At 38.6% G+C, this 72,089-nt stretch overlaps 3 protein-coding genes across 3 annotated transcripts; 1 reads left to right on the forward strand and 2 right to left on the reverse strand.

The window, feature by feature from the left end:
• Positions 1-23,258: 23,258 nt before the first annotated feature.
• On the reverse strand, positions 23,259-25,111 carry LOC122624417. Its single transcript, XM_043803948.1, has 2 exons — positions 23,792-25,111; positions 23,259-23,727 (listed from the first exon to the last, which is right to left on the reverse strand). Exons 1-2 carry the CDS (start codon positions 24,968-24,970, stop codon positions 23,710-23,712), a joined length of 1,197 nt encoding a protein of 398 aa, XP_043659883.1. The 5' UTR covers positions 24,971-25,111; the 3' UTR covers positions 23,259-23,709.
• A 1,188-nt stretch (positions 25,112-26,299) lies between these two features.
• Positions 26,300-30,256, forward strand: LOC122624350 (uncharacterized protein K02A2.6-like). Its single transcript, XM_043803857.1, has 2 exons — positions 26,300-26,422; positions 27,083-30,256. Exons 1-2 carry the CDS (start codon positions 26,300-26,302, stop codon positions 30,254-30,256), a joined length of 3,297 nt encoding a protein of 1,098 aa, XP_043659792.1.
• A 5,049-nt stretch (positions 30,257-35,305) lies between these two features.
• LOC122624354 (GATOR complex protein WDR24-like) lies at positions 35,306-37,065 on the reverse strand. The gene is made up of 2 exons (XM_043803862.1): positions 36,984-37,065; positions 35,306-36,036 (listed from the first exon to the last, which is right to left on the reverse strand). Exons 1-2 carry the CDS (start codon positions 37,063-37,065, stop codon positions 35,306-35,308), a joined length of 813 nt encoding a protein of 270 aa, XP_043659797.1.
• Between the last annotated feature and the right edge of the window lie 35,024 nt (positions 37,066-72,089).

Genomic DNA, 72,089 nt, shown 5'->3' on the forward strand with positions numbered 1-72,089 from the left:
CTTCGTAAAAGTACTTAAATTGGTCCACGTTACATACCCCGTTTGGGCAGTGGCAAAGTGAATAGATAAATAACAAGCATTAATTTGCAGAACTGCAGGGTAAGCGAATCTTGTGGCGCCGGTATTGGTTTTTCGTCAAACTTAGGTAGGGTTTTTTTTGTCGGGGATAGGTTCGTCCAACATACACCGTGGGCAACGTGAAGTCCCTCGAGCCAACGCCCCAATTCACCAGCGGCGTCCAGAGTCGCAGACCAGGAAGTCATGGAAGCTTTCGACGCATCGAGAGCCAGTAAAACTATTCAGAAGGAGAGCCGCCAAAAACCACTCAAAGATTTGGAGACCCCATGCGGGAGCTGGAGTCGGAAACAAATTTCGCTTCAGTGATCGTGCAGCCGTCCCGCCCGGCACTTTTAAAACGCACCGGTGTCGCCGCCGCAAAACGAAAAAGCAGAGGCGAAAATAATTTTGGCTAGTGCAAAATCATTTCTAAGCGTGTAATCTAAGGCCCGAAAAAACTATAAAGAAAGTCATAGGCCAAAAATGGCCTGATTATTTTAGTTAAGTGTAGGATAAGTAGAATAAGTTTATTTCTTATTTTTTTTTTGTGTTCAGCCGGCGAAATTTGTAAAACATCCGGCAAGAAAAAAACGGCAAGATCCTAGAGAAAGAAAAAGGCTGGCCGAAGAAAAATTGAGTGGTTTTTGTTTGTTCTGTGAATTTTTGTTTTGAGTGATTTTCAGTTTGCCTCTGCTCGGTGTAAAAACCCATAAACCCATAAAAAAATAAGATATGAAACATGATGTAATTTTGGAAAAAAAGAAGTGAATATTTATAATATTTTCTGCAGCGTTTACAGGCCCTTGAAAGCGATTTTAACGAGGGACTTGTCGGCGAGAATTGGTGAGTGAAAATATATAAAAAGTAAAGTTATGTGAAAATTCTATTTCCCTCCATTTCATCTCCAAATCAAAAATGACTCTACAAATCCAAAAAGTAAAAGTAAATTACCCAATTAAAACCTTAAAGAAGCCATAGAAGCCACGTAGAAAAAAATATATAAAAATTATCAAAGCTCAAAGCGTTTGCTGCAATCGAAGCCCACTCAATTTTGATCCAAATACTATTTGTCTGAATCGGCTTCGTGCTTTGAAATTATAGCCGAATATAAAAAAATTTAAAAAAAAACGATGAGAAGCCCTTCAAATTTAACTGTTGCTTAATTTTTGTCTTACTTACTAAATAATCTTAATTACATTTGAACGTTTTATATATAATACTTTTAACCCAACTTTATAGTCACTTATATTTATCCCTATTTATATTTATACCAATTATTTATATTCAATTTAGCATGTCCCCAGATATATCGTCTCCTTATAGCTTTTAAATAAACTTTTATGTTTTAGAAAAACAATATTTTTTCATTCGGTATGACCTTAACCCCTTGAGACCCCTGAACACCGAAGGGGCCGTTCAATCTAAGAATATAAATATGGTAACAGAACGGCCATGGTTGGGAGGGCGAAAAGTATCTCAATTCCATCTGAGATAAGTAGGTGTTCGTGATGATGTAGTGCAACTTTCTTTTTTTGTCAATGTCTATCCTTTTTCCGTGTAATTAGACTTAATTAGACCAAGAGAAGTAGCAAGACCACCACCCCCCATAGTCGACGAGCCCAGCCGGAGAAAATTTTTGCGTGTGCACTTCTCTTGAGTTTAACATCCAGCCGAAGTATTCAATAAATGTTCGTTACAACCGTTACAGCGGTTGTGTGCCGACCGTTATCGTCATCACTCATCAAACCTGTTGTTCGGTAGCAACAAGCTTGCAGCGATATGTGGGCGTATGGCCTGACGCTCAGATGGCATCAACTGTTCTTATTTGGTGTGGAATTATTGGACCTTATTCCGTCTGTAAATACTTCATTCCTTATATACACATAAATATAAAAAATGTTCCCTTTTTTGTTTTAATTTATTCTTTTATTTTTTTTTTTGCTTGTCATTCTTAAACATCTCTCACATTACTTTCACATCAATCGATCAATCCATCAATTCAAGTAGCCAACGTCTTCCAAATATTTCATTAATCTTTTATCCAAACGATTTTAAATAAAACAACGTATTCTTTCTGTGTCCAAAATGGAACTCAGCTATTATTTATTTCTCAAACGTGCAGCTAATATCAGTGAAAATTAAAATAAAATTTTAAAAAAGCCATAATTGGAAAATTTTATGAATATATAAATATAAATCGCTACAAAACAATATTGACAACCAGACCTAATTTACGAATTTTGTAAAATGGCAACACTTCGGAATATCCATACTCTGTAAATTTTAAATGAAAAAGAGATATTTTAAAATTTGTAAATATGTCATAAAAATCGCTAGAAAACAAGATTGACAAAAAAAAACCTCATTTAAGAATTTTGTAAAATGTCAATTTAAATTGAAACACGACAGAACGCTATAGTCGAGTTCCTCGACTATCAGACCCCTTACTCACCTAAAGCGATCGAGAAAGTTAAACATTATTTTTCGCAAAGAAAATGTTCGTTTTTCGAACTACACACCGGTCCAATTAGCATTAATAATACAGAAAAAAATATCATTCCAACAACAGAGTTTTCAATGGAAAATCACACAGACACTAACTTCGCGCCCAAATTTAAGCACAGTGTAGCCCTGGGATTTCCACGCAGCTGGCCACACTAAGCATACCACTTGATCCGTGCAGCCCTGAGATATCGATAACACGTTATCGAAATTCCGCAGCTGACCACACTAAACATACCAGCTGACCAAGGCAACTGAACGGTCTCGACATGGTACGACCTGGGCACACTAGATGTGGGCTATATAAGCATCGAAAAATCAAAGCTATGAATAGTCACGTTTGGACGGCAATCGAGGAACATCAGAAGTAGCAGTTGTGAAGATATGTAGTCGTATCGATGATGTCAATTTTAAAGGGGCTAAAAACAGTTGATATCGCCACTAGAATCTGCATGTCTAATCTAAACTTTTTATCTTTTAGTTTAGTTTCCGAAATCTCGACGTTCATGCGGACATGGCGAGATCGACTTGGCTATTGCTCACGATTATGAATAAACAAAAGAATTGATTTTTAAAAATGTACCCAAATTCTATAAAAACTGAAATTTAAAGTCATTTCGAGTAAATTTTTCTTTAAATTTCACCAGAACAGATAGGATTGTCCTCATAAAAACTGGTAAAGTTATAAATCTAAAGAAATTAAGAAGTTATTGATCGTTTTAAAACAGATAAGGACCGATGCTTTGCGTTCAAGGAAGCCAGAGTTCGCCGAAGGAAGCGTTTCCGAACTTGTTACTTTTCAGAAGTATACTGTACATACGATCCTTTGATTACAATTGATGAATACTTTTCAAACTTAAAATGTGTTTACAAAACATTAAAAAACATAATCAAATATCATATGAGATCACTTCGGAACAGCTTTCAAAAACTATTTCAATGTGTGGCTTAAATTATTGGGAACGCCGATGATCAACCCGGGTCTCATTAAATTTTTTTCTATTTCGAAAGTTGCAGATCGGCAGAATTGTTCGATATCGACATCCCCAGAATAAGAAATTCGACATATTAAATATTATAATAGGAAAGAACTGCTGGGATATTTTTCTAATAGTTTTCTTTGTAAATGTAACAAGAAATCTCTTAATAATTTCTTCAAACATTTTCAGAGAAATTACCTGTTATGTAATGATAAATTAATACTTGAAATTTTAATGCTGAGTCGGTGCTATACAACTCTTTTGTTTAACTTATAATATTTTAACAAGATATTGTAGGTCTCGTCTCTTAGAATCGGAGCCTATGACACTGGCACGTATCTGGTCCTTCCGAAGCGTCATCATCACTTCAGGGACAAAGCTTGTAATGGAATCCATACTTAGAGTGGATCAGTTCTTTATCCTCCAAATTGTCCATAGTGCTCTTCAAATATTTAAGCCTCGTCACGTGCCCCTCAAATATCATCTCTTCGAACTGCATCAAGAAGAGCTCAATTTGTTTCGAGTCCATTTTAGGTTGATTGTTTCACCCTTTTTTTTTTTTTAATTCCCTGCTATTCCTCTCGGGAACTTAGGGCTTCTACGAGAGCCTTCCATCTAACTCTGTTTGGTGCTGTCCGTTTAGCATTTTCCCATGTAATGTTTATTTGGGTAAGTTCTTGTTGGGCGGTTCTTCTCCATGTTGCTGTTGGCCTTCCTACCCTCCTGCTTCCTTGGGGGTGCCAGTCCAGTGCCATCCTTACTATGCTACTAGGGTTTCTCCTGAGAGCGTGTTCTATCCACATCCATTTCTTCTTCCTTATTTGGGTGTGTATCGGGGGCTCGCCCGTAACGCGCCACAGCTCTGTGTTCGCTATCCTGTTTGGCCAGAATACCCCACATACGATTCACTCTTTAAGGTTCTTTTAAAGACTGATGTTTGATTAAGAAAACTCAAACATTTAAATGGGAAAATTTCATTTACTTATTTATTTACTGATAAATATTCAATTCGCACAAACCTATTTCTGTTTTTAATATAGGCAAATTAAAAACCTAGATCAAATAAAACGTCTAGTAATTCAGGGTCATCTTCGTCATATACTGCTCGTAAATAAATGTTTGGTTGACTTGCCTCGATGAACGGATCAAAAATATGATAATCATCAGGGAACTCTTAGATTATTGGATCTGTGTGCTGTTTATCCAAATCAAATTGCTGTGCACATTGCATTTCATGGTCGCTTCCATTGTCTCGAATTAGATCTTTTAATGCGTCCCGCGTTGCCGCCCCAAACGGAAAACGGTCCTCTTAAGAGAAGAAAATTCTGTTCCAATTTTGTTGTTGGGGGAAGATGACATAGATGGTTCAAGTACTCCTCTTAAGAATCGATCTACCGAATCCTCTAAGTCGGTAGCCTTCACATAATCTTGATCCGAGCCCCTAAAATTTTACGACATCGGAGTCTTGGGTTATTGGAACATTTATACCATTTACTGAGTCGACCAACTCTACAATAAGATCCATTGGTAATGATTTTTATAAATGAACCCAAATTCTATAAAAAGAATTAGAATAAAAATTAGAACCTATCTTCTGTCCATAGCTAATCCAGTCCTCATCTAGAGTCGATTTGACTGTCTCCGAAAAGAAGTACAGATAGTCAATGATATGAGAAGGAGGTACTTTCTCCCCTCGAGCAAAATCCATTGCTGCTGATCTAGATGTGACTAGGTTCGACTCCTTTCCAATTGAGATTGTAAAGGATGAGATTGGCCATATTTGGCGTGTTAGGCGACAGTGTGTGTAATTTTCCCATATTGTCTGTTTGTTTCGGTTTAGGTTTTCCCTTAGTAGTAATTTACATGTGGCTAAAGGCATATTCATCTCCCTCCATCTCTTCTATGAGTGGCGCGGTAGTGCCTTCTCGAGCTAATTCATTTGCGATGGAAATGCCTTCTATGTCCCTGAGTCCGGGTACCCATGTCATCTCGTGTTAAGATGAGCGGCAATTCGATACTGTATTTGAGGGGCTTGAGATTGAGCCAATCGATTTGATGGCTGCTTGGCTATCACTGAATATCCTTTTTCGTCAAATCGTGCAGTGGCTTTGCCATCAATGAGTCTTTGATAAATCTCCGAAAATAGGAACACATTCCTAAAAAACTCTGAACGTCTTTTACTTTAGTGGGAATTGGAAAATCATTTATTGCCCTAATTTCCTCTTCATTTGCCTGTATACCTCTTTCTGAAATAACATACCCTAAATATGTAACTTTGTTTTCTAAAAAACTGCACTTATCCATTCTCAACTCCAGTTTGTTTTCTATCAAAAGTTTAAAGACCTCTTCCAAAATTTGTAAATGTTCCTCGTATTCTCGCGTAGCAATCATTATGTCGTCCAAATATACTATAACCTTTCCTTCTTTTATCATTCTCTCAAACACTTTGTTTATAAACCGCTGGAATATAAATGGTGCATTTGTTAAACCAAACGGCATTCTTAAATACTCGAATTGTCCCAGTGGTGTTATGAAAGCAGTATACTTAATTGAGTCCGGATGCATGTATACATGATTATAACTATTTTTCAGATCTAACTTCGTAAATATTTTTTGTTAACCAGTCCATCTAGCAAATCATCTATCAATGGTATCGGATATTTTATTTTTGTAGTCACTTTGTTAAGACGTCTATAGTCTACACACATTCTCAAACCACCCGTTTTTTCCTAACCAATACTATTGGGGACGCATATTTCGATTCACTAACTCGTATAATACCATTCTCTAAACCTTCATCGATAATCTTTTGAACGCTAGCTTTTTCAGCATAAGACAATCTTCTAGGAGCACTACTAAATGCCTTGCTATCCTCAACATCTAGTTGCATTTCACTTTTTAGTTTCGGTTCAATCGGCCTTATGCAATTTATATAACCACTCTCAATAAGATTGATTAACCTTATTCTTTGCTTGTAATTGACAAATTCTCCAATACTATATTCATTTTTCTGATCTGGACTATCCAATTCAATTGCTAATATTTGATTTTCAAAATTTTTTTCTTCTGTTATTATTCCAATATTTTGTTTCCGACTTTTTTCGAAACATTTCCCTTGTCTTATTATTAAGTAAGTAAGTATAAAGTTATCACTATTAACTTTTCCATTCATTTCATTGTTTTCATTTAGTCCTTTTCCTTTCGTTTCAACACAAGCATTTTCAGTTCTTTTTCCAATAGTCAGTTTCATATTACATTCTTTTAAAAAATCTCTACCCAAAATAATTGAAAAGCCCATAGATTCGTTATCAACTACCATTAAATCGCATACAACTTCTTTATTTGAAAAACAAATTAAACATTTTACACTTCCAAGAATTTTAAGTTTGCTTTTATTTATTCCAACAAAACTTCTATTTACTTCATTTAATTGTATCTGAACTGGAACGTATGCTTTTCTTATAAAACTGATGGGGCTTCCCGAATCTAAGAGTGTTTCTATAAAAATGGGTTTATAATGAGTGTCATATAAAAATATTACTTTCATTAGCTTACATATTCATTTTGTACATCACGCTTTTTATACTGCTCACAGTCCTTTGCTTGATGTCCAGCTCTTCCGCAAGCGAAGCACGTTCCCATCTCTTGTTTTGGTTTTCGGCACTCACTAGCTATGTGCCCCATGCTGTTACAGTTGTAGCACTTAACATTGCGTCTTTGAGTTTTTTCCCCCATCTTCTGCTCCTGTGCGTCCCGTCGTATGGCTGGCATCTTTTGAAGCTCGACCCCGTTGAACGCTTTCAAAATTTCAGCTTCGTCGAAAAATTCTGCAGTTTCGCCGTATTCCGAAGGTTTATATCCGGAATTCCCGCTATCATGTATTCAATTAATTCGTCTTCCTCCAAATCGATTTCATTTCCCAGCGATTCCATTTCGTGAAAATATTCGTCGAAGTGTTGTCCTCTTTTCCAAGTGCATACCTGGAGTTTCTGCCTCGTAATCAGTTTCGATCCTTTTTTCTCAAAATTATTGGCCATTTCATTTAACAAAAAATCGACGGATTCTGCCATTAACGTAGGATTGGCAGTCAGCCATGCCCATGCTTTGCCTTTAACTTTAACACCGTTAATCATTGTGCGTCAGCCAGCGAATTTATTGTCACCATCAAACACGTGTATCATTTCTTTTAACATTTCCAGTGATATTTTATTATTGGCACTTTCTACGTATTTCTTTTGAATTTTCATCTCGATCAGTTGCATTTGCAGTTGTCGAATCTTCTCATCCTTCTTAAACATTTCAAACTTTTGTAGAATTACATACAAGTCGTCATCTTTCCCATTTCTATTCAGCTTCGCGTTCTCATCTTGCTTTTCTTTGTTCTGTTCCTTTACGTTTTCATTTCCATTTCCTTCGTCGGTTTCCTTTGCGTTGTCCTCTTCTTTCTCACTATCGTTTTCCTTTTCCTTGTCATTTATTTTTTCATTGTCATTTTTCCTTGCGTTTTCATCTTTCTTTTCATTGTCATTTATTTTTTCATTGTCATTTTTCCTTGCGTTTTCATCTTTCTTTTCATTGTCATTTTTCTTCACATTTTCATCTCTCTTTTCATTGCCATTTTTCTTTACATTTTCATCACTCTTTTCATTGTCATTTTTCTTTACATTTTCATCTTTCTTTTCATTGTCGTTTGTCTTTACGTTTTCATTTCTCTTTTCATTGTCGTTTTTGGTCAAATCAGCATTTTTCTCAGAATTTTCCATTTCGTAGTATTCACAATTACTTTTCAACTTTAATAAGCTTTGCTCTATTCGTTGTTTTCCCACTCTTTGCAGTCTCCAGATTAGTACAAGTAATTAATGTTGGGGGTGGCAGGGGGGATCCCTCGCTGCAGTCACAGATTTTATGTTGAGAGGAACTTTCCTCTTTTAACTGCCAGCCTTGTGGTCTGGCAGAGTAATTAATACAAATATATTTTACGACGTTCAGTCGGAGTAATAAGGTTGACGAGCAGCCGCTCTTTATTAATGTCAAAAATAAACTGAACTTAAAAATGAATCTTACAGCTAACAAAAGACTCGCAGCGGCCACGCAAATATGCTGTGTTTGCCGGCTGCGCACGGGTTTCCGGCCCGATGCTGGGTCAGCACTTTAACGTTATGATATTATATTTCGTGCACTGAGCCAACTGGTCTAGCTCGTTGGCTCGTGTTAACTTACATTCATGTGTATGTACATATGTACATATATCCACTCCACTCTTCAAGATCTGTCTATTTGGCAAATACGGCCCGATTTATAAGGCGTGTTCAAAACCACTTCTGAATATTATAGGTCGGTATTTATATATGTTTAACTTTATTTTCGCAGTCTTATTTTCGCAGTCTTTTCACAATCAACTTAACTATGCGACGCCAACCAGAAGTAGTGATCGCAGATCTTACTTTCCGATATATATCTTTTCTCAAACAATCGTATCGATGCTTATATTCTAATACAATGTTCACACTATCGTTATGTTATTCTTAATTTCACTATATAAGTTAATCCGAATGAGCTTAATTCGATTTTTTAATAGTTTTTATTGGACAGAAGTCCGTGTTTATTTTTAAGCAAAATTGAACTAAAGCTATTTTACAATTTGGGTGTTATTTATACCTCCCAGCACCGTCGCTGCCTCTGTTGGCGTCGGTGCTGGCTCCGTCGCTGCCTCTGCCCTCGTTGCTCCCACGGAAGCTCTCCAGACGCTGAGCTTCGCATTTCGAGGCCAATGCAGGTGCACGGCCGGATGCGCGTGCAAGCTTTCTGCATTTGCCCTCGTCGCTCCCACAGAAACGCTGATCCCGCGCTACTGCAGGTGCATGGCCGGATCCGTTTGCGATCTTTCGCAATTCGGTGCTGTGAGTTCTTTTGTTGTTAACTCTTCCACCTTTAAAATCGAGTGTCCCCACTCGTTGCGGTCGTTGATCTGGGTGTCATCATTGGTTTGGTTTAAGTGAAATCTAGCAACCCTCCTAATCAAGACGCGGATCGTTATTATGACGATTCCGATGATTATAACGCAGCCCATTAAGATGTCGGCTGTGTGGGAGGTGGTTTCTAATAGCTCCAAGGCTTCAGTGTTATTGGTGTTGAGTTCTTTAATTAGTTCCAGTGAAAGTTTCTCTTCTATGCCTTTGATTGTCATTTTAGTTTGCAGAATAGCCGGCATTGGCTGGTGGTGTATGGCGTACTGGTTTGTGAAGATTTGTTCCTCAATTTCTATGGTAGTATTGCTGAAGTTGATGATAAACGACCCATTCAGTGTCGACGTTGTTCCGTTGACCGAAATATTGCCGCTGAATTTATTGAGTAGGACAACTCCGGGTGCGATTTCCTCGATCGTGGGGATGTGTTGATTGTTGACTCTAGTGCAGGTGGCAGGGCGACTTTTTAAGAGATTTGGTAGGCAGGTTGAGTTACTAATGTCTATTATATTTCTATGTTTACAAATTGTTATTTCATTATAGCTATTACATTTTGTGGTTTTTGCGAATATTTTTTCATTACATTTAATTACATTTTCGGTTTCTATCTTGTTGACATATTGACCAATTTTTATTGGTTTTATTAGAATATCTTCGCATAGTTTGGTATCGGTTACAGGGATTTTTACGATATAAATTAGCATTGGACCATTACTTGCGATATTTACCTCAGCTATGTGCATGGCTTCTTCCAAATTTATATAGGGTAGCTGATCCTGATCTAGTATTTTTTTGATTTCATTAATTTCCTGATCTCCTAATATTTGGGGGTTACTAATATCTGCTTTGGCCCACTGTATGGCCTGGTTGAGATTAAGAATCTCCTCCTTAAGCATTTGGATTTGGAACATAAGGGTGGTACTGGTGTCTCTCTGAACGTCCCTTTGGTATCCTAAGCTGTTCATTAAATTCCTGTTGGCCGAAGTGATCTTGTTTATCTTGTCTAGGATTAATCTATTGAGGATAACCTGATTATTGTTGTTGGTTAGGGCTGAGTTTATTTTTTCCTGAATAATTTCGAAATCCCTGCTGTCCGGGGATCCGGCAAGCCACTTCCAGGCGCTACCTATTAGATCTATATGTCTTTTCCTTATACTCCTGACTTTCAAGATATTGATTAAATTTTTCGAAATTTTAATTTCCTCCATTATGAAGGGTAGAATCGGGTCGTGCGTTTTTAAGTTTAACAGGGTTGTGTGGTTAATTTTGTCAATTGCATTTTCGTATTCCTCAATATTAATAACATGGATTAACCTAAAGGTCCCAATTTGGACCTTTGCCAGTCCCGTCGTCAGTGTTACGATGTCTGAGTTCGTATAGTCCGTTATTCGTAAGTCCGTAGCAGCGCATATAGTGAATAGGGCCATTATGAAATACATCCTGAACCGGTTAGTGGGTAGTCTTCCTGTTTGCTCCTGGGCTACTTGGGTACCGTCTTAACTCCTCCGTCCAGTTGGCTGAGGCGATCGCCTTCAGTCTGATGTAAGTGAGTTCTTTTTTTTTTTTTTTGCAGGAGCCGTCCAGCGGTGATCTTGGCACGTCAGTGCTCTTACGGATTTATCCAGATTTATCCGCGAACCGGGGCAGCCTGTGGGGTGCTCTTATAGGTTTGCGTTTTCGCGTATCGTAACCGGGGCAGCCTGTGGGGTGCACTTACAGGATTTACGTTTACACCGAAGGATTTTTTACCGCGTCCGGACCCTTTAACGTTGGGCGCCAGTTAATCCGAATGAGCTTAATTCGATTTTTTAATAGTTTTTATTGGACAGAAGTCCGTGTTTATTTTTAAGCAAAATTGAACTAAAGCTATTTTACAATTTGGGTGTTATTTATACCTCCCAGCACCGTCGCTGCCTCTGTTGGCGTCGGTGCTGGCTCCGTCGCTGCCTCTGCCCTCGTTGCTCCCACGGAAGCTCTCCAGACGCTGAGCTTCGCATTTCGAGGCCAATGCAGGTGCACGGCCGGATGCGCGTGCAAGCTTTCTGCATTTGCCCTCGTCGCTCCCACAGAAACGCTGATCCCGCGCTACTGCAGGTGCATGGCCGGATCCGTTTGCGATCTTTCGCAATTCGGTGCTGTGAGTTCTTTTGTTGTTAACTTATACAATGCTTTTACTATGTACAATAAGGTTATTCTACTATGTTCCTATGCTATGTACAATAAGGTATTTCTACTATGTTCCTACAATATAATATTATTTAGCCTCAGAAAGTTTGCCTTACGAAAACAATGAATTCGTTTGGTTGACTTAAATGGCCTCTCTTTTATTACGGTACCTGCGTCGATTGTCACCTCGAAAGTTGGATGATATGGATCTTCGGTTGACTAAGAGGTGCTACTCTAGTCAGAAACACACTTTCAGGACTTGTAACAAAACATAGATCCAATAAACGACCAAGAGAATTTCGAATATAATTAACTTGCGACAACGATATGTCGAGCAAGCCGTCAATAAAGTCATGCTGTGCTATAGGCAGAAGAATATTCGACTGTTCTTCTGTGGACCACTTAGTGCCTGGTATATTAAAGTCACCTATTTGAAACGGAGTGGATTGCGGACAAATGGTTAATATAGTCAGGAAATTCAGAGTGAAATGGAGTGGGCGGAATTTGTCCAAGATAATTATTGACTTCTGGGGGATCGTGATGTGGTCGTCTCTCAGTGTATGTGTCGTTGATCGTCGTTGTTGTTGTTGCGGCTGCTGCTGCAAATTCCTCCAGAAATTAAATGCACGGGATCGACTTCACTTTTGAACTTTATTAGAACACTTGTAAATTAAGACTAACTTAAAACTAACATTGGAAATACCGCGGGACCGCGGAGTGGTGAATACCTTGCGGAAAGGAGGGAGAGCGAGAGGAGAGAAGGAGAGCGCGAGCAGCGGTGCTTGCGAGCCGTGGAGGAGCTTTGAGTACAAGCATTGGCCGCTTACACTGCCGCTCAACTGTTTGCGCCCTTCTGGCGTGAACACAGAGGACGGCGGAATGTACGAGCACGTAATATAAACTGAGCTATCAGAAAATGACAGATTTACGCATAAGAATTCTATCTCCGGTCTTAACCAAGTCTCTGTAAACACAATAATATGGGATGCAAAGGAAAGGCTATCTGAATACAAATTAGTTAGCTTAGTAGTAGTAGAAGAGGATGGGGCAGTGATCTGGCCACGTGTGGGAAGTTTTTTTTCCTATTTTTAATCTTAGCTTCGAACTCTTTCACCACCATACTATCCGGCCAAAAATCACCAGAACATATGGTCGAGAATAGCTCATTAGAGACAGTTATCTTGAAAGATGAGATGTCCCTAGAGTAAGAAAAGTTAAATATTTCCACTTTTATGTTGTCGGCTTTTGTTTTGTCTTGTATATAAGACAATACAACAGATGATGTTTGATCAGGGGAAAGCCGAGAAACGAAAATTTGTTTCTTTAGCGGAACCACCGAGAGGGGTTTTGGCACTGCAGGTTGTATTTCTGAAGTGCCAGCTTGTGCCGGTAGTCCGGACTCAATATTCCTTTGTGGTGGTAAACAATTCGGGACGGGTGGAATCACCGGTTGAGAAACCAGTGCGGACATAGCGGAATCTGTAGCAATCCCAGGCTGGACTCCCTCCACAACCGATTGATCGGATTGCACCGAATCTTTTTTAGCTGCCGATCTAAGCAACATTCGAGGGTTTGCTGCGATCGTCAACTGATCAGCTGTGGAGTCCTGTTGATCACTCGCCGAAGGTTGCGGGGCATTCCCCTTAGGCAGCCTACCACCAGCGGCTTTCTTGCGCTTTGGAGATTCTTCTAATAGTTTGAGGCTATTAAATTGTGAATCAAGCGCAGAAAGAAGATCATCAGCTCGACGAAAACTATCTCTAGCCACGCCAAAACTGCCACCTTTAGTTTGGCGCATAAAGAGTTGCATTTCATTCGCAACTCCTAGGCAAGTATCACAACAGTATTTTAGATTAGGGCCTTTAGCTAGGTCATCACTTGTTCGGCCGTTAAAACCAGCGCACTTAGTGTGCACCATTCTATCACATAGCCAACAGGTCATTTTTGACTGATCAGGCTTTATTACCTGACGGCATTTGTTATGGAAGCAGACAACATTGGTTTCCATGTTTAATTGGGTTTTGACCACTGTACCAAAAGACAAAATCAGAAAATGTACCGCAAGAGCGCAGTGTGCACTTTAAGATTTTGTGTGGGAGAGCGAGAGAGCGGGTGCACCGTGCAGTTAAGTACAAAAACAACACCAAACAGCACTACGGACAACGCACGAAAAAGAGAGTAAACAAAACGCAAAGACAGAAAGAGAACAGATTGAATTAATTTATTAAAATAATGCACATATCACAAAAGATTCACTCGCGAAGCGAACGGCACTTTAACTAGTACGGATTACGAAATTGAATTATTAAATAATTTGTTAAATTCCACCGCTGGATTTAGCAAAAAAAAATAAATTCGGAGCGCAGAAAAAAAACACGACCGTTCGCTTTGAAGCTAGAAAACCTTTAATGATCTTAAATTTTTGACAAAATAGGTACGGACGGAAATATTTGGTGGCCCAAATGATTGCCAGCATTTCTTTCTCCACGGTGGAATAATTTTCCTCCCGCGGATTTAGTGTTCTACTCGCATTTCCTACCGTACCTTGTGACAGTACCGCCCCTATTGCCACATTACTAGCATCTGTTGTCAATATAAAGGGTTTCTTGAAGTCAGGGTATTTTAACAAAGGGTCGTTACACAGCAGGGTCTTACATGTTTCAAACGATTTCTTGAAATCCTCCGATACTAATACCGGTGCTTTGCCCTTTAACTGCTGTGTCATTGGTTTGGTGATCTTAGCAAAATCCCGAATGAATTTTCTATAATATCCCAGAAGGCCCAAGAAGGATTTGATCTCCTTTCTGGTAGTCGGAATTGGGAACGCGTTCACCGCCGCAATCTTCTTGGGATTTGGCTTAATTCCATCCTCCGTGACAATATGCCCCAAATACTCGATCTCCTTCCTTAAAAATTCCGATTTATCTGGTTGAATTTTTAAATTAGCCTGACTTAATCTGCGAAACACTGCGTCCAAATGGGTGATGTGATCTTGCAAGGATGGCGAAAAAATTATGATGTCATCTAGGTAAACTAGACAGCATACACCATTGAGGTCGGCTAACACGCTATCCATCACTCTTTGAAATGTTGCTGGGGCGTTTGTGAGCCCAAATGGCATACGAATAAACTCGTAATGCCCCCCTAATGCCCTGAAGGCCGTTTTAGGCGTGTCATTGGGATCCATTTCAATTTGGTGGTATCCGCTGGCCAAATCCAACGCCGTGAAATATTTCGCCCTACCGATTCTGTCGAGTACATCGTTAATGTTGGGCATGGGGTACCTATCCTTAATCGTATTTTCGTTCAGTTTCCTGAAATCCACTACCATTCTCCATTTCTTTGTATTTGAAGCGTCCATCTTTTTAGAAACAAGAAACACTGGGGCGCTCCACGGTGAATTACTGTGTTTAATAATGTTTTGCTGCAACAGCTTACCTATCTGATTGTGGATCTCCGTGGATTCCGTTGGACTGAATGAAATGGTCTACAAAATATGGGTCTTTCGTCCGTCGTCCTTATTTCGTGCTTACCTGATTGGTAAATGAGAGTTTATCCCCCTCCCGAACTACTAAGTTTGTAAATCTTCTGCATAGTCGATAAAGTTGTTGTTTTTCTTCCTCATTGAGATGCTCCGCACGAATGGCGTCTAGTATGGAAGAATGGTCCTCAATCCTGTACTCGATGTTATTGGTCATCACATTAATGCAGGCGAAATCGTCTTCGTTAAATTCCTTTACCTCTAAACTCGAATCCAACACGAACTTCTTCTGTTCCACAGAAAAATTACTAACTTCGATCAGTCCAGTGTTGTTGTGCGCCCTGTAAATTCCCCCAGTGATGAAAAAATCGTCCCCGAGACGAATGTGTTCACACAAAAATGGCCCCTCCTTGACACTAACTGGAACCTTGATTAAGGATTTAGATTCCTCCTTAATTTCATAAACCTCCGAAGAACGATTAGGCTCTACCCTCAAAGGCAGAATTGTATTGGGCAACGTGAAAGTCAATTGTGCGATGTCGATTATAGCTGGCAACTGGGTTAGAATATTCATGCCTATTAATCCATCGAAAAATTGGTGAAAGTCAAACATTAGAAAAGGGAATTCTCTTTGATCATTAACTTGCTCGAAAATGGGTAATATTGCCATCTGTGAAATTGGGTGTTCTTGTAAAACTGTACTAATAGAAATGGGTTTTTCCAAAGCGATCTTTGCATTATCTGGTACAAATTTAGGGGTGATAACAGACGGACCCTAAAAAGTAGTGTATTAGAGAGGCGGATACCAGCAATATAGGGTGGCTTAGGTGTAATTTGCCCCCATTCTATACCCTCCCAACCTCGATAACGCTTGTATATTCATTGATTACCCCTTAACAAATTCTTTTATTACATTTCAATTTATTTCATAGGATATTGACATTCGCATCACGGTACTGGCAACAGACCCGAATTTGTGGATTTATCTATTCATAATAACAACTATTCATAATACAAAATTATCCAAATCGGTTCCCTTCATGGGTGTTCTTCTCAATTACATGTTTTCCAAAACAAAATAAAGATAGTTCCCTCTTACGTTAGATTAACCTACATGCTTTCTTATACGCCGGTTTTACAACTCTCACTTAAAATTGAATATAAAAATATATGCGCATACGTTTGCCGACATTGCGGCTTAATCACTTACGTACAGATCCTCGCTGCTGATTCGCTGGGCCCATCGAGATGCAGATGCTGTGTAAAACGTTGTCAAAGTAAATTCGCAGTTAGTTCATTCTTAAATGGGATACACTTCGGCGGTATACAGATCGCTTTCTGTTTTACAACTATATGAAGAAGAACATAACTAGTATAAGATAAACGGTCTGACTTAAAGTTTATTAATTTAATGAATGCACACGACTTCTCTGTCTATGGCTTTAAACGATGGCGGTCCTTAATGATTGCCTGCTCTTGCAGCACCCGTATTAGTAACTTCTAAATTATATGGCTGGCGACACACGTGCTTCGGATCTTTCTACAACGACGATCTACTTCTGGGAGACGACTTTCCTAAAACATGAGCCGCACGTGGCCGGTGCGCGCTACGGCGGGTGGTTCAGGCGGTGTTCCCTTGGCCAAGGTGCTGTTCTCTTCCGACATCAAGTTACTGGCCGTGAAATGTGCTGAACGCGCCCAGTCACTGTGGCTGCGCGAGTTATAGTTCCGGGGGTAGTTGTCGAGGAAATAGATCGGCTGTAGTTTTAAACTTGTAGGGTAATTCAGTTTGTTTGAAAGAATACTTGTGAAGAACTTGGATGTCAAAATCAGACTGACTTTATATTTTAGCTTTGGCCACAATGAGACCTCCGCCGTTTAAGTACATACAAAGGGATACATAGTCTTAAGCATAAATACAAATGTAAATAAACTGCTGTGTCGGATTGTCTTGAGTTGGAGTGGGGGCCTGTTGCTGACTCGTAACTGTGGATTCCTGGTACGCTGCGGAGTGGGGGCATCCTGCCCAAGTGCAGCGTAGACATATTTCATATTTAGGTAACGGCCGGTCATTGAACGGCCGTTGTTCGGGTTTCAAAGTTTATGTGTTTGTTTGTTCCGATTCCAGGGTAAGCCTGGGTGGCTTAGCTGGTGGGTCGGTATACCGGTTGGAACCGGTAACTCCTCCCCCCTTGGATTGAAGTGATAGCCAGAACGAAGGAGTGGTCATCACGAAAGTTTCCGGTTAGACAGAAGGTGAAAAGAGTATCTTTTTAGTTTTGGTGACGATGATTAAGCATGCTATTATTGTGATGCTTCCCAAGATGTATATAATGGTGAAATTTGTTGTCGTTACATTTTTCCAATAAATTAGATCATTTTGATCTTGAATTGTTTGTAAGTTAAGTTTTTGCAGATTTAAATCATCTATGTTATTTGTTAGGTTGATACTTTGAATGGAGGTGAAGATTAATTCTGGCCTTTCTTCTTTGGTGTAAAGCTGTTTGTCATAGGTAATTCCATTTATAGATATTGTGCAATTCTGGACTTCTAGGATTGCTGATCCCATTATGACGTTTGGTGTTGAACAATCAGATTCGATTGTTGTCTTCCTGGTGTTAAAAATGAAGATATATCGGACTTCTTCCTCCACGATGGATTCCTGCTCTCCGACATCCTTACTCAGACAATGCGCAGTTTTGTTATTTAAAATATCGATTATACAAGTGGGTTCAAAATTGTTTGAGCTTATAGCTAGGTTTTCGCAGAAGAATATGTTTTGTATTTGTAAACATCTTCTATCGAAGTTCTTAAAATTATTTGGGTCGTGATAAGCTATAAATTTAGGTAGTATTAAGTACTTTGATATATTGACAGGTAAAGGGATAATATGTAAGAATTCATAATGAAGTTTGCTGAAGAGTGGTATTTTTACTTTGAATGTAATCTTTTTGTTCTGTATAAATGTTTCAAGTTCTAATAGTTTTATTATTTCTTCATTATTCATGTTTTGGATCTCGTTGTCTTGTATTTCTTTCTTTATTAGTTCAATTTCTTGTGTTGATAAAATGAATTTAGGTATAATTCTTAGTTTAGATAAAAGAATACTTTCTTCTATATTATTTAAAAAGTTTGATAGAATATCAATGTTAATACTTATTCTAGTTACGTATTGTAGGAGGTGTATTTGTTTAAATTCCGTATTTATTGTCTTAAAAATCATGTTTTTATATTTATTTATGAAAGTATTAATGTTTTCTTGCTCTTCATTTATGTGTTTAGTGATATTTTCAAATCTTTCAATTACTTTGTTATTAAATGTCATTTGTTTATTTGAATTGGCTACTAGCTGCTAGTACGTAGTACATCTGTCATGCCTTTGCGGCTTCAACTATATTTGTATAAATTTCCCACACATACACATATTTCGCACACATACACATCTCTTTTCTCCATATATTTTTATTTTTACGTAGTTTTTTTTTTTTGTGTGTTAGAGAATTCGGCTTAGAGTTCTCGACTCTCGAAGTTTAATTACGCTAGAAATTCGCACTGAATTAAAAAATGCAAAAACTTTAAAAGTTGTATATATATTTGGTATATTATTTTTATTTTCTTCCGTCTTCAAGCTTGCATATCCCACGAGAAGTTTATTTGTGGGTTATATAGTTTTAAATTTCGCTAGAAATTCGCCCTGAATTAAAAGCTCATAAAACATATATATTTACTTATTTTTTTTTTTTTTTTTTTACTTGGTTTTGCCAGAGAATTCGCCCTGAATTCTAGAGGCTTCAAAGTTTAATTACGTTAGAAATTCGCCCTGAATTTAAAACGCAAAAACTTACAAGATTGTATATATATTATTTTTTGTTTTCTTCCTCTTTTTTTTTTGTTTTGCATATGCCACGAGAAGAATTTATTGATGGGGTATATAGTTTTTAAATTTTGCTAGAAATTCGCCCTGAATTAAAAGCTCATAAAAACGTATATATTAATTTTTTTTGTTCGTAGGTTAGAGAATTCAAAGTTTAATTACGCTAGAAATTCGCCCTGAATTTACAACGCAACCACTTAAAGAAATGTATATGTGTTCAAAAGCCTGTATGTGCCACGATAAGAATTTATATATATTTTTTTTTTTTTTGTGTGTGTTGTATTTCTTGTATAGGTTACACATTTCTTTTCTAGAGTTGAGAAAATATGTAGTTTTAATTTGCTATAAATTCGCCCTGAATTTAAAGTGCATAAAAACAACGTATCTATTATTCACAACTTTCCTTTTTATCATTATAAAAAAATTTTTTTACGTGTTGGATACCATTTTATCAACTCTCTCTTTTTTTGTTTTTTTTTTAATAACTTTGGGGATTAATTCTTTTTAGTTTTTCTATATATTGTAGTACTCCAGGTTTTATTTTATAATAATTTAACGTCGGATTGTATTATTTTATTTGATTTTTTCTTTTCGCTATTTTATTTGCGCGTCGGTCGTTTTTTTTCCAAAATCAAAAGTGACCCTCTTTCTTTATTCTTATAATCTACCTTAATTCTATTTAGATCGATAACACTTTATATCGATATCGTAACATTATACAATTTGGTTACACTAAGGCGCGCGGTTCAAAATGGGATGTTTACATTCGGGCAACCTGACATTTGATCGACCTCGATCATAAACATAATCCTATAGTTTTATTACACACTTGCAACCATGGTTTAAGCCTAGCAGCCTCAAGGATCCCCTTATATGGGAGTTGCGTCAGCTGACAATTGTCTATATCAGTTATTTCATAACGGTCATTAGGAAAAACGCGGTTTACTCTATATGGGCCACGATACTTGGGTGCAAACTTCTTACAATGTCCTGCACTCGCATCAACATTACGAATAGCAACAAAATCATCTACCTTGTACAACGCCGGTGCCCTATGCTTTAAGCCGTATGCGGTTTCATTTCGGATCTGTGATTGACGAATATTCTCACTTGCTTCGGCCCTTACGGTATCTAGACATTGCGGTTTCTCTTGACTAAATTTCTCTTCCAAATACTCGGTAAGCTCATCTACTACTGGACCACGTTGCTCACATCCAAATAACAACATATCGTCTTTCCGGTACTACACTGCACGGAATTGTTTATAGCGAATTCAACACGGTTATGCAGCTTATACCAATCGGCTTGATTTAGGGGCTCTGATAGTTTTCCCAACATTGGTGTTAGAACACGGTTCACACGCTCAACTTGCCCATTTGCCTGAGGGGCCGCCGTAGCTACCTTAATATGGTCAATATTTCTGGACTCGAGGAACTCTTGAAACTCAAAGGAAGTGAAACACGTGCCTCTATAGGAAATGATTCTACGAGGCCGACTATAGTATTCGAAATATTTTTCTAATGAACAATTTACCTCCTTAGTACTGGTGGAGTTGACAGGATATAATTTAACAAACTTCGTGAACGCATCAATAATCACCAACAAATGCTTTCTCTTCGAGTTAATAGACGGAAGGGGACCTAGGTGGTCAATATGTATCGTATCAAACGGGACTGGAACTTTAGGTATACTATGAAGCGTTCTATTATGAATGCTCTTCGGGACTGAATGTAGAATACACGGTAGACAATTCTTTATAAACAAATCAACCTTACTTCTCATACCGGGAAACCAATATTTTTCTCTCATTTTATTAACACACTTATCTGTCGCAAAATGTCCCAATTTTTCATGAAATTTCCTAATTAAATCTTTCTGCATTCGGCTCGGAACATATGTACATACACATTTTCTCATTATCCTTCGATCTATACACTATTCCATCTATCAACACAAAATTTTCAACTTCACCAATCTCTAACTTCTCTCGCACTCGACGTATTTCGGAATCCCTTATCTGTTCGGTCTGCAACAGTAAATCAATATCATAAGGGGACGCACCTACAATTCCAATAATATTCTCAACTTCCGGGGCAAACCTAACGGATTTAACACGTTTCTTACGATTACAAGGTACATCACATGTCGTAGGTTGAAAAGATCTCTTAGTTCCACGGGGTTCAGAAAGTTCACACGGTTTACAAGGTTCACTAGGTTCACACGGTCTACAAGGTTCGGAATATTCACACGGTTTACAAGGTTCACTAGGCTTACAAGGTTCACTAGGTTCAGAAGATCCATACGGTTTACAAGGTTCAATATCTCTTGACGGAATCGGACACGGATCGGAAATTCCCTCCACCTCTCTTAGCAACTCTGTTTGCCTACTAAGCGCATCTACATGGGCCATGTTTGACCCCGGCCTATGGGCTATAGAATAATTAAAACTTTCCAACTCAAGGGACCAACGGGCGATACGGGGATTTAAAGCCTTTTTACTCAAGGTTTGAACTAAGGAACTACAGTCGGTTACTATCAAAAAGGGTTTATGTTCCAGATATATTCGAAAACGGCGCAGGGCATATATGATTGCCAAGGTCTCAAGTTCAAAACTATGATAACGAGATTCGGCTGCAGTGGCCTTTCTTGAATAAAAGAAAACAGGGTGAAGTTTATTATCCGGCTGTCGCTGCAATAAAACAGCCCCAAATCCATGGGAACTCGCATCCGTATGCAATTCGGTTTCATAATGAGGATTAAAGATTGACAGGAAGGGAGGACTCGATAACGCTGTCCTTAACTGCAGGAATGCATCCTTTTCGGAACACGACATGGGGAATGGCCCCCCTTTTCTAAGTAGGTCAGTTAAAGGCGCGAAAAATTTGGAACAAACTTTCTAAAATAAGAGAATAAACCTAAACAGGAATGCAAGGTCTTGCTATTAATCGGTTCCGGGTATTGTTTTATAGCAGTTAAATGTGTATCGTTAGGCAAAATTCCTTGAACACTAACATCATAACCTAGGTAATCTATTCCTTTCTGCAGAAAACTACTTTTTTTCAAATTTATTTCAAGGTTAAACTCAACGAGCCTGTCTAACAATCTGGCTAATATGCTAGTTATGATAAGTAGGTTCTTATTAAGTTGCAGGGAGTTGCAGAGTGTCTTAAGTTGGGTATTTAATTTTAATTAAGAATCAATACGTCCGTTCGGTTTGCCTTCGATTTTCAGAATGAATCTATATTTTATTCGTTGGTTATTCTCAGCTTTGCTTGTTACATTTGTTTACTTAAAGTGCTGATCTGGCCGAAAAGTGGAATTGGAGCGGATGCAGTTCTGTGGTGAGGGGTATCGGGTGAACCCCGATGTTTGTAGCGGCTCAGCATTTCAAGTGCCTTCCGATACCAAATACTTGTGGACGTCATCTGAATCTTTGATTGTCGAAGGGGGGTCTCGGCGGGGACCGCCGAGGGTAATTGCTGAGGCGACACTTAAGCCTCTGGCTGTCGAGGGGGTTTCGGCGGGGGACCGCCGAGGGCGTATGCTGAGGCGGTAACTTGCTTTTATGCTCTTCTACGGAATATGATGCTAAAATAATATCGTCCATATAAACAACTATCTGACGGTTTTTTACAAAGTCTCTCAGGGCATCGGAAATAAATCTTTGGAAAACGGCAGGACCATTCTTAAGCCCAAAAGGCATTCTCAAGTATTCGAACTGACCATCCGGAGTTACGAATGCGGTATATTTCACGGATTCAGCTTCAACACCTATGTGATGAAAGCCACTTTTAAGATCTATGACTGAAAACACGGATTTACCCTCAAGGTATTCCAAGCAATCTTCGATAAGGGGTAACGGGAAATTATCTCTAGCGGTCTTCTTATTTAACCCACGGTAATCAATACACATCCTTACGTTTCCATCTTTTTTCTTAACTAAAACCACAGCTGAGGCATACGGCGAATTACTAGGTCGGATAATTCTGTTGGCTAACAGATCATTAACGGTCTCGGAAACTATTTCTCTCTCACGATATGACAACCTTCTAGGGGCACAATAAAATGGTGTAGAATCAGTAAGACGAATGCCCATTCTATACTTTGGCTCACTAAAACTTTTGGAAAACTTATTAATATATTGGTTTTGTATTATTTCACGACACTCTTGCAATGAGGCGCGACCAAACTCACTGCCTACTTGAACTACGTCATCCCCACTTGATATTCTACAATTCTCGAACTGTTGCATCCATTCTTGAAAGATCTGAGGCTTCACCGGAGTTGCAACTGCGTTTACATATGGATTCCTATCTTTACTTTCGGTTATATTTTTGTTTGGGTAATATGTACTAGTAAATAGGGATGCACAGATCGGGTTTGAGGATAATGCATTGGTTTTGTTTAATGATAATTGATTGAGATTCTTTTTAATAACATTTTTGCGTTTGACTAACTTAAGTGATAACTTTCTAAGTACATCTCTGCCCAGTAATATAGGCGTTGGTAATATATTATTAGGAATTACATAGGCTTCAATGCTGTAATACTCTTCTTGAAACAAAAGAACAATCTTAATTTTTCCAAATGTCAAAACGTTTTGGCCGCTCAGGCCGCGAAATCTACTTTTTTTCAACTGATCATCCTTCAATTCTTGCGGAATAAGTTCCTTGTTGATAAAGCTCACTGGGCATCCGGTATCTAGTAACGCAAAAATGTTATCAATATCAATGCACCCCTCTTTACTAAGTACTCGTATGCTTACTAATTGAATATAAGGATTTCCGCCAGTTGAATCGTCGTCGTCTTCCTTCTCGTCTAGCATGTCGTCATTACAAGGGGCAGCCGCTTGCAAACGCTTCGGGCACCGTCGATAATGATGCCCAGTCTCGAAACAGCGGAAGCAAGCGCCTTCCGGGCGCTTCGGTTTCTTACACTGGCTGCTGAAGTGCCCCATCGCTCGGCAATTGAAGCACCTTATGCTCCCGACATCTCCTCCAGCATGTGCAGGTTTCGCTACAGTCACCTGCCTCAATGGTGTAACTGGTGTCCTTCGCCTGTTCACCGTCTGTACCATCTGGTATCTCATCATCTTCTCACGCAGCTCTTCGAGGGAAGCACAGTAATATAATGGAGCTGCACATCCGGTATGGTCCTGCAGACCATCTACGATGTATTTTACGATGTCCACGTCCTCAAAGGTCCCTTGCTCGGCAATATGACGCATCGCAATAAAATATTGCAGCAGCGATTCATTCACACGAATAGAACGGCTCTGCAACTGCTTTGCCACCTGGTGATTCGTCATTCGGAATCCAAAAGTTTTTCGCAGACTCTCACTTAGCTCATTCCAAGTAGCCGGTTTTTCGAGCATAATGTATGAGCGAGCCGATCCCTCCAGCATTCGACTTCCCAGTGTCCAACGTTGAGAGCTGTCCAGTCCGTACATAACTGCAGCCAGCTCGAAGTCACGAATCCATGCGTGCACAGACATGTTGTCGTCTCCCGAAAATTTTCGTAAATTAGCCTCAAGGTCTCTGATCTCAACCACGGGCTTGCGGTCCAGCGAATTGCCTTCCAAGGCGGCAACCTTCGCTTTCAACTCCGCGAGATCCTTTCGTGCTGTATACAACGTCATCTGCTTCGTAATTTCGGTCAACTCGTCCGACACCCGCTCCTCCTGCTCACTCTCTCTTCCCGCGACGCTCTCTGCCACGCTCACAGCGACGCTTTCAGCGACGCTCTCCGCCACGTCATCAGCCACGCCATCCGCTCCGATCGGCTCTCCGCCTTCTTTTATGGCATTATCCTGGTCTACCACCATAGCCTTTACCATTCCCCGCAGCTGGTGAATGGTCTCCTCGCCGGTCAACGGCACTCGCTTCTCGGAAAGCCATTTTGCAAGCTCCTCCATTGTCAGATTAAGAATGACTGAATACTTCATTCTCAAGCCGAAATATTACTTTGGGCGAACCCCACACCTGATTTGTAGTACTCCAGGTTTTATTTTATAATAATTTAACGTCGGATTGCTTTTATTTTATTTGATTTTTTCTTTTCGCTATTTTATTTGCGCGTCGGTCGTTTTTCTCCAAAATCAAAAGTGACCCTCTTTCTTTATTCTTATAATCTACCTTAATTCTATTTAGATCGATAACACTTTATATCGATATCGTAACATTATACAATTTGGTTACACTAAGGCGCGCGGTTCAAAATGGGATGTGTGGGAACCAGCACCACGATGCTGAGAGAGGATCGACGGCTCTCTCTCTCTTTCTCTCACACACTTTACTTGACGGTACTCTTTTGTTATACATACTTAATTCGTAGTTATTAGTCTGACTTTGACTTTGGAAGCAATCACATCGAAGTGTAATAAATAAGTTGACGATCTAAATTGTGGTTGTGTTATTCTTTAAAAGTACAGGTTGTTACATTGGCGACGAGGTAAAAAAAAAAACACTATGAAATTAAACTAAAGCGAAGGAATAAAAACATAATTAATGAAATAATCGTGTGCAAGTATGTATGTGTGCAAGCGATTTCTGCAAAGCCCCGTTGTTTTTTTTTTTCTTTTCTTCGGTTCTTTTGCGTTTGGTTCTTCGTTTCTTGTGTGAGACACAAGAACACACACATACATGCAGGTGTACACAAAGCAACGGAATTGGTTGCAGATCAGTGCATATACACACACACAGACGTGTGCATGTGCATTTTTAACATAAAATTCTATATGACAGTGGTCAGAGAGGTATATTGTAATGAAAAAAAAAAGAAAAATAACTGTAAATAAAAAAAAAAAAGAGATAAGTTTTATCTGACAGTGGTCAGAGGCAAACGGCCGATGAAAATAAAATACACATTAAACAAATGTTTAATAAGAAATAACTATATTATTTGACAGCGGTCAAAGGCAAATTGCCGGTACAGTTATTTAACAAGGGTTGAAAAAAAAAATTCTATCTGACAGTGGTCAGAGGCAATCAGCCGATGAAAATATATATATTTGTATGTATGCATACCGGTGTGTGTACCTGTGCGTATGGACAACCATTTAATAAGCAGTACGTATTTTGCCTGACAGTGGTCAGCGGTCGAGTACAGAGACAGAAAGACAATTTGTGATAACTTACATAGCCAACTATCATACTGCGATTATAGAGTGGGTTTAAGCAAAGAGAAAAAGAATATAATTAAAATAGAAATTACTTGAAAAAAAAAACCATAAAATTAATTTTTGGTTTTTTTCTAGACATAAAGCTTGTTCGTGATGGCGGACAGCGTAATAAAACCATTCCTTTGTGAGAATGTGGAGAAGGCGTTACTTCGAGATGAATGGGAGAAGTGGCTCCGAGCTTTCAACATATACCTACAGGTGGAAAGCGTCAACTCGGTAACTCAGAAGAGAATGAAATTATTACACTTGGGGGGCACGCAACTTCAGACGGTTGCATACGCACTACCGGATGCTATAGTTGAATATAATGAAGAAGCTGATAATGACGTTTTCTCCATATTGGTTGAGAAATTAACATCGTACTTTTCTCCCAAACAAAATTCGACGTTCGAGAGACACCTTTTTAGGAAAATATCTCCTGACGAAGGCGAAACAGTGGGGAAATTTATACTTCGATTGCGTCAGCAACTTCAAAAATGCCAGTTTGGTTCCACGAAAGCCGAGATAGAAGAAATATGTCTAAAGGACAAACTTATTGATACTTGGGCTAACTCAGAACTTAAAAAGAAACTGTTAGAGAAAGAACAAACATTAAGTGAAGTTATCAACGCGTGTCAGGTAGATGAAGAAATAAATAAACAGTCACATCTGATGTTTCCGAAACATTTACCAGACACCGTCAATAAAATTTCTAATTGGAAACCACGGAAACTGCATAATAGCGAGTGTGGAAGGTGTGGGCGGTCAGGCCATAAAGAAGATAGTCCCACGTGCCCGGCCCGGCAGATAAAGTGTAACCGGTGCTCTCGGCTGGGTCATTTTGCCAGCAAATGCCGAACGATTCTAAAACGCCCATACCCACAATCGAACGATCAGAATTTCAAGCGCATAAATATACATCGAATTGAAGATTCAAACCAAGAGGGTAACGAGACAAAGCGGGAACATTGCTTAAAAATACACAGTGACGAGGAACATGAAGAATTGATTACATGCCAAATTGGAGGCGAGAACGTTTCATTAATAATCGATTCCGGCTCCCGGTTCAACCTGATCTCGCAAGACGATTGGTTTGTTTTAAAAACAAAGAATGCAGCAGTTTTCAATGTTCGCGCGAATGCGCATAATCAGTTTAAGGGATATGCCTCGGACGAAATTTTAAATGTTATTTGTGTCTTTGAGGCACCAATAGCGATCAAGGATAATCCGGAACAAATTGCATCATTTTTCGTCATTGAAAAAGGACGGCAGTCATTGCTTGGAAGGGAAACGGCTACAAAGCTAAATGTTCTCCGAATGGGGTTACCGGTTAATCACATTGAAATCATAGCGCCGTTCCCAAAATGGAAAAGCGTTAGCGTTAAGCTAACAATAGATCCGGATATTGACCCCGTAAAACAACCAATGAGGCGAATTCCGGTGGCGTTGGAAGACAAGGTGAATGCTAAGTTAGAAGAAGCACACCGCATGGACATTATTGAACCGGTGAGTGGTCACAGTCCTTGGATCTCCCCGATGGTAATTGCGTTTAAGCCGAATGGCGACATTCGACTATGTCTGGATATGCGACAGGCCAACCGAGCCATTCTTCGTGAAAACTATCCTCTGCCTACGTTCGAATCCTTTATGACTAAATTACGAAATGCCAAATTATTTTCACGATTGGATCTAAAGGACGCATATCACCAGTTGGAACTAGACGAAGCAAGTAGACCGATTACCACTTTCATCACACCTCGAGGACTGTTCAGATACAAGCGATTGATGTTTGGCATAAACGCGGCGCCTGAAATCTTCCAAAGACGGCTCGAGGAACTTCTTTCATCGTGCGAGAACGTAATGAATTATATCGACGACGTAATAATTTTTGGAAATAGCGAACAGGAACATGATGCTGCAGTCAAAAAGGTTCGTAAGGTCTTCAAAGAATATAATATACTCCTAAACGATGAGAAGTGCATTTGGAAGACGACCAAAATCAAATTCTTGGGACACATCTTAACGAATACAGGGATAATGGCTGATCCTGAGAAAATAGCTGCTATCGGTTCCTTTCGAGCACCCAAAAATAAAGAAGAGACGCGGAGTTTCCTTGGCTTGGTCACTTACGTGGGTAAATTTATTCCAGACCTGGCCGATTTGACTGAACCACTGCGTGGGTTGTTAAAAAAGGATGAGAAGTTCATCTGGGGACCAGTTCAAGACCAGGGGTTTCAAAAACTCAAGTCAGCATTAGCTAAAATCCCAAGTCTCTCATATTTTGACCCCAACAATAAAACTAGAGTGATAGCAGATGCTAGCCCTGTAGCTTTGGGGGCAGTATTATTACAATTTAACAATGATCACGAGCCAAAAATAATTGAATTTGCTAGTCGAAGCTTAACCGATGTGGAGAAACGATACTCCCAAACGGAGAAAGAAAGTTTGGCTTTGGTCTGGGCAGTAGAAAGATATTATTTTTACTTACTGGGACTGGAGTTTGAATTAGTGACGGACCATAAGCCTCTGGAGACAATTTTTAAACCAACATCAAAACCGCCGGCACGGATTGAAAGATGGCTGTTGCGCCTCCAGGCGTATAAATTTAAAGTTATATACAAATCCGGGAAGGAAAATATTGCTGACAGTTTATCACGGCTGTGTGAACAGGCATCATCAGAGTGTTACGATATCAAGGGCGAGCACAGCATACTCTTGATAATCAAAAATGCGGTACCCACGTCGATTGAGATATCTGAGTTGGCCGAGAAGAGCATTCATGACGAAGAAATCGTTGACGCAATGATGTGCCTCCAACAGGGTTCTTGGAACTCTGCACTTTCAAGTAAACTGTACCCATTCCGACACGAATTATCAACGGTGGGAACAATTATGTTGAGGGGAGTACGCATTGTTATTCCATCAAAGCTAAGGCAGAAAGTGTTGACGTTGGCACACGAAGGCCATCCAGGCGAATCGGCAATGAAGCGGCGATTAAGAGCCAAAGTGTGGTGGCCCCAAATAGACAAAGACGCCGAAAGATTTGTAAAGGACTGCATGGATTGTACTCTGGTTTCTCGAGCAGCAAATCCGCCGCCGATGAAGAGAACTGAATTTCCGAACGGTCCGTGGCTTGCAGTGGCAACAGACTTGCTAGGGCCATTGCCGAATAACGAATACATCTTAGTCCTAATCGATTATTATTCAAGATATATGGAATTTAAGTTCTTGCGATCTATTACATCGGAGTCGCTTATTGACGCGTGTAAAGAAATTTTCTGTAGACTTGGGTACCCAAAACAGCTGCGAACGGATAACGGTCGACAGTACGTAAGCGCTGAGTTCCGACACTATTGCAAATTATGCGGGATTGAACAAATCACGACGCCTCCTTATTGGCCACAGGCCAATGGCGAGGTAGAAAATATGAATAAAGCGCTCGTCAAACGTCTGAAAATTGCCCATCTGCACAAGAGGAATCTGAAGGATGAGATTCGATCGTTCACGTTCATGTATAACGTCACTCCTCATGGAACTACAGGCACAGCTCCAACTGAGTTAATGTTTAATCGAGTCATTCGAGATAAGATCCCAGGGGTACAAGATTTGGTAGGCGAATTTTCTGATTCAGCGGAAAAAGATAGAGACTGTATCGTTAAGCAAAAGGGAAAGGAAGTTGCAGACAAAAGAAGGGGAGCAAGAGAAGCGGATATCAGAGTAGGAGACAAAGTGGTCCTTAAAAATGTAGTTTTTCCCCACAAGCTTACTCCGAACTTCGACACTACTGAATATGAAGTGGTGGAGAGGAAAGGAAATATAGTGAAAGTAAAAGGGGAGGGCCGAACCCTTATGAGGAATGTAAGTCATCTTAAAAAGTTTCCGAAACAGAGTACACCGTCCGATGCGCCTAACATTGACCCCTTACCTATGCTTGATGCGGGTCAGTCTCTGGATCCTGGGACACCACCAAGCTTGCCGACCCCGGAAGAGAACGAGACACACGACATGGATGCCCTGAAGCTGAAGCTGGTGAGGAAGGAAGGGATGTGGGAACCAGCACCACGATGCTGAGAGAGGATCGACGGCTCTCTCTCTCTTTCTCTCACACACTTTACTTGACGGTACTCTTTTGTTATACATACTTAATTCGTAGTTATTAGTCTGACTTTGACTTTGGAAGCAATCACATCGAAGTGTAATAAATAAGTTGACGATCTAAATTGTGGTTGTGTTATTCTTTAAAAGTACAGGTTGTTACAGGATGTTTACAATATCATATATTTTCTTCTTTTTAATTTTTATATAACTGTTACCCAGTGACCGAATAACGCTGATCAAACTCCTCCTCCCGTTTTCATTCATTTTTCCTTCACTTTTTTTTTTAAATGTACACTTCACTTAATACTTGCGGTTTTTGTGTGTGTGTGTATTTTTATGTGCATCTTTTTCTTACATAGTTAGTAAGACAGGGAGCTTCATTTTTGGTCCGTAGACGGCTGCGCCAGTTATAGTTCCGGGGGTAGTTGTCGAGGAAATAGATCGGCTGTAGTTTTAAACTTGTAGGGTAATTCAGCTTGTTTGAAAGAATACTTGTGAAGAACTTGGATGTCAAAATCAGACTGACTTTATATTTTAGCTTTGGCCACAATGAGACCTCCGCCGTTTAAGTACATACAAAGGGATACATAGTCATAAGCATAAATACAAATGTAAATAAACTGCTGTGTCGGATTGTCTTGAGTTGGAGTGGGGGCCTGTTGTAATTAATATATTATCGCCATGTAATTAATATAATATATCTTTGTCAAAAGAGAGAGAGCGATCCGGTCACTTCATGGTTCTTTATTTGAATGAATCTTCTGAGCTGATTTTGGGTTCAGCTAACCCGCACATATATTGCTTATCTCTATATATTTCTGAATTGCATTTATACATATACATATGTATGCAGAAGGCATGCATATGTTTATGTATGGCTTGACCACTTGAGCTGCAAAGTGCATGCTCAGCATTCCCAGGCTCCGCGATCGGCTTATGTATAAGCGTTCGATCATATTTCTTGGGCGCTGGAATGCTTATATTATTGTTGTTGGTCATTTTGGGTATTTGTATGTCTTTATTTAGTCTGGCACAATGTGACTATGTACAAACGTTAAGACATACCCATTCTTTGATATATGGAAGGGTAGATATGCTACACCTCCCTTTTTAAAGAAATGACGTAATACATGTAGTCATTTAGTTTTAGTGTGAATTTATTGTGTTTTTTTTTTTTAATTATATATTGAAATGAAATTTATTTGTTTCTTATTATATACTTAATTATTAGTAATGCTCTGTCTCGAGGGTAAAGGCATTTGTGTGTAATGACAAGTAAAGTTTTAAATTGAATTACGTTATGTTTTAAGTTTAAATTTCTTAGAAGAATATATATATTTTTTTGTATTTTTATGTATTTTTTTTTTTTTTGGGGTTGATCAGACCTTTTCTTTAATGAAACGTTTCATCGATTATATATTTTTAACCTATCCTTATGTACTTTTTGTTTCTTATTCTTGTTATCTTTAATTATAATGTTATCCCTATCTTCTATGGTTTCTACCGTATAAGGACCTAAATATGCTGGATCTAACTTATGACCCGCTTCGTTTCTTAGACTTACTTTATCTCCTACTTTTAATTCAAAATCTAACGATTTCTTATCGTAGTTTTGTTTCCTATAAGACTTAGCTTTTTCTAACATAAGTCTAGCTCTGTTGTATGCTATTTCTAATCTAAATTTTATTTCCTTAGAGTAATCTTCTACATTATAAAGTGGTTCTACTCTATTTATTTTATTAAAATCTGCGAACTGTCTTGGTAATCTACCAAAGACTAGTTCATATGGACAGTACTCATGCATGACTGATGGTGTTGTGTTGAAACAATGTGTGAAATATTGTATCCAAACGTCCCAATCAGTTTTATCAGCAGAAATGTACGAACGAATGTATTCATTGAATGTTCTATGACTTCGTTCTATTGTCCCTAAAGTCTGGTGACGATATGCTGTGGATGTGAGATTTTCAATCTTCATATATTTACACATGTCTAAAATTACTTTGTTTTTATACTCGGTACCCATGTCCGAAATGAACGTCTTCATTGGACCGTACTTTAGTATAAAATTTTCGAATATAGCTTTTGCGACTGTATTTGCGCTCTTGTTCGCAACAGGTATGGCTACCAGATATTTCGTTAAATCACATATTAGTGTGACGATGTATTCATTGTTATATTCTGATTTCGGTAGTGGACCAACGGTGTCCACTATCACTATATCGAAAGCATTTGCTGGGGTTTCTGTTTTAGTCATTGGGGTCTTTGTGTGTGTCGTTGTCTTCGACATTTGGCATTTATGACATCTACGTATGTACTCTTTTATATGACGAGTCATATTTTTCCAATAGTAGTGTCTTTTAATTTTTGCTAGCGTTCTTGTAATGCCTGTATGACCTCCTTGAATTGGATCGTCATGGAATGTAGACAGTATTGATTGTATCTCTTTTTCATTTTGTATAATGGTCACCGGCTGGAGTAGCGCTACTCTCAATGATTTTAATTTCTTGTTGCCCATCTGCTTGAAAGCATCTATTGAAATGGATTCAAAGATTTTTTCACTCGGTGCCAATTTGAGTTGGCTGATCTTTAGTATACCGGCTTGCGTTTCAAGCCTTTGGAAGAACTGATCTAAATCTAGAATTCCATTGGTATATAAATCGTCAACTTCAATTCTTGCAATAACTTTATTTCCTCGTTTTAGTAAACAAATAGATTCAGTTATTCGCAAGGTCACTACTTTTCGTACTTCATCATTTGTTATGACTTCATGTACGTTGGGCTTGGATACATTTTGGATACTTTGCCTAGGCAATAGTTCCTTATTTGATACTGTACAGTTTTTATCCTGTCTACTTTGTTGCCTGGTAGTGACTTTCAGGACTTTATGTTGCATGTCTTTTAATTCTTTTATATTTATACGCGAAAGTGCGTTTGCTACGAAATTATCTTTCCCCTTTAGGTATTCTACAGTGAAGTCGTATTCTTCAAGCTCTAGCCGCATGCGAGTTAATTTGGAACTGGGATTAGTCATAGAGAATAGATACGTTAATGGTCTATGGTCCGTTTTAATAGTGAAATGTTTGCCATAAATGTATGGTCTAAAGTGGGTAATTGCCCAATGAATTGCCGTGAGTTCTTGTTCCGTTGTACTCTTGTTGCTTTCCCCTTTTGTAAATGAACGAGATGCATAAGCTATTGGGAGTTGAATCCCTTCACGGTTCTGAGTTAGAACCGCTCCGCAAGCTAGTTTACTAGCATCTGTTATAATGCAAAATTCTTTGCGAAAATCAGGATATTGTAATAACGTGGGGTGCATAAGCTTTTCTTTAAGGTATTCGAATGCGTTTTGGCATTCGTTTGACCATTCAAAAGGGACATTCTTTTTACATAATCTAGTTATGTGCCGTGAATAGTCGGCGAAGTTTTTTATAAATCGACGATAATAGTTGCAGAATGCTACAAATCGTCTTGCGCTCTCCGCATCATGAGGGACAGGATAATTTTTGATGACGTCAAATTTCTTGTCATCTGGCAAAACTCCTTTATCAGTGCATTTGTGGCCTAGGAAGGTCACTTCATGCATGAAAAATGAACATTTTTCTGGATGCAACTTTAGGTTATATTTCCTGCATACATTAAAAACATCAGTTAGGTTTTTAATCATGTGTTTTTCGGAACATCCTATCACCATTAAGTCATCCATATAAAGGAATGCCTGAGAAGGTTCCAAACCGGAGAATGATATGGTCATCATTCTCTGGAATGAATTTGGTGCTATTTTAAGTCCAAATGGTAATCGCGTGAAGCGATATGAGCCATTGCTTGTTGAAAATGATGTTATGTTTCTTGAGTTTTCTTCAAGTTCTATTTGATGAAAACCTGACATCAAGTCAAGGCATGAAAAGTATTTAGCTCGACCAAGTTGATCTAAAATGTCATCAATTCTTGGGAGTGGAAATTTATCAGAAAGAAGTTTTTTATTGATTTGACGATAGTCAATTACTAATCGCCATTTCTTTTGTTCTGAATTCGGTAATGATTTTTTCGGAACTAACAAGAGTGGGCTGTTGTACTCGGATACAGACGGTTCTACGATTTTGTCGTTTATTAATTTTCCTACTTGTTTTTGAATTTCATCAATATGGCTATGCGGACTTCTGTAGTTTTTTATATAAATGGGTTCATCATCTTTAAGTCTTAATGTTTGTTTATAAAAATTATTTGTTGATATTGGTTCGGTTTCCAGTCCGAACACATCACTATACTTTGTGCATAATTCAGTTAATTGGCTTTTAAATTGCTCTGGAAAATTTTTCTTTCGTTTGGAAAGTACTTGTTCGCTTCTATTTTCTGGATCGATGTTATGAATGTCGTAATCTTTTAGGTTTTCATATTGGATTTCGTTTACTTTGACCAATTGGTCGAAATTAGTTGTGTTTAGAAGTCGAATGTATACATGTTTGGATGCTGCTATTGTATTTGCAATATAAATTCCATTATGTATTTCCTGATTAGGAACGAAAATGTAATCATTTACGGTATTAATGTCTATTTTTCGAATAACTTGTGATCTGGCTGGCAGAAGGACTGTATTGTTGCCTGCGCTATATGTTATCGGAACGTATATTGGATATTTTAAATTTTGGGGTCTAATTATAAGCCAGTCTTCACTTGGTTTGAAATCTAGTTGGCAATTGAATTTTTTTATAAAGTCAATTCCTATTATTCCATCACATGGTATTGAAAAATTTGTGTCTACCAAATGAAATTCATGTGGAATAATATATTTTGTTGATCGAAGTTCTATTGAGGTTGTTCCATGAGATTTTATTACGCCTTGGCCTATGCCTTCGATGTTTATTATTTTTTCATCGTGAATTTTGAAGTTATCAGAATTTACTTTTAAAAGTGAGATTTCTGCACCCGTATCTATGAGGAATGTTAGTTTATTTTCAGTTGAATGATTATAGAAGGTTACGAATGTATTAAGACTATAATTGATGGTATGAACTTTTGCATTTATTGATTGTTTCCTAAAGGGTTCTGTGAGTTTTCCGACGTATTTTGCAACATCCTCACATTGTTGTTGTTATTGCTCTGATTGGAGTTAACTCGGCCTCTTCCTTGGTTTTGACCTCGTCTTCCTCCACGGTAATTATAGTTATTATTGTTGTAACTGCTACCTCGGTTGTAATTGTTGTGGTAGTTATTTCTGTCACGATTATAACCTCGGCCTCCTCTGGTGTACTGGTTGGCCGTTTTGTTTTTCTGTTGCAGATTGAGGAGCTTGGCAGATATGACTTCTACCGATTCTCCTTTTACTGCAGTCGACAGTTGGGCAATAATTTCATTAATTGTTTGCTCATTACTGATGAGATTCCTAGCATGGCCTTTAAGTTTTGTTTTTATAAGGCTTACGGCTGTTGTCTCATGAGCGCCCTTTAAGCTGTCTAATAGACCTAGAGCGTCTAAGAAGCTTTGCAGATTTTCATGCCTACCATCAAACTCTGGTATCAGAGATGTGGCTAGCCTGATGAATTCTGTTACTGTCTGAGCCATTTCGGAAATTGTTATTGGTTCAGGCTTAAATTCGATTTGATCGCTTTCCTCTAGTGTTTCAATGTCACTATCGGATTCAGCGTCGCCTGTTTGAAAAGATTCATCTAGCCCTTTGAACTGGTCAGGATCGAATTCCACCAATTGATCTAGGCTTTCTGGCACGACATTTGTTGCAGTGCTCAGGTGTGAATCTATTTTTATAGTTATTTACTAAAGTAACTATATTATTATATTCGCCTACTACAATTTCTGTGTGGCTTTTTAGGGTCTCTGGTTTAATTACTGCATCTCTATTAATGCATTTGTAAGATTTGTCAAATCTATAGCGAAAGTCGTCAATGCGTTTCGCTATTTCGCTCCATTCCATTCTTAGATTGTAGCTTCTTGATCATTTCTTTTTTTTTTTTAAAACCAGATCTAGATGGTTGGCCCTGCTGACATATCTTTTTTTTATAATTTTATTATGCTTAACATAAAGTGTAAGCAAAAATTGTAGAACTAGAACTACTGTTATAATTAGTAGTAAAAGTCGCAAGGATTCAATATCTTCCCTATGATCGATTATTTTTACCTCATTTACTACATTGGCAGTGTTGTCACTTGCCTCCTTGCTAGAGCTAAACCATCCCATTTTAAATTATATATTCAATGGAACCCTTCATTAAAAGAAAAAAAAAATTAGATATTCTATTTCTTCTACGAAATCAATGAAAATAAAATTAAAATTTTCTCTTTTTCTCTTTTTTTTTTTTTATTTTACGCTTGTCATTGTACCAAAACCTTTTTTTTTTTGAGTGTGAAAAAGTTAGTGTGTGAGTTAATGTGGTTGGCTTACAGATTTAATTACAAATTTTTTTAAAAAAAAAATTAAAAATCCAACCACATTTGTTAGTAAAAGCCTAACAGAGATTAGTATTTTTCAAGCAGCGGTTTCCCGCATCGGCTTGAATTTAGAAGTTAAAAACTAAGGCAAATTGGGGCATTGGCAAAATTTTGCAGCCCGTTTGCGTTATTTCGCACCTTGCGAAACTTGGAAACTTGTCTTCTTGGATGCGCTCTTTGTAGCGTTTTTCGGCTGCCTTGTTTAGGCAAATTGGGGCATTGGCAAAATTTGCAGCCCGTTTGCGTTACTTCGCACCAGTGCGAAGTTTTTCTTCAATTTGTTCCAAACGCTCTTTGTAGCGTTGCCGGTTCTCTTCATCTTTGGCGAGCTGGGTCATTTCTTTGACCAGCCGCCGTTGTTGGAGAAGCTTGACCCGACGGCCACTTCTTTTATGTTTTTTAATTATTTTCTTTTGCTGTCGAGCCCGATACTCAGCTATTGTGAGTGGGCGTGGTCCGTCTGTTGGGTTTTCTAAAGCTTCTTTTAATGTTGGCGGATCTTTCTGCCTTTTTGGCTCCGCTTTTTCGAATTCTGGCTCATCCGCCATTCATTTACACGGTATTTTTTTTTACACATTAAATCACTTCGGTCCGGGTTCTCTTCCGGATTGTACAAATTATTAATTTGCCGTTTATGATGTAGACGGCTGTGGCGGAGGTCTTCCCCTTCCGGGTGGTGCGCTGCATACACTGCCAGAAATCAAAATTTCACTCACAGTTTGGTTCTTTAAGTCACGGTCGCCATGTAATTAATATATTATCGCCATGTAATTAATATAATATATCTTTGTCAAAAGAGAGAGAGCGATCCGGTCACTTCATGGTTCTTTATTTGAATGAATCTTCTGAGCTGATTTTGGGTTCAGCTAACCCGCACATATATTGCTTATCTCTATATATTTCTGAATTGCATTTATACATATACATATGTATGCAGAAGGCATGCATATGTTTATGTATGGCTTGACCACTTGAGCTGCAAAGTGCATGCTCAGCATTCCCAGGCTCCGCGATCGGCTTATGTATAAGCGTTCGATCATATTTCTTGGGCGCTGGAATGCTTATATTATTGTTGTTGGTCATTTTGGGTATTTGTATGTCTTTATTTAGTCTGGCACAATGTGACTATGTACAAACGTTAAGACATACCCATTCTTTGATATATGGAAGGGTAGATATGCTACACTGTTGCTGACTCGTAGCTGTGGATTCCTGGTACGCTGCGGAGTGGGGGCATCCTGCCCAAGTGCAGCGTAGACATATTTCATATTTAGGCAACGGCCGGTCATTGAACGGCCGTTGTTCGGGTTTCAAAGTTTATGTGTTTGTTTGTCCCGATTCCAGGGTAAGCCTGGGTGGCTTAGCTGGTGGGTCGGTATACCGGTTGGAACCGGTAACTCGCGCTGAACGCGCCCATTAACTGTGGCTGCACGCTGAACTGTAGGCTGGCCAGGTCCAGAAGGGTGATTTAACAAATGTAAGCGCGAGAGCGCCCGCGACAAGCGCGTGTTCTGGCCTTGACCTACGTCAAAAAAAACATAAACTAAGTTACCTACGAACTTTACGGGAATCTGGCTGCAAATATTTACCCGCTTGCTCAAGTAAACTGATTTCACTGACTTCAATATCTGGTTTCGTTCACAAACTGGGATTTATGTAACACCCTCGTGGTTAAAAAAAGTCCACGTGGCTTTACTTCTTTACACTAGATGACGACCTTTCGCACGTTAGAATACTTTGAGATTGCAAAACCAAATGAACGAGCTGATCTACGCATTGTACAGTCGACGAGCATTGGAATTTGCGCGAACCGCTAGAAACGGGACTTTTCCCGGCTCTGCCTCTATTCTATTCTGTCTGCGTGCCTTGCGAATGTGTGCGAGAGCGAGATAGTTAGACAACTGGGAGTATTGAAGCGGTGCGACTAGATCTGCATTACCGATTGGAATTACTACTCTAACTTTTACACTGGGCCTGAACGAATTTAAGGGCAATTTGTATTTTCTGCTGCGGTACAATTTATTTTGTTTTGGTTATCTATGCTGACCCCTACAATATCTAGAATTCCTGTTATTGTTCTCGTATGTATTACGATTGTAGCGATTATTGTCCCTGTTCTGGTATTGGTAACGATCCCTACCTTGGTACTGGTTATAGGCTCTGTTTTGGAACTGATCCCGGTCCCTATTTTGGTACTGATTGTAATTTGCAGTGAAAAATCTAATTATACCCGTTACTCGTAGAGTAAAAGGGTATACTAGATTCGTTGAAAAGTATGTAACAGGCAGAAGGAAGCGTTTCCGACCATATAAAGTATATATATGTTTGATAAGGATCAGTAGCCGAGTCGATCTGGCCATGTCCGTCTGTCCGTCCGTACGAACGTCGAGATCTCAGGAACTACAAAAGCTAGAAAGTTGAGATTAAGCATACAGACTCCAGGGACATAGACGCAGCGCAAGTTTGTCGATTCATGTTGCCACGCCCACAAACCGCCCAAAACTGCCACGCCCACACTTTTGAAAAATGTTTTGATAGTTTTTCATTTTTGTAATAGTCTTGTAAATTTCTATCGATTTGCCAAAAAACTTTTTGCCACGCCCACTATAACGCCAAAAACTGCCACGCCCACACTTTTGAAAAATGTTTTGATATTTTTTCATTTTTGTATTAGTCTTGTAAATTTTTATCGATTTCCCAAAAAACTTTTTGCCACGCCCACTCTAACGCCCACAAACCGCCAAAAACTCTCCTTTGCACTTCCACTAGCTGAGTAACGGGTATCAGATAGTCGGAGAACTCGACTATAGCGTTCTCTCTTGTTTTTGTATTGAATCCTAGCCTGCATTTTTAATTGGTTCTAGTTTCTTTTGAATATAAAAATGTTTGGTTGCTCCCGGTTCTGAACTATTGCTGGGTAAGATAATCAACAAAATAGTGCCATTTGAAGTTAAAACTTTACATCTTGTATTTTAAATACGAACACAAAATATATATTTATTTATCATTCATCGTGGATCCTGTGTCTATTAGGCATTTGTATGTGTAACCTTTGTATGCTATTTCTATGTATTCGTGATGTTCGGGGCTGTTAACTGAAAATTGCTTATAATACTGGGATGTAATTCTTCGTATTCCTGCGCGTCTTGAAATATAAATTCGTCAATAGACATTTTGGTTTGATGAGCCAAAATAGTAAATAATTGTATTGGTAGTTCTAATCAGTGTTTTAATGGAATCTTTAATTGCTCGAAGACAAATAAAAAATTCTAATTGGTTTTCTTCCAGGTGTAATTTCGAAAACAAGATTGGCATCGTCTTTCCGCCTCTTCGCAGAATGCCCTCAGAGTCCCTTAATCCTTTATCTCCCTGAAGTTCTCCAGTAGCTTGTAGTTCTGTGTTTGGGGATTGAATTCTGCTATTAGTCTCGCTTTGAGGGAAGGCCAATCTTCGCCGTTCGGAAGTCCCAGAGATCGTGTTACGTGTCTATCCAAGTTCCTTTCGATGGCTCCAAGTAGAATCCTCTGTTGTTGAACATCGTTAGTTTGGTACAGTGAAATCACGTAGTCCACTCTGCTTATAAAGGTGTAGAGGGTTTCTGGATCACCCTTAAATGGCATTATGTCTTTTAGCTGACGACGGGCTTCGGTAAGGTTCACCGCCACGATTTGGAGGGTGGCCTTTATTTTTCTGCATGAACTGAAATGGTATTTCTGTATAGAAATGGGGTATTCCAACATAAGCTTTTAAAACCTATATAGATTATAAGCATAGATCAAAATGAGCAGAAAAGCAATCTCTGTTCTGTACGCAATTACGATCTTCCCAGTGCTCACAATCTGTCCCTTTTTAACGCATTGATATGAAAAAGAGATTAAAAGCAATGGCGTGCGCATCGCTGTTCTGTACGCCATTACGAACTCCCCTATACTCACTATCTGTCCCTTTCTAACGCATTGATATCAAAAAGTGCTGGAAAGCAATGGCGGGGCATCGCTGTTCTGTACGCCATTACGAACTCCCCTATACTCACTATCTGTCCCTTTCTAACGCATTGATATCAAAAAGAGCTGAAAAGCAATGGCGGGGCATCGCTGTTCTGTACGCCATTACGAATTCCCCTATACTCACTATCTGTCCCTTTCTTACGCATTGATAACTAAACACACACACACATACATACGTTAACAACTTCCCAGTACTCACTATCTGTCCCTTTCATACGCATTGATAACAAAACACACACACACATATGTACATACAGAAATACTGCAATGCCGCAGTGTGCAAGTTAATTTATTTGTTTATTAATGAAAATAAAAATAAATTTTACAAATTTATTTTTTGCAACTTTATTGATTGGATTCAAAGTTAAGACTGAATTGAAGTTCTACTCTAGTTCCCTAATCTGGCCTTTTGTGAATCAGAATTTGGTGTAGCAGTGGCAGCGATGGTGGCAGGGCTGGTGCAAAGTTTGACAACAGTTTGTCAGTTGTGCAGTCGTCTGTAATTGGTTAATTGCAGTTCTGCTGATGACTTCTTAATACATTTGGCTATTTCCTGTTGTTGTCAATATTTCGTAGGAATTGCATGTGCCCGTGGCTTGGCCATTTCCTGTTGTGGCTAATATTTAGTAGGAATTGCAGGTGCCCGTGTGAACTGTTTTGCAACTGCAGTTCAATGCTCTGTAAATATACATTTTGTTATGACTTAGTTTACTTTAGGTTGGCGCGAGTTATGATTCAGGATGCTTGTCCTGAATAATGTTGGTGGTTCTGCGAGTTTGTTGAAGGTTGGTCCGAAGTTCCGAGTTTGGTCTTTTGATAAGAAGGCGTGTAACTTGTTCGAATGTAAAAATCAATCTGATCTTTATTTGCAGCGGCGATCGCAATGAGACCTTCGCTGAGAAAAGTACATAGGAAATACATAGGGTCTTAAATACTACATGTGTAAGTGTTATAGTTAAATGCTGCGTCGCACACTCTTAAGTGGGTGAGTCGGGTTGCCGAAAATGTGGAGTGCTGTGTGGTCTATTCTTGAGTGGGTCAATTCTTGCTGATGTTGTGCTCCTATTACCCAGTCCGGTGAAGTGGGGGTTTCCTGTCATGTAAACATTTCCCCGCTGTTGACAACGGCCGTTCGCTAAATGGTCGTTAGGTGGCCTAATTTAAGCCATTGCTTATACATTGGTTACTCTGTACCAATTCCAGGGTAAGCCGGGGTGGCTTCGCTGGAGGGTTTGTGTGCCGGTTGGAACCGGTAACTCCTCCCCTCCCGGATTGAAGTGACGGCCACAGCGAAGGAGTTGTCGTCACGAAACTTGGCTCTGGTATTGTAGTAAACTCCACCCTCCTTCTCGCGTAGATAAGGCATGTTGTCGTCGCTGTTCCAACTATTAATAATATATATAACGCTCCCAGATTTGTTGTTGTAAAGTTCTTCCAATAAATAATGGAGTTAGAAGCGTGGATAGATCTTAAATTTAACTTTTGCAAATTAATGTCTTCTGTACTCTCGGTGAAATTTATATTCTTTATAATTGGGATACGGACGTCTAACTTCTCCTCATATGATGATAGTTCCTTGTCATAAGGAATCTGGTTTATCAAAACCTTGCAGTTTTCGAACGTTACTAGAGCGGAACCTTTTATGGAAATTCTTGTGGTACAATTAGATTCAATAACTGGGTTTTGTGTATTTAATATTAAAATGTGTGCTGGTTCTATTTCAGTTATTATTTCTTGGCTACTTATATCTTTTGTTTTACAATTTGCCGTCTCCATAGTGAGTATGCCACTGAGGCATTCGGCTTTGACATCATCTTTGATAGACATTGAGTTTTCGCAAATATAATATTTGTATATTTTGTTACATACTTCGGAAAAATAATAGACCTCCTCAGCATTAAGGTAAGCCATATAATTGGGTACAACCAAAAACTTGGACTCATTGATGGGTAGTGGAATAATGTGTGTGAACTTATAAAAGTGTTGCTTAAAAGTAGGTATTCTTATCCTAAAGTGAATCTTAATTCCAATCATGAAGGTGTCTAATTCTAACGTTTGAAATATATATTCATCAGATAACTCCCGTAAATCCGGGTCGTTTAATTCTTTTCGGATTATTTCTACTTCCTCCGCAGATACAATAAAAGTGGGTACGATTTTTAGTTTGGCTAATAATAAGCTGTCTTCTATATTCTTTAAATGGTCCGATAAAATCTCCAAATTCATATTTATTCTAGAGGCATATTGCATTGTATGTAAAAGATGGTGTTCAGCGTTAACCGTTTTAAACATGCTATCTTTATAAGAATTCAAAAAATTATTAATTATCTGTTGCTCCCTATTGATGTGTTCCGTTATGTTGTCGAATCTATTCAGAATGTCGTTGTTGATCACCTCTTTCTGATTCTCCGAGATTGTCTTTAAACTATCTTAAATTCTGCGTCCATCTGAGTCATCTAGATTCCCTGTTACGATCTTAATCACATTTCCCAAACCATTAATTAATCCCCTCTTCTGTCTCCGATTCGGCAGCAATTTTTCCACCCTAGCCTGCAACTGTCCCACCGTTGTTGACATACTCCGATTGTATGTTCCTCTCAAGCTTGTTAATAGCCCGCTGGAAGTTGACCGTACCATCGATAAATTCCTGGAGATTAATTCTATGGATAAGGAATTTATGGGACTGAACGACTCTTGCTTGTCCCAGGTTAATTTTTAGTAGGGGTGTATCATTCCCTAAATTCTGGACTTTTAAGTCCTGGGCTGCGATGGAAGTGAACCTGCAAGATCAATAGGGATTTGTTTCTTAATAATTTTGTCTCTGATTTTTGCTTTGTGTAATTTTTGTTTTTTTTGCTGAAACTAGTGTGATCCTGTTATCCTTTAGTACTGTATGCTTTGAAAAACGAGGTGTGAGTTTATTTCTTCTATTTTCTTTTCTGAAAACTGTATCTTCTGAATCTACTGCGATTGGCTGGGACCTATCTTTGTTTAATTTGTCAATTCTAGCCTCCATCTTCTGCTGTACCAGAGCTTTGACTCTAGGGTACAATGTGTTTTGAAATTCATTTAGTTTTTGCAAGTAATCGTGTTCCGTATCGAACGTAACTTCTTTATTGAACACGTGCGTTCTCCCTGAAAGTAATTCAAACGGCGTAAATTTCGTGGCTGAATGTATGGCGTTATTATATGTAATTAACGTTTCGCATAAAATTTCTTCGTGGTCCCAGTCCAGCTTTTCAGCCTTCCTGTTTTCGAAGATAATTCTGTAAATTTCAGTGAGCGACGAATGTAGTCTTTCCACCGGAGAATTGCTAGAAGATTACTGGAACGATGTCATGTGTGTCTCGATATTATATTGTTTACAAACATCCGAACACCAGCTTTGTTGGTATACCCACGACACAAAAATAGTGTCTTAAGGATTTGACCACATTTATACAACTCCTAGCTGGGATTGTATAAGCGCTGGCAAACTTTGAAAATTTGTCAATCAATGTCAGGATGGTCCGTCCATTTATGGTATAGATATCCATATGAACAATCTGCAACGGCACCCCCGGAGTCTCGGTCTTTTGAAACTCGGGTTTAGGTGGTCTTCTGTCATACTTGAGAGTTTGACACGTATCGCACCTATTAACTATCTGGTTTCATATATGGAAAATAAAGGGTTCTCTTCAGGTGATTCAAGGTCTCCTCAATTCCCTGGTGATTATGGTACTCTTTAATAACCTGCTCCTGTTCTTCCCTACCAGTAACATCCATTAGAAGGGACTTACATCTGATTAGTTTTCTTGATGTTGATTCCGCTTGAGTAAAAACACGTCCGACTTGGTTGAGTATATACACAAGAGAGAGAATCTTTATTCGATACTTTTAGTGACTGCAGTAAGTACTATCGATACAGATTTGTGTTAGAGATTACAGTGCTATCTGATAGTTTCAATAAGTTTGTACTCCTTAAAATGTTGGGCGTGTGATTCCTTTATTAGGTCAAAAATTGGGTCGGATGCGAAAATAGCGTGTAATCTTTTAGGTGTAAGAATTTCTTTCAAAATTTCGGTTATTATAGACAAATCGAACTTGACTTTAACTATTGAACGTCTAAATTTGTTTTTGAATAAAATGTAATTTCTAGTCCTGTCCTCATTCCCAAGCTCGAAAGTGTATTGTGATTTGAATTCATTTAATGGTCTATCGGCTGTCTTAATTATTTCATCGTGCGAGACTGAGTTGGAAATGCCGTTTGTCTCAATTCTTACGCGACTCAGCGCATCAGCTACTACATTCTGTGGTTCCTTCTTGTACTCTACCTCGTAGTCATACTCCATCAACTGAAGTTTCCATCGAACCAATTTTGAATTTGGTTCTTTGAAATTCATTAACCAGGTCAATGGTCTATGGTCCGTAATGATCTTAAATTTTTGACCAAATAGATACGGACGGAAATATTTGGTGGCCCAAATGATTGCCAGCATTTCTTTCTCCACGGTGGAATAATTTTCCTCCCGCGGATTTAGTGTTCTACTCGCAAAGGAAACTGGCCTGTCTGAGCCTACCGTACCTTGTGACAGTACCGCCCCTATTGCCACATTACTAGCATCTGTTGTCAATATAAAGGGTTTCTTGAAGTCGGGGTATTTTAACAAAGGGTCGTTACACAGCAGGGTCTTACATGTTTCAAACGATTTCTTGAAGTCCTCCGATACTAATACCGGTGCTTTGCCCTTTAACTGTTGTGTCATTGGTTTGGTGATCTTGGCAAAATCCCGAATGAATTTCCTATAATATCCCAGAAGGCCTAGGAAGGATTTGATCTCCTTTCTGGTAGTCGGAATTGGGAACGCCTTCACTGCCGCAATCTTCTTAGGATTTGGCTTAATTCCATCCTCCGTGACAATATGCCCCAAATACTCGGTCTCCTTCCTTAAAAATTCCGATTTATCTGGTTGAATCTTTAAATTAGCCTGACTTAATCTGCGAAACACTGCGTCCAAATGGGTGATGTGATCTTGCAAGGATGGGGAAAAAATTATGATGTCATCTAGGTAAACTAAACAGCATACTCCATTAAGGTCGGCTAACACGCTATCCATCACTCTTTGAAATGTTGCTGGGGCGTTCGTGAGCCCGAATGGCATACGAATAAACTCGTAATGCCCCCTAATGCCGTGAAGGTCGTTTTAGGCGTGTCATTGGGATCCATTTCAATTTGGTGGTAACCGCTGGCCAAATCCAACGCCGTGAAATATTTCGCCCTACCGATTCTGTCGAGTACATCGTTAATGTTGGGTATGGGGTACCTATCCTTAATCGTCTTTTCGTTCAGTTTCCTGAAATCCACTACCATTCTCCATTTCTTTGTATTTGAAGCGTCCATCTTCTTAGCAACAAGAAACACTGGGGCGCTCCACGGTGAATGACTGTGTTTAATAATGTTTTGCTGCAACAGTTTATCTATCTGATTGTGGATCTCCGTGGATTCCGTTGGACTGAACCTAAATGGTCTACAAAATATGGGTCTTTCGTCCGTCGTCCTTATTTCGTGCTTCACCTGATTGGTAAATGAGAGTTTATCCCCCTCCCGAAATACTAAGTTTGTAAATCTTCTGCATAGTCGATAAAGTTGTTGTTTTTCTTCCTCATTGAGATGCTCCGCACGAATGGAAGAATGGTCCTCATTCCTGTACTCGATGTTATTGGTCATCACATTAATGCAGGCGAAATCGTCTTCGTTAAATTCCTTTACCTCTAAACTCGAATCCAACACGAACTTCTTCTGTTCCACAGAAAAATTACTAACTGCGCCCTGTAAATTCCCCCAGTGATGAAAAAATCGTCCGCGAGACGAATGTGTTCACACAAAAATGGCCCCTCTTTGACACTAACTGGAACCTTGATCAAGGATTTAGACTCCTCCTTAATTTCATAAACCTCCGAAGAACGATTAGGCTCTACCCTCAAAGGCAGAATTGTATTGGGCAACGTGAAAGTCAATTGTGCGATGTCGATTATAGCTGGCAACTGGGTTAGAATATTCATGCCTATTAATCCATCGAAAAATTGGTGAAAGTCAAACATTAGAAAAGGGAATTCACTTTGATCATTAACTTGCTCGAAAATGGGTAATATTGCCATCTGTGAAATTGGGTGTTCTTGTAAAACTGTACTGATAGAAATGGGTTTTTCCAAAGCAATTCTTGCATTATTTGGTACAAATTTAGGGGTGATAAAAGAGCCTTGAGCTCCCGTATCTACCAGGAATTTTAAGTTGTTATTGTTTTGAAATGATAGAATTATATACGGCAAGTTAGCGTCCAACTGAAATTTACTTAAGAATCCTGTTTGTTTTTCGAGGCGCCTGTCCGAAAATTTCCGTCCTCTTCGAAGTTATGTGACGATTCAGTATCGTTTGTCTTGGTATTTGTCTCAATATTAAACAGTCTTTGTCCGTTTGTACTTGGCCTGTTCATATTAGCGTTCTTCTTCGCCGCAGCGTTTGATGTACTAGGCGTATTATCGTTTGGCAAAATGGCTGGATATCTAGAGTTCCTGTTATTGTTCTCGTATGTATTACGATTGTAGCGATTATTGTCCCTGTTCTGGTATTGGTAACGATCCCTACCTTGGTACTGGTTATAGGCCCTGTTTTGGAACTGATCCCGGTCCCTATTTTGGTACTGATTGTAATTTGGTCGAAAACGATCGTTCTGCCGCATTGGTTGCCTTTGTTAATTGTACGCCGAACCTTCAGAAAAATACAAGTTCCTCTCTTTGATGGCTACGTCATAAGCTTCTTCGAGGACTTGCGGCCTCCAGGCTCTGACTATACCACCAAGGTTTCCCCGCAGTCCCCCAAGAAATGTCGTGAGGACTGTTTGCGAAACGACCTTCTGCCTAACTTTAATTGTTAGTGCTTCGGTCTCTTCTGCCTCAATTAGTCTGAAGAGCGCTAACTTTATCTTCGTAATTTGTTTGTACAAACTTTGTAGTGGCAACTGTCTTTGCTTTAAATTAAATAGCTCCGACATTAGAGTCTCCTCGTCCCTTCTGTCCCTACAGTGTCTAATTAGGGCCTCTTTAATCTCGTCCCAAATTAGACTTGCTCCCGCTGCGATCACTGCCTCATTAGCCTTCCCTTCGATCTTCTGTCTAATTGCTCTTAGTAACATTTGGCCATAAGGGGTTTGATCGGTACCTCTAATCATCAAGATTACCTCCTCCACATTGTTGATGAACTCATTCAATGTCAACGGATCACCAGAATAAGTCGGTATGAACCGGATTATATCCGGAATCTTCATTGATGCCACCAATTCAACAGGATTTATGGCCATATTGGCGGTCAGAGGTGAGGTAGTACTCGAATCCATATTTGAACTAGCGGACGGAACTCTAGGTCTTAAGGACAATAACTTGCCTGTACTTCTTTCTCGCTAACAACCTTCTTTTTACTGACTGCTCTAGTGGTAATTTGGGTGGGCTTAATTAGATCTTTAACTTTACTTATGTTAGGCATTAAGTCCACTTTTATTATATCTTTAAAGAAGGTCACGCTCAATTGTGAATAACTCTGAATAACTCTCTCAATTGTGAATAATTCTTATTGAAATACTAAAAATATTATGTATGTTAATTTGGCAACAACCATATACTGAAATTTGGTAACACTGATATGAATCTATTCTTTTTGTTTTTCTGAGAACTTCTTTCTTCTTGTGTTAACTTCCGAACGACTCACAACGCTGTCACGCTTATGTCAAATAAAACAATTATTAAACTTTAACTAAATCGCCTCGCGTTTTACTCCTCCATTTCCAATAGGTTATGGGCCCAGGAGTAGTAAAGACTTTAATAATTGTGTGTGTAATTAATATATTATCGCCATGTAATTAATATAATATATCTTTGTCAAAAAGAGAGAGAGCGATCCGGTCACTTCATGGTTCTTTATTTGAATGAATCTTCTGAGCTGATTTTGGGTTCAGCTAACCCGCACATATATTGCTTATCTCTATATATTTCTGAATTGCATTTATACATATACATATGTATGCAGAAGGCATGCATATGTTTATGTATGGCTTGACCACTTGAGCTGCAAAGTGCATGCTCAGCATTCCCAGGCTCCGCGATCGGCTTATGTATAAGCGTTCGATCATATTTCTTGGGCGCTGGAATGCTTATATTATTGTTGTTGGTCATTTTGGGTATTTGTATGTCTTTATTTAGTCTGGCACAATGTGACTATGTACAAACGTTAAGACATACCCATTCTTTGATATATGGAAGGGTAGATATGCTACACCTCCCTTTTTAAAGAAATGACGTAATACATGTAGTCATTTAGTTTTAGTGTGAATTTATTGTGTTTTTTTTTTTTAATTATATATTGAAATGAAATTTATTTGTTTCTTATTATATACTTAATTATTAGTAATGCTCTGTCTCGAGGGTAAAGGCATTTGTGTGTAATGACAAGTAAAGTTTTAAATTGAATTACGTTATGTTTTAAGTTTAAATTTCTTAGAAGAATATATATTTTTTTTTTTGTATTTTTATGTATTTTTTTTTTTTTTGGGGTTGATCAGACCTTTTCTTTAATGAAACGTTTCATCGATTATATATTTTTAACCTATCCTTATGTACTTTTTGTTTCTTATTCTTGTTATCTTTAATTATAATGTTATCCCTATCTTCTATGGTTTCTACCGTATAAGGACCTAAATATGCTGGATCTAACTTATGACCCGCTTCGTTTCTTAGACTTACTTTATCTCCTACTTTTAATTCAAAATCTAACGATTTCTTATCGTAGTTTTGTTTCCTATAAGACTTAGCTTTTTCTAACATAAGTCTAGCTCTGTTGTATGCTATTTCTAATCTAAATTTTATTTCCTTAGAGTAATCTTCTACATTATAAAGTGGTTCTACTCTATTTATTTTATTAAAATCTGCGAACTGTCTTGGTAATCTACCAAAGACTAGTTCATATGGACAGTACTCATGCATGACTGATGGTGTTGTGTTGAAACAATATGTGAAATATTGTATCCAAACGTCCCAATCAGTTTTATCAGCAGAAATGTACGAACGAATGTATTCATTGAATGTTCTATGACTTCGTTCTATTGTCCCTAAAGTCTGGTGACGATATGCTGTGGATGTGAGATTTTCAATCTTCATATATTTACACATGTCTAAAATTACTTTGTTTTTATACTCGGTACCCATGTCCGAAATGAACGTCTTCATTGGACCGTACTTTAGTATAAAATTTTCGAATATAGCTTTTGCGACTGTATTTGCGCTCTTGTTCGCAACAGGTATGGCTACCAGATATTTCGTTAGATCACATATTAGTGTGACGATGTATTCATTGTTATATTCTGATTTCGGTAGTGGACCAACGGTGTCCACTATCACTATATCGAAAGCATTTGCTGGGGTTTCTGTTTTAGTCATTGGGGTCTTTGTGTGTGTCGTTGTCTTCGACATTTGGCATTTATGACATCTACGTATGTACTCTTTTATATGACGAGTCATATTTTTCCAATAGTAGTGTCTTTTAATTTTTGCTAGCGTTCTTGTAATGCCTGTATGACCTCCTTGAATTGGATCGTCATGGAATGTAGACACTATTGATTGTATCTCTTTTTCATTTTGTATAATGGTCACCGGCTGGAGTAGCGCTACTCTCAATGATTTTAATTTCTTGTTGCCCATCTGCTTGAAAGCATCTATTGAAATGGATTCAAAGATTTTTTCACTCGGTGCCAATTTGAGTTGGCTGATCTTTAGTATACCGGCTTGCGTTTCAAGCCTTTGGAAGAACTGATCTAAATCTAGAATTCCATTGGTATATAAATCGTCAACTTCAATTCTTGCAATAACTTTATTTCCTCGTTTTAGTAAACAAATAGATTCAGTTATTCGCAAGGTCACTACTTTTCGTACTTCATCATTTGTTATGACTTCATGTACGTTGGGCTTGGATACATTTTGGATACTTTGCCTAGGCAATAGTTCCTTATTTGATACTGTACAGTTTTTATCCTGTCTACTTTGTTGCCTGGTAGTGACTTTCAGGACTTTATGTTGCATGTCTTTTAATTCTTTTATATTTATACGCGAAAGTGCGTCTGCTACGAAATTATCTTTCCCCTTTAGGTATTCTACAGTGAAGTCGTATTCTTCAAGCTCTAGCCGCATGCGAGTTAATTTGGAACTGGGATTAGTCATAGAGAATAGATACGTTAATGGTCTATGGTCCGTTTTAATACTGAAATGTTTGCCATAAATGTATGGTCTAAAGTGGGTAATTGCCCAATGAATTGCCGTGAGTTCTTGTTCCGTTGTACTCTTGTTGCTTTCCCCTTTTGTAAATGAACGAGATGCATAAGCTATTGGGAGTTGAATCCCTTCACGGTTCTGAGTTAGAACCGCTCCGCAAGCTAGTTTACTAGCATCTGTTATAATGCAAAATTCTTTGCGAAAATCAGGATATTGTAATAACGTGGGGTGCATAAGCTTTTCTTTAAGGTATTCGAATGCGTTTTGGCATTCGTTTGACCATTCAAAAGGGACATTCTTTTTACATAATCTAGTTATGTGCCGTGAATAGTCGGCGAAGTTTTTTATAAATCGACGATAATAGTTGCAGAATGCTACAAATCGTCTTGCGCTCTCCGCATCATGAGGGACAGGATAATTTTTGATGACGTCAAATTTCTTGTCATCTGGCAAAACTCCTTTATCAGTGCATTTGTGGCCTAGGAAGGTCACTTCATGCATGAAAAATGAACATTTTTCTGGATGCAACTTTAGGTTATATTTCCTGCATACATTAAAAACATCAGTTAGGTTTTTAATCATGTGTTTTTCGGAACATCCTATCACCATTAAGTCATCCATATAAAGGAATGCCTGAGAAGGTTCCAAACCGGAGAATGATATGGTCATCATTCTCTGGAATGAATTTGGTGCTATTTTAAGTCCAAATGGTAATCGCGTGAAGCGATATGAGCCATTGCTTGTTGAAAATGATGTTATGTTTCTTGAGTTTTCTTCAAGTTCTATTTGATGAAAACCTGACATCAAGTCAAGGCATGAAAAGTATTTAGCTCGACCAAGTTGATCTAAAATGTCATCAATTCTTGGGAGTGGAAATTTATCAGAAAGAAGTTTTTTATTGATTTGACGATAGTCAATTACTAATCGCCATTTCTTTTGTTCTGAATTCGGTAATGATTTTTTCGGAACTAACAAGAGTGGGCTGTTGTACTCGGATACAGACGGTTCTACGATTTTGTCGTTTATTAATTTTCCTACTTGTTTTTGAATTTCATCAATATGGCTATGCGGACTTCTGTAGTTTTTTATATAAATGGGTTCATCATCTTTAAGTCTTAATGTTTGTTTATAAAAATTATTTGTTGATATTGGTTCGGTTTCCAGTCCGAACACATCACTATACTTTGTGCATAATTCAGTTAATTGGCTTTTAAATTGCTCTGGAAAATTTTTCTTTAGTTTGGAAAGTACTTGTTCGCTTCTATTTTCTGGATCGATGTTATGAATGTCGTAATCTTTTAGGTTTTCATATTGGATTTCGTTTACTTTGACCAATTGGTCGAAATTAGTTGTGTTTAGAAGTCGAATGTATACATGTTTGGATGCTGCTATTGTATTTGCAATATAAATTCCATTATGTATTTCCTGATTAGGAACGAAAATGTAATCATTTACGGTATTAATGTCTATTTTTCGAATAACTTGTGATCTGGCTGGCAGAAGGACTGTATTGTTGCCTGCGCTATATGTTATCGGAACGTATATTGGATATTTTAAATTTTGGGGTCTAATTATAAGCCAGTCTTCACTTGGTTTGAAATCTAGTTGGCAATTGAATTTTTTTTATAAAGTCAATTCCTATTATTCCATCACATGGTATTGAAAAATTTGAGTCTACCAAATGAAATTCATGTGGAATAATATATTTTGTTGATCGAAGTTCTATTGAGGTTGTTCCATGAGATTTTATTACGCCTTGGCCTATGCCTTCGATGTTTATTATTTTTTCATCGTGAATTTTGAAGTTATCAGAATTTACTTTTAAAAGTGAGATTTCTGCACCCGTATCTATGAGGAATGTTAGTTTATTTTCAGTTGAATGATTATAGAAGGTTACGAATGTATTAAGACTATAATTGATGGTATGAACTTTTGCATTTATTGATTGTTTCCTAAAGGGTTCTGTGAGTTTTCCGACGTATTTTGCAACATCCTCACATTGTTGTTGTTATTGCTCTGATTGGAGTTAACTCGGCCTCTTCCTTGGTTTTGACCTCGTCTTCCTCCACGGTAATTATAGTTATTATTGTTGTAACTGCTACCTCGGTTGTAATTGTTGTGGTAGTTATTTCTGTCACGATTATAACCTCGGCCTCCTCTATTATTGTTATTTGCACCTCGTCGATAATGGAGAACAGTGTTACTTTGACCTGTTATCTCGGTGCAAGAGTTGACAAATTTGGAGATGGCTTCATTCATGTTTGTGAATGTGCCTGCTTGCATGATAAGTTTAACTTTATCGATGGAGCAATTTTGTGTCATGGCCTTTACAGCTGCTGTAGTGCTGTATTTATTTGCAATGGATTGGCTGATACCTTCACTGATATAGGCGCCTTCAAGGGCCTTCGTCAGTTTTTCCACCTCTTGGGTGTACTGGTTGGCCGTTTTGTTTTTCTGTTGCAGATTGAGGAGCTTGGCAGATATGACTTCTACCGATTCTCCTTTTACTGCAGTCGACAGTTGGGCAATAATTTCATTAATTGTTTGCTCATTACTGATGAGATTCCTAGCATGGCCTTTAAGTTTTGTTTTTATAAGGCTTACGGCTGTTGTCTCATGAGCGCCCTTTAAGCTGTCTAATAGACCTAGAGCGTCTAAGAAGCTTTGCAGATTTTCATGCCTACCATCAAACTCTGGTATCAGAGATGTGGCTAGCCTGATGAATTCTGTTACTGTCTGAGCCATTTCGGAAATTGTTATTGGTTCAGGCTTAAATTCGATTTGATCGCTTTCCTCTAGTGTTTCAATGTCACTATCGGATTCAGCGTCGCCTGTTTGAATAGATTCATCTAGCCCTTTGAACTGGTCAGGATCGAATTCCACCAATTGATCTAGGCTTTCTGGCACGTTAATTGCAATATGTCTCCTGTTTTTGATATTATTTAATCTTGTATTAAGGGATTTTATTACCCTTAGACATTTGTTGCAGTGCTCAGGTGTGAATCTATTTTTATAGTTATTTACTAAAGTAACTATATTATTATATTCGCCTACTACAATTTCTGTGTGGCTTTTTAGGGTCTCTGGTTTAATTACTGCATCTCTATTAATGCATTTGTAAGATTTGTCAAATCTATAGCGAAAGTCGTCAATGCGTTTCGCTATTTCGCTCCATTCCATTCTTAGATTGTAGCTTCTTGATCATTTCTTTTTTTTTTTTAAACCAGATCTAGATGGTTGGCCCTGCTGACATATCTTTTTTTTATAATTTTATTATGCCTAACATAAAGTGTAAGCAAAAATTGTAGAACTAGAACTACTGTTATAATTAGTAGTAAAAGTCGCAAGGATTCAATATCTTCCCTATGATCGATTATTTTTACCTCATTTACTACATTGGCAGTGTTGTCACTTGCCTCCTTGCTAGAGCTAAACCATCCCATTTTAAATTATATATTCAATGGAACCCTTCATTAAAAGAAAAAAAAATTAGATATTCTATTTCTTCTACGAAATCAATGAAAATAAAATTAAAATTTTCTCTTTTTTTTTTTTTATTTTACGCTTGTCATTGTACCAAAACCTTTTTTTTTTTTTTGAGTGTGAAAAAGTTAGTGTGTGAGTTAATGTGGTTGGCTTACAGATTTAATTACAAATTTTTAAAAAAAATTAAAAATCCAACCACATTTGTTAGTAAAAGCCTAACAGAGATTAGTATTTTTCAAGCAGCGGTTTCCCGCATCGGCTTGAATTTAGAAGTTAAAAACTAAGGCAAATTGGGGCATTGGCAAAATTTTGCAGCCCGTTTGCGTTATTTCGCACCTTGCGAAACTTGGAAACTTGTCTTCTTGGATGCGCTCTTTGTAGCGTTTTTCGGCTGCCTTGTTTAGGCAAATTGGGGCATTGGCAAAATTTGCAGCCCGTTTGCGTTACTTCGCACCAGTGCGAAGTTTTTCTTCAATTTGTTCCAAACGCTCTTTGTAGCGTTGCCGGTTCTCTTCATCTTTGGCGAGCTGGGTCATTTCTTTGACCAGCCGCCGTTGTTGGAGAAGCTTGACCCGACGGCCACTTCTTTTATGTTTTTTAATTATTTTCTTTTGCTGTCGAGCCCGATACTCAGCTATTGTGAGTGGGCGTGGTCCGTCTGTTGGGTTTTCTAAAGCTTCTTTTAATGTTGGCGGATCTTTCTGCCTTTTTGGCTCCGCTTTTTCGAATTCTGGCTCATCCGCCATTCATTTACACGGTATTTTTTTTTACACATTAAATCACTTCGGTCCGGGTTCTCTTCCGGATTGTACAAATTATTAATTTGCCGTTTATGATGTAGACGGCTGTGGCGGAGGTCTTCCCCTTCCGGGTGGTGCGCTGCATACACTGCCAGAAATCAAAATTTCACTCACAGTTTGGTTCTTTAAGTCACGGTCGCCATGTAATTAATATATTATCGCCATGTAATTAATATAATATATCTTTGTCAAAAAGAGAGAGAGCGATCCGGTCACTTCATGGTTCTTTATTTGAATGAATCTTCTGAGCTGATTTTGGGTTCAGCTAACCCGCACATATATTGCTTATCTCTATATATTTCTGAATTGCATTTATACATATACATATGTATGCAGAAGGCATGCATATGTTTATGTATGGCTTGACCACTTGAGCTGCAAAGTGCATGCTCAGCATTCCCAGGCTCCGCGATCGGCTTATGTATAAGCGTTCGATCATATTTCTTGGGCGCTGGAATGGTAGATATGCTACATGTGTGATCAAGTGGAAAATAATTATTTTCTGTAATTAGCTTGTACATTTTTTATAAACATGAGCGGACAAGGGCTCTGTGCGATCGACAAATTGGACGGCGAAAATTACGCAGTATGATCGGTGCAAATGAAGAGTGTATTGGTGCACTCAGGTATGTGGTCGTTAGTGTGCGGAAGACGCGTGAAGCAAGAAAGTGATACAGTTGAGCAAGGAGCCCAATTCGACGAACTAGACGAAAAAGCATTAGCAACAATATTGCTGTGCGTGAAGGCTTCAGAAATTAATTTGATTAAAAACTGTGCTAGTTCTAAAGAAGCTTGGGACAAGCTTGCAGCTGTATACAAGCCTCGTGGACCCGCCAGAAAAATTACCTTGTTCAGGAAATTACTCCGGTTGAGTTTGTCGGAAAGTGCGTGAATTAACAGATGAAGCCTTCCAGTCTTCCTTCAGTGGTCCTTTGATCCTCTTTTGTCTCTACTGTTTCTTTCCAAGTTAAATTAAAAAAGTATTTCCAATTTAAGGTTTTATGGTTTTATTTCGATCCAACTCCTTTGGAGTGTCGCTAAAGACTGACTTATTACAAAGAAGAATAATGTTTTATGTTTGGCTATGTGATCGCGAATCTGCTGACCCAGCGGATTTGGGGAATGCCTCCGTTTTGCTGAGCTGTTTCCGCCTTCACTGTTGCAACATGAGAGGACAACGAACTAGCGGCTCTGTGTGGAGGCTTTTAGGGGGAGGGGAAGTAGACGTAGACTGCTGATGTGGTCAGATGCGGGACAACGAACTAATGGTTCTGGCGTGGAGGTTTAGGGGGTGGGGAAGTAGATGTAGATGTGGTAACTCGTGCGTGCAAAATTACATAAACGATTTTGTGGATGTCGTCGAAAAACTGAAAGAAATTGATATGGACATTTTTAAAGATATTCTTACTATTTTGATGCTGTCGGGACTCGGTAAGAAATTCGAAAATGTCGTGGTAGCGATCGAAACGCGTGAACAGTTACCGACTCTCTCTGATTTAAAAGTGAAAATTATAGAAGAGGGAGAGAGACAAAGAGTGAGTTCGGACGAAACGGAACTTTGTGTGCAGCAAGCATTTGTGTCGTGTCCCAGTGGAAAGGGAGACAAGAAAAATAGATCGGCGCAAAAGAACAGTGATGCAAAAAAGAATAAAAAATGCTTTCGATGTGGTCGCGAGGGTCACTTTATTGCGCAGTGCAAAGTGAAAGACAAAAATGACGAAATAGAAACATCTGCAAAAGAGAAGTCGTTTACTATGCTTGCAAGTGTAAATAAAAATGACGTTTTAACGAAAAGGATGTGGTGCTTGGACACTGGAGCAACTGCTCACATGTGTTGTGAAAGGTCGTGGTTCGCGGACATTAAAGAGCATAAAGAGAAAATATTACTTGCAGGAGAAAACTATATATTTTCGGATGGCGTCGGTACGGTGGTCGTTAAAACAAAGAATGGTTCCGTTAATTTGAAAAATGTGCTTTACGTAAAAAACTTGCAAAGTAATTTCATATCGGTAGCGAATGCCGTTGACAAAGGGTATAATGTGATTTTTCACAAGCATAGTGCGTATATAAAGAACTGTCAAAATGAAGAAGTGTTACGGCAAGAAAAGCTGGAAATCTTTTTGTTGTTGATACTCCGAACAATCGGTGCATGTACTTGTGTGCAAATGATGAGTTGTGGAAGTGGCATTATCGTTATGGTCATTTGAACATGGCGAGCCTAAAAAGGATGGCAAGTAACAATATGGTCAATGGCTTAAAGTCGATCAAAAATGTTGTGGACATAGACCGAATTACATGTGAAACCTGTGCTAAAGGTAAAATCTGTGTGAAACCATTCCCAAAAATGGCAGAAAATCGTGCGGACAAAGTGCTAGGGCTAGTGCATTCGGACATTTGCGGGCCAATGAACAAAGTATCTGCCGGTGGAGCAAGATATTTCGTAACATTTATTGATGACTACTCGCGTTATACGTTCGTATATTTTTTGAAAACCCGTGATGAATTGCTTCCCACGTTTAAAGACTTTGTCGCGTTTGCAGAAAAACAGACCGGTGAAAAACTTAAAGCAATTCGCAGCGATAACGGTCGCGAATATATAAGCCACGAGTTTCAGAAGTTCCTATCTGAAAACGGTATTAATTGACAGTACCGTACACTCCGCAGCAAAACGGGGTTGCTGAGCGCGCTAACCGGACACTTGTGGAAATGGCAAGGAGCATGCTTATACATTCAGGAGTGAATGAGTTCCTGTGGGGAGAAGCAGTTAGGACTGCAGCATATCTACGCAACAGATCGGAGACAAGGTCGTTGAAGAGTCAAACACCACAATGCCAAAAGGCATTGAATGCATGATGATAGGGTATTCAACAACAGCGAAGGCCTACAGATTAATGCGCATTGGATCGAACCAGGTAATCGAAAGTAGAGACGTCGTTTTTCTAGAGGAAACTATAGGGTATCCGAAGAATGGAAACAGCGAGAACGAGACGGCACTTATTGACGAAATTGGAGTTGATTGTTCGCAGATTTTGGCAGTGGACAACAACAAAGAAGGTGCAGAGGTGCTCGAGGAAGAGCAAATTGACAGCGAGGTTAGTGAAGCTGATAGTTCTGATGTTTACGAGAGTGCAAAGAGCGATTATAGCGAAGAACGGGAAATTCGTGGTCCTGGTCGTCCTAATAAGATAAAAACTGGAAAACCCGGGCGCCCACGAAAACAATACAACTTGTTGAACATGATGAAGGTTCAAGATGTCAAGGTACCTGTTACGTTTGCTGAAGCGACACAGTCTGAAATGAGTCAAGAGTGGGTAGCATCAATTCAGAAGGAGATTGGCGCCCTCGAAGCTAATCAGACATGGAGTCATTATACTGTTTTAGAAGAAACGAGCATTTGAATAAGGATGTTTTGGTTCCTCATAAGCTCTTGCATAAATGTTTGCATGAAGGCCATAAAGTCTTTCATGCTTTGCTGCATCGAAAGCATAATCGCTTCAACGCCAATTGGCTGCTGTTGCATGTTATCGTGAGTGTTTGTTTGATGAATAGGGGTGTCCGCTGCTGGTGTTTAGATCCCTGATTTTAGTGCACTTGCAAATGAAATATTTGGCGCTGTTCGGTAGCTGGTAGACAAAGGGATGTTAGTTGTACTCGGTTCCATTGCTTTGTGAATTGTTGGTGTGGTACGATCACGAACTGAAGTCACTCGTTTGTTTAGGCGACTCTTAAGTTCCTTGTAAACAATGCATCCTCGCCAGTTGGCTGTGTGTTTTTCGCCACAGTTGCTGCATAATTTAATTGAGCTGTCGTCCTTGTTCTTAGGACAGTTTGCGGTACTGTGACGCAGATAGATTTTAGGGTGCAGTACGCTTTGGTGTGGCCATATTCTTGGCAGTTAGTGCACTGCACAGGCTGCTTGCGCTTGTGTGGCTCTTCGACGGTTATTCTCCGGTGCAGTAGAAACTGTAGTTTATAAATAGGATGTACTTCATTTTTGCTGATTTTTTGACTCGATGGCTCCAGTTCGACTTTGAAGAGTGGCTGCGGCTCTTTCTTCCTGTTAAGAATGTTGATCACCGTTTTTGCCTTAAAGTTTTTCTCCTTTAGTGCCTCGATAATTTCGGATGGGGTCACTGATGATTCAATTCCTTTAATGACAACCTGCAATCCTTTGGCACTTTTAAGCTGGTAGGTATAGTAACTCTTTCCAGCTTCATCCAGGTACTTGGTCACTGATCGATGGCTAGACTCATCCGGAGTCTGCACATTCGTTTCATGTATGTTTCCCTTGGTAAGAGGTATAACGTGGAACTTGTTTTCTCCGATGATCGTAGCTGGTTTGTTAACCAGTGCACTTGAGGTTTTCTCTCGTATAAATATTGGTGGCGGCTTAATCTTCTTCTGCTCCTGTTCTTTGATTGGATGCACTTCGCAGTCATCCAGTAGTGCAAACCTATTTGAAGTTGAGGTGTCAACGTTGGTGCGATTTATTTTCGGCTGATTGCCAGCCTGTTTGTGTTGTGGGCTTAGCTTTCGCTTTATTTGAATGTAGCGATCCAGCCCTGTTTGAAACAGTTTTGTGTTTTGTTTTGGTTCTTGTCCGCTTTTGTTTTCTAGAGTCGGAGAGAGTGCACTTGCTTTGGTTGTTGTTGATTCAGCAGAAATGTACACAGCTCTCGGTACTGAGCATAGTGTTGATGTTGTTGTTGTTGTTGCTATAGGTGCAGTTGCAGTAGATATCGAAGTTACTGTGCTGGTAGCTACAGAGCTTGACACCGTTTGCAATGAGGAGAGCGCGAGAGAGACGCTCTCAATGCGTTCGGGTTCACATCGTGCAGTCATAAGCATTGGTGAGCAAGACCGCGATCGTTTGCTTTCGGCAGGTGCTAGGTCATTGACTCGATGGATTGTTTGGCACTCGCGGGCGTCAAACACGACGGTGAAGTATGCATTGTTTCGTTGGAGAGAGAGCCGGCGCTCGTCTTGCTCTTTTTGCCGCTGAGCGCGCAAATCGCGTTGGCTCATTTTGGAACTGTCGATTTGTTTGTTGTCTATTTAAATTAGCTTTTGTTTTAATTTTATGTTTCCACACACAACAAATATTATAGATTTGCAATTTAACATTGCTAATAGCGTCTTTTCGCTGATATTTGTAATTTATTTTGTTTTATTTATTCACTTCACTTAAATAAATTGATTTTGTACAGAGCTCGATGAAAATACGTCTTACCCCGACGCGAGTCGAATTAAACAGTGGTGACATTTAATCCTATTATTTTGCTTTCATTTGAAATTATTCTGCTGATTATTCAATCTCTTTTTAAAAGAACGATTTTTAAAAACATTATTTTTCTTTTGAGCAATCACGCTCATTACTTTTTTACTAGTATCATTATTTTTAATTTTGACTTCCTGATCTAGTAATCTGGTTTTAACAAATGCTAATGTTAAATTTTCGTCCGATAAAGTATCTATTGCAGTAACAATGCCATCGTACGATGAAGGCAATGTTATTAACAAATGAGAGACCTTATCCATCTCATCTAACTTTGCTCCTGCAGCTAACAACTCACTCAACATATCATCAACAATAATAAAATGTTGCAATAGTGGCATCTCACTTGGCAATTTAAGGCACAACAAACGTTTTCGCAAAGCTAACTGCGAAGCCAGGCTTTTTCGTTCATAAGCGGCGTCCAAATTCTTTAAAATCTGACGCGCTGTAACGTCGCCGGTCGCGAAACTAAGAAATGAGTCACCAAGGTACTCTATGATCGTACTCTTGGCACAATGCTCTGCCTTCTTCCAAGCGTCATCCACCTCAGCAGGCACGTCTAATTCCGACAATAAAGCTTTAATTCGGAATTTCCAAAAAACAAATTTGTCGCGACTGAACGGCTTTATATTTCTCTTTGCCTTTTCCATTCCCTCACGCACACACACACAGACAAAACAAATTTGCAGACGCAAGCGGACAACTTATGTATGTATGTATGTAATGCAAAAATGAATTTCACCATAAAATGAAAATTATGCCACTACACTATCAAACTCAGTTTTGAACTAATTTTTTATTGGGCATGGACTGGGCCAATTACCTGTTGTAAATTAGTGTTTAATTAAATAGTCAATTGATATTTATACTTTTATATGATATTTTATTTTACACCGCAACACCAAACCACATGCACATTAGGCAGATCAAAAAAAAGAAGAGAGAGAAAACAAAACGAGTGTGACCGCATCTTATTTCAGTAATAATACATTTCAGTATTTTGGTCTAAGTTATTTTTGTATACTAGAATAAGGCTATTCCAACAAGTTCGATGTATGAGGGAACTTTCCTTAAATATTATCTAAACCGTTAGCAGCGCTACGGTATTGTTTTCTGAAAAACTTGTTATGTAGTTTGTATATTTTTATTAATGCATTGGATACCATAATTAGAGCAATTACAATTAGTATTATGGTTATCCAGAACAAGTCTGCATTTTGGACATCCACTTTATAACATTTGCTGTGGAGTCAACAGTTTTAGAATCTATCACACCCATTTTGGGTATACTAATTTCAAAGTTTTGTAAAAAAATTTTCTTTATTTTTATACCCGTTAATCGTAGAGTAAAAGGGTATACTAGATTCGTTGAAAAGTATGTAACAGGCAGAAGGAAGCGTTTCCGACCATATAAAGTATATATATTCTTGATCAGGATCAATAGCCGAGTCGATCTGGCCATGTCCGTCTGTCCGTCCGTCTGTCCGTATGAACGTCGAGATCTCAGGAACTACAAAAGGTAGAAAGTTGAGATTAAGCATACTGACTCCTGACTCCCACAAACCGCCTAAAACTGCCACGTCCACACTTTTGAAAAATGTTTCCATATTTTTTCATTTTTGTGTTAGTCTTATAAATTTCTAACGATTTGCCAAACAACTTTTTGCCACGCCCACAAACCGCCCAAAGCTGCTACGCCCACACTTTTAAAAAATGTTTTGATATTTTTTCATTTTTGTATTAGTCTTCTAAATTTCTATCGATTTGCCAAAAAACATTTTGCCACGCCCACTCTAGCGCCCACAAACCGCCAAAAACTGTCAGTGCTGAAGACTCCTTCGCACTTTCACTAGCTGAGTAACGGGTATCAGATAGTCGGGGAACTCGACTATAGCGTTCTCTCTTGTTATATATGATTTCAGTTTTGCTTATTCTATTTGTCTCTATGGACATTTATATTTGGAATTATTTCCTCCCCAAATTTTAGCGTGTTAGTTAGGATATGCAAAATTGATTATGTTTTACATTTTTGCCTGCCTGATTCTAGCTATGGCTTCACGGGCCATATTGGGTTAACAGGGCATAATAGTATATGCTCCATTTTACAATGTGTCTTACAAATTTTTTTTTTATATATATATATAATTAATATATGTTAGTTTTTTACTGATGCTGATGTTGTTGATCCGCTGGTGTCAGCTGGACGTCGCCGGGGGTGGCACGCTGACACTCCCTCGCTGCTGTCTATATCTGGGCTGCTGATGATGTTGATGGCTGCTCACAAGTCCCCAGGCAGTGAGGACTCCAGACTTCTTCGCAGTCCGGTGGGCAGGTCTCCTTATTTTTACGTTTATGGTTTTCTAACATTATTCTGGCTCTTTTATATGCCATTTCTAATCTGTATCTAGATTCTATTGCGTAATTATCTATGTTGTATATAGGGTCTATGTTATTTTTAATGCTTAATTCTTTAGGTAAATTAGGTGTTTTACTGTATACTAATTCATATGGACAATAGTTATGTGCCATTGATGGTGTAGTATTGAAACAATATACGAAATAGTTAAGCCATACGTCCCAATCAGTTTTATCGACTGATATGTATGAAATTAGATATTCATTTAGTGTTCTGTGGCTTCTCTCTACCGTACCAAGTGTTTGATGGTGGTGAGCTGTTGATGTAAAATTGTTTATTTTCAAATACTTACAAAGTTCGTTCATGATTGTGTTTCTATATTCTGTTTCCATATCGGTGATGAACGTCTTCATCGGACCGTATTTGAGAATGAATGATTCGAATATAGCCTTGGCTACTGTACTAGCACTTTTGTTTGCTATGGGGATAGCAACAAGGTATTTGGTCAGATCACATATTAAAGTAATTATGTATTCATGACCATTGTCTGATTTGGGTAATGGTCCAACTGTGTCAATAATGACTTTGTCAAATGCTTTAGTTGGTGTGTCTGTAGTTGTTAAAGGGGTCTTTATGTGCTTTGTTGTTTTTGCTTTCTGACATTCTGGACACTTACGTATGTACTGAGATATGAAATTTGTCATCCCTTTCCAATAGTAATGTCTTTTGATTTTCGCTAGCGTTCTTGAAATGCCAGTATGACCTCCTTGAATAGGATCATTGTGAAATGTAGACAGTATTGCTTCTTTTTCAATATCATCAGATATTGTGGTCACCGGCTTGAGTAGCGCTACTCTTATTTGTTTTAAAAATTTATTGCCCATATTTTTGAAAGTTTCAGTTGAAATTAATTCAAAGATCTTTCCGCTCGGTGCCATTTTGAGTTGGCTGATACCAAGTATACCGGCTTCTTTTTCAAGCCTGTGGAAGAACTGACCTAAGTCGAGAGTTCCATTAGTATATAGGTCGCTAATCTCAATTCTTGCAATAATTTTCTTACCATGTTTAAAGAAACATAATGTGTCAGTTATATGCAAGGTCACTATTTTTCGTACATCGTCATTATTGATGACTTCATATACGTTGGGCTTAGAAGCATTTTCAAGTATTTGCCTTGGCAAAATTTCTTGTTCTTTTTCATTTACTGCGCAGTTGTTTTGTCTACTCTGTTGTCTTGTAGTGACTTTCAAGACTTGTTTTTGCATGTTTTTTAATTCATCGATGGTTATTCTTGATAACGCATCGGCTACATGATTATCCTTTCCTTTAAGATATTCTACTGTGAACTCATATTCTTCTAAATCAAGTCTCATTCTAGTGAGTTTGGAAGTAGGATTTCTCATTGAGAAGAGGTATGTTAAAGGCCTATGATCTGTTTTTACAACGAAATGTTTGCCATATATGTATGGTCTGAAGTAGTTAATTGCCCAGTGTATTGCCGCTAATTCTTGCTCTGTAGTGTTTTTGTTACTTTCTCCCTTAGTGAAGCTGCGAGAGGCATATGCTACTGGTAGTTGTATCTCATCGTATGTTTGTGTTAATACTGCCCCGCAAGCTTGTTTACTTGCATCTGTTATTATGCAAAATTCTTTGCTGAAATCTGGATATTGTAATAACGTGGGTTGTATTAATGATTGTTTGAGATATGTGAATGCATTTTGGCATTCTGAAGTCCACTCGAATTTTACATTCTTTTTACATAACCTTGTTATGTGACGAGAGTAGCCAGAAAAATTTTTGATGAAACGTCTATAATAATTGCAAAATGCAATGAATCTTCTTGCGCTGTCTGCGTCCGTAGGGACGGGGTATTTGTCAATGACTTCGTATTTCTTATCATCTGGCAAAATTCCACGATCAGTACACTTATGACCTAGAAAAGTCACTTCGTGCATGAAGAATGAACATTTGTCTGGGTGTAGTTTTAGGTTATTTTTCCTACATAGGTCAAAGACGTTAGTCAAATTTTTGATCATATGATTTTCGGAACAACCGATGACTATTAAGTCATCCATATAAAGGAATGCCTGTGAAGGTTCTAATCCAGAAAATGCCATTGTCATCATTCTTTGGAATGAGTTGGGCGCAATTTTTAAACCATAGGGTAATCGCGTGAAGCGATAGGAGCCGTTGCTCGTTGAAAATGACGTTACGTTTCTTGAGTTTTCATCTAGTTCTATTTGATGGAATCCTGACATTAAGTCTAGGCACGAGAAGTATCTTGCTCGTCCTAATTGATCAAGAATATCGTCTATTCTTGCAAGTGGAAATTTGTCTGATAAGAGCTTTTTATTAATTTGTCTATAATCGATTACCAGTCGCCATCGTTTTGTTGCGGAACCTGGTAATGATTTCTTCGGTACTAGTAGCAATGGGCTGTTGTATTCAGATACGGCTGGTTCTACTATTTTATCATCAATTAATTTTTTAACTTGTCTATTTATTTCTTCTTTCTGTGATTCTGGTATTCTATAATTTTTGATGTATATCGGTTCATCATCTTTCAATCTTAATTTTTGTTTGTAAAAATTATTGGTACTTATAGATTCGGTTTCAAGTCCGAATATGTCTGTGTAATTTGTGCATAATTTATTTAGTTGTTTTTTAAACAATGGTGGAAAATTTTTGTTTAATTTTTGTAAAATATGTTCATTTCTTTCGTTATCTATTGTTTTTACTATTTCATATTTGTTAAGACTTTCAAATTGTATCTTATCAATATTTATTATTTGGTTTCTTTTGGTTGTGTTTATTATACGAATTACTGTGTTTTTACTAGTCGTTATTGTATTTGCAATAAAGATGCCTGTGTCTATTTCTTGATTAGGAATGAGGATCTGTTCATCGGATGTATCTAATTTAATTAGTCGGACTACTTCGGATCGGGCTGGTAATAACGTTGAGTTATTGCCTATTGTATGTGTTATTGGTACTTTTATTGGACAAGTGATATTGTCTGGTCGCAAAATTAACCAGTCTTCTTCTGTATTAAAATCTAATTTGCAATTGTATTTCTTTATAAAGTCTATTCCGATGATTTCATCGGTGGGTATTGGGAAATTAGAATTAACTATGTGGAAATTATGTGAAATTATGTAATTATTTGTAGCTAGTTCTATGTTTACTAGACCTAGAGAGGTTGTTGAACCTTCTCCAACTCCAAAAATGTTTGTTATTGTATTTTGGTCTATGTCTTGGAAATTATCTGAGCTGTTTTTGATAAGTGAAATATCTGCTCCTGTATCTATTAAAAATGTTAATTTTGTATTCGTATTATTATTATGCACATGTATAAAAATGTTGAAATTAAGATTGATTGTGTGAACCGACTTATTTAGTTTCCCGAAGCTGTAGCATTTTGTGATGTACTAGCAGCTTCGATTGCTCGGACATTGTGATTGTTGTTGTTATTTTGATTTTGTCTATTACCTCGGTTGGAATTATTCCTTCCTCGGTTGTTTCCTCTGTAATTTCCTCTGAAGTTACCTCTGTTGTTGTAATTGGTATTGTAACCACCGCGGTAACCTCGGCCTCGGCCTCGGTAATGGCCGCGATAGTTGTTATTTCCCCTGTAGTTTTGTTGTCCATTGTTGAAATATAGGACGCTACTGGGACTGCCTGTCATTTCAGTGCAGCAGTGTATATATTTTCCTGCTGCATCACTGAATGTATTGTAATTACCAGCTTCGAGTATTATTCGTAGCTTTTCGTATTCACAATTTTTGGTCATTGCTTGTATTGACTCTTTAGTTGCGAAGTTATCCGCAATTTCGGCTGAAAGGCCTAAGTCAATATATATTGTTTCTAATTCCTTACGCAAATTGGCAATTTCAGTGGTGTATTGGGAAGCTGTCTTCCCTTTCTGTTTAATATTTAGTAACTTTGCTTTTACAACTTCAGCTGATTCACCTTTTACATTACTATTTAGTATGTCAATGATGCCTCTGATGGTTGTTTCATTTGTTACTTTGTATAAAATTGGTCCTATTATTTTTGATTTTATTATCTCTACTGCTAGATCTTCCTGAGTTCCCTTTGTTCTATCTGTTATTCTTAACGCTGTTATAAAGCGTGTCAATGATGACTTTTTGCCATCGAATTCTGGTATTGTTGTCGACAATTGTCGAACATATTCTCTATCTTTCTCAATTTGGTCTGGCATGTTGGTTTCGTTGTTTTTTATTTCAATGTCTTCTGGTAACGACTCAATATCGCTTTCGATTTCAATGTCGATATTACCTTTTGACTCCTCAAGATTTTGTAATTGGTTTTCATTTATATTAACCAATGAATGCAAATCTTCAGGTATTTGAATATCTAGATTATGTCTGATGCTAATATTGATCAATCTTTTATTGAGAGATCTTAGTATTTTATGACAATGTTTCTTATGTGTTTCTGTTAATCTATCTTCTATAGTTGTGACTATTCTACATATGTTATTGTATTCATTTATTATTATCTTTATGTGTAATTCTAGAGTCTGTACTTTAATAGGTACTTCTTTGTTTACACATTTATATGATTTGTCAAATACTGCTTTATTATGGTTTATTGACGCTGCTATTTTGGGCCATTTCAGGTGTACCCACTGTGAATCACTCATTTGGTGTTTCTTTTATATTCGCAACAATTTTGTCTACTAAAGTTGAATTTGGAATCATATAAATGTATTTGACAAGAAGGATGTCTACATATTGTGATTTTCCTTCATAAAAATGGTATTCTATACTGTTGTTTATATTCTGTAGTCATATCTATATTGTTTTATTTCGTAAGTACAGTTTATATCTTGTCTAGGCCATCTGCACGGCTCTGATATCTTTTCTTAAGTCGTTTATTATGTTCCTGATAAATCTTAAGGGTCAAACTCAAAATTGATATGACAGTCATAATCATTAACAAGATGGATATATTTTGTAGTTCATCTTTGTGATCAATTATTTTTACTTCATTAATTACATTGGCTGTTGGGTGATCTACTTTTGATTCAGTAGAACCCATTTTGGAAATATTAATTTGCAAAAAAGAAAAAATGAAATCTGTTTAATCTCTCAATTTATTGGAAATAAAGTTTGAAAAGTTTTTATAGTGAATATTGAAATTTAATGAATTTACTTTAAATATTTGCAACTTGTATTAAATATATACAAGTGCCAGAGACATGGAAATTTGATAGTTTTAATGTGGTTGGCTCACAAGTCAAAGTTTACATTTCATTAGAATTAAAAAAAAAACTCCAACCACATTTGTTAGTATATAGCCTGACAGTTTTGTTGTTAGTTTTTTCAAGCAGCGGTTTCCCGCCTCGGCTTGGGTTTAGTTTAAATCTATGGCAAATTGGGGCATTTGCATTTAAGCAGCCCGTTTGCGTGTCTTCGCACTTTGGCGAAGTTCTTTTTCTATGATTTCCAAACGCTCTTTGTAGCGTTGCCGGGCTGATTCCTCCTTGGCCAATTGGGTCATTTCCTTGACCAGTCGGCGTTGTTGTAATAATTTTACTCTACGTCCAGAGCGTTTGTGTTTCCTTGGTTGGCGCTTCTCTTGACGTGCCCGGTACTCAGCTATTGTGAGTGGGCGTGGTCCATCTGTGGGGTTTAGTTCCAGCGCTTCCGGTCCCTTTCTACCGGTCCCTTTCTACCTCGGGTTGCGCCTCGGTCAATTGTGGCTCGTCTGCCATCAATTGTCGTCTGTGTCTGTGTGTTTTGTGTGTTATTTGTTTTAATGGAACACTTGTTTCTGTGTATTAATTGCACATTTTAATTCACAATTTTTATACAATCCTTATCCACACACACACGACACAGAGACAGACTCGAGACCGAGTCACGGTCGCCATGTAATATTTAGTAGTTGGAATAGGTATTCAGATAACTTTTAGTTGTCATTTAGAATTGGTAAGTTAGATTTGGTTGATAGAGCTCATAGCATCTGCTCTGTTTGAATCGCTTTATTTGAATGAATCCATATTGCTGTTCTTGGGTACAGCTACCCGTACATGGTATGCTTAAGACTATGTGTTTGTTATATTGTATACATATACATGTGTATGCAGAGGGCATACATAGCTTGTGTATAGCTTGACCACTTGAGCTGCAAAGTGCATGCTCAGCATTCTCACGCTCCGCGATCGGCTTATGTATAAGCGTTAGATCGTATTTCAAGAGCTGAAGTGTGTATGTAGGTGTTGGTGGTCTTTTGATATTATTTGTGCTTATTATCATTTATGTGACAAAGTGTCACAATGTATATACTTTACTTACATATTAACTCTACTCTACATATTGAGGGTAGATACACTACACTTAGGCTTTGTTAGTGCCGGTGCTGGTGCTGAACATGCTGTCTGTTTTGGAACTTCATTAATGATTGGTATATTTTTGGTATTTTCTGAGTGAGTTTTCTCGAGTTTTTGGGTTTTCAATTCTTGCTGGTATTGCAGCAAGCTCTGCGTGTAGCTTTAGAGCTTTCGATCAAACCGGTGGCGTTTGTTGACCGTATATTAGCCACCTTACGTGAGCTATACGTTTGTTCAACTTGGTCTTTAGACCGCCACGGTGTTTTCCCATATCTCAATACAACTCTACTCACTCAGATTCGTTCTCAGTTGAATTGCGGTTGTAGGTATTTTCCGAAGCCAGCCAGTCCAGTTATATGCCATAGCACTATGGGGAATTTGACCTGTTTTTTTGGCATAAATGTATTTTTTAAAGTGTTTCAAATTTTGAAATTTTTTTTTTTAACATATTAAGAATTGTTCAAAGATTTATAATCTGTAACGCAAATGTTAAATTAACAGTCCACTGTTAAAATTAACAGCTGTAAAGTCAGCTGTTGCAAACATAAAGCACGTGCCATCGGAGAGCTTATTTTTTTAGTGCTTACTAAAATTAATATTTCTTGAACCACAAGGCCTAAACCCGTCAAATTTGAAATGAATACTCATTCTTGAGGTGTGTACTATGTGTTTCTCCTAATATGTTGCTTATTTTGTGAGTGTAAACTTAACAATTTATATATTTAGCAAGTGATGTTCTCGTCCAACTTTCAAAATAAAATTTCAACTTTGAATAGAGTTTTAAAAAAAGTTGAAATTTGTTTAGTAAGTGTGTTAGTCCATGTTGTAGAGTGATTAATTCCCTATTTAGAAAATTTGCGAATTTTTGCGACTTTTCGCGAAAATGAAATATTTTAGCTAGCAACCTCTCAATTGGCAATGCGGCCCTCCTAGAGGCCGTGTCGCACGCATTGTTGGGCATATCGACGACAGACTTCTTGAAATTAATCTTATGGAATGTTTTATATCAATTTTTTGCATAAATGAAAAATAAAAATAAATGAAATAAAAAGCTTTATAATACCCGGCCTGGACGGAAGGCAAGGCCCGTTGAACATCATATGAAAACTACCACTGAAACGGCTCTGGCCTTATGACGAATAAAAATTAAAAATAAAAATGACTTATTTTTCAACGTTGAAATAGATACTGAAGAATATAATGGGTAGAAAAAAAAAATCCTAGAGATAGGGGGGCGGGGGGCTGATGTGGGCGGTTGTTCGGAGGCGGTGACACGCCCACTTTGCCAAATTGATTGTAAAGGTGTGTATAAGAATAGACAAAAAAATTATTATCGTATCTTAAATAGTTTTAGTTTGTCGCCCTTGCCGAAGGATCACTTTGCGGGCTCGACCGGGGCTTAGGATGTTATGGGGCAGGGTGTATCGTCTGTGAGATAAGCCAGCCCTCCTCCCCGAACCACCTTTGCGACCACTGACTCCACCGTCCCTTTCTGACCACGCTAGGTTCTGGTGTTCGCTTGTCCTTTCTTGCGGAGATCCCCTCTGGATGCTCGCTTGACGCACTTGTACGTTCACTGCTTCACTATCACTCGGTATTGACCGTCTGCCCGTGTGGCGTACTTTCTCGCTGACTTTCCGTGTACTCCGCGTACTTTTCCCGATCGACTATGTGGCTGACTATCCCGAGCTGCGCCTGCGCCGTCTCTTATATAGGCTGCGGGAACCCCGTTATTTCCCTTATTACACACGACTCGCTCGGGTACAAGATCCAAAACACGTCCCGTTAGTTGACGGTGCGTCCTCTTTGTGCTTGTCCAAAGTCCGCACCGTTACCGTTCGACCTTTGTGCCCTTGGCTGGCTTGAGTGCAAGGTCCAGCGCGGTACCGTTAGCTCACGGTCTCTCCGCTTTGCCGGGGTCCAAGGTCCATTATTTCCCGTTTGACCTGACCGCCCTTGACTCCTCCCGCATTCCAGTCGTCTTCTCCGTTGCTATGCCGATCTCCTGCACCCGGATTTGTGGGGAGTTTTAAGACTCCTCACATCTCCCCCTTTCTTCGGAAGTTTTGAAAAGGATGTTGCTTTCGGTCCTCCGCTTTGGTTTCTCCTCGCATAGGCAGCTTCCTCGATCTCCTCTCGTCGACCCTGCGCCCTTCGTTCTCAGCCTGGCAGTCGTAGCTTATTAGACCCCGTCGTTCAGCGTCTTGACTTCTTCTTGAACAGCCTTGCGCCTTCCTGATCACAGCCTTTACGTCTGAGCCTATTTGACCCTGTCTTTCAGCATCTCGACGTGGCATCTTGATCCTCGAACTGTGTCGTTCCTTACTCCTCACGTCGACCAGGAGCCTCAGCCTAGTAGACCCTATCGTTCGACATCTCGACTCGGCATCTCTATCCTCGCGCCCTTCTCCAGCTTCCTGCATCTGTTGCCGTCTGCTTCTGGTCACCAGCTCCGCATTCAAATTTCCCGCCTTCTCATCGCTTCGCATCTCTGGCAACTCCACCGATACTCACCATGATCGAGTTATCGATGTTGGCGACCGGATTTGCCACTTCCTATTCTTATCGATGTTGTCCCATCGCTGATTGCGTGATCGAGCTATCGATATTGGCGACCGGCGTTGCCACTTCATGTTTCGATATTCCGATGTTGTGCCGATTTCTACCAATAGTGTGACAGCGTGTTGAAAATCAATATAAAATCCAGTATTTTTGTTCCCTATCGATCTCACTTTCGATCGACCGCTATTATCGTAGCGCCCCCATCCCGATTTTCTTTACGCACGT

Source organism: Drosophila teissieri, chromosome X (genome assembly GCF_016746235.2).
Source record: "Drosophila teissieri strain GT53w chromosome X, Prin_Dtei_1.1, whole genome shotgun sequence".
NCBI lineage: Eukaryota > Metazoa > Arthropoda > Insecta > Diptera > Drosophilidae > Drosophila > Drosophila teissieri.

Bases quoted from the DNA above. Each gene is read 5' to 3' on its own strand.
- LOC122624350 (XM_043803857.1), top strand. From the start codon at position 26,300: ATGGCGGACAGCGTAATAAAACCATTCCTTTGTGAGAATGTGGAGAAG. The intron at 26,423-27,082 runs GTAACTCAGAAG...TCGAACGATCAG, and splicing joins AGGTGGAAAGCGTCAACTCG to AATTTCAAGCGCATAAATAT.
- LOC122624417 (XM_043803948.1), bottom strand. From the start codon at position 24,970: ATGAAGTATTCAGTCATTCTTAATCTGACAATGGAGGAGCTTGCAAAA.
- LOC122624354 (XM_043803862.1), bottom strand. From the start codon at position 37,065: ATGACCCAGCTCGCCAAAGATGAAGAGAACCGGCAACGCTACAAAGAG. The intron at 36,037-36,983 runs GTGCGAAGTAAC...CTATAAAAATAG, and splicing joins TGAAGAAAAACTTCGCACTG to ATTCACACCTGAGCACTGCA.